General features: G+C 42.3%; 3 protein-coding genes across 6 annotated transcripts in view; 2 read left to right on the top strand and 1 right to left on the bottom strand.

Annotated features, from left to right (window-relative positions):
* The window catches only part of LOC138354130 (zonadhesin-like), an 888-nt gene extending 628 nt beyond the window's left edge, over nt 1-260 (top strand). The window contains exon 1 of the mRNA XM_069308003.1: nt 1-260. This exon is cut by the window's left edge and continues 628 nt beyond it. Within this exon, the coding sequence (XP_069164104.1) occupies nt 1-260 (260 nt within the window).
* A 21,296-nt stretch (nt 261-21,556) lies between these two features.
* Ugalt (UDP-galactose transporter) lies at nt 21,557-41,669 on the top strand. 4 transcript variants are annotated; one of them, XM_069307906.1, is made up of 7 exons: nt 21,557-21,713; nt 24,376-24,416; nt 25,996-26,115; nt 27,172-27,245; nt 28,428-28,568; nt 32,566-33,192; nt 41,163-41,669. In XM_069307906.1, the coding sequence occupies exons 2-7, from the start codon at nt 24,398-24,400 to the stop codon at nt 41,175-41,177; spliced, it is 996 nt and encodes a 331-aa protein (XP_069164007.1). In that variant the 5' UTR covers nt 21,557-21,713; nt 24,376-24,397; the 3' UTR covers nt 41,178-41,669. The 4 variants fall into 4 exon arrangements, with proteins under 4 accessions (XP_069164007.1, XP_045624496.2, XP_045624498.2 ...); XM_045768540.2 differs by having other exon boundaries at nt 35,910-41,669; XM_045768542.2 differs by having other exon boundaries at nt 21,564-21,643; nt 35,910-41,669.
* A 1,192-nt stretch (nt 41,670-42,861) lies between these two features.
* On the bottom strand, nt 42,862-49,294 carry LOC123774365 (uncharacterized). The gene is made up of 9 exons (XM_045768544.2): nt 49,158-49,294; nt 47,986-48,150; nt 47,604-47,776; nt 47,227-47,402; nt 47,049-47,130; nt 46,167-46,297; nt 45,230-45,414; nt 43,723-43,976; nt 42,862-43,416 (listed from the first exon to the last, which is right to left on the bottom strand). Exons 1-9 carry the CDS (start codon nt 49,210-49,212, stop codon nt 43,117-43,119), a joined length of 1,521 nt encoding a protein of 506 aa, XP_045624500.2. The 5' UTR covers nt 49,213-49,294; the 3' UTR covers nt 42,862-43,116.
* Nucleotides 49,295-54,604: the final 5,310 nt, after the last annotated feature.

Genomic DNA, 54,604 nt, shown 5'->3' with positions numbered 1-54,604 from the left:
CAATTATAGGTCCCAAAACGACAATTATAGGTCCCAAAATGACCATTATAGGCCCCAAAGCGACACTTATAGGTCCCAAAATGACAATTATAGGTCCCAAAACGACAATTATAGGTCCCAAAATGACAATTATAGGCCCCAAAACGACACTTATAGGTCCCAAAATGACAATTATAGGTCCCAAAACGACAATTATAGGTCCCAAAACGACAATTATAGTCCCCAAAACGACACTTGTAGCCCCAAAACGACACTTATAGTCCCCAAAACGACACCCATAGTCCCCAAGGGACAAAATATAATGTGCTATAAATCATAGCTGCTCGCCAAAAGTCACGTTTTCTATGCGTGGGCCGTCGATTAGGTTCGGTTAGGTTCGGGCAACTTGGTACAGCGTTTTTGTGACGTTGTGACAACTTGAGAGAACGGGGTGAAAGAACGTGAATCAGAGTTCTCTAGAGAGTTCCCTAGAGAGTTCCCTAGAGAGTTCTCTAGAGAGTTCCCTAGAGAGCTTTCTTGAGAGTTCTCACTGCTCACAATGTTTACTAAATGTAGACTAAGGCGCCATGATCGAGCAAAGACGAAGCGTTTTCGTAACTGGATACGTGATTGATGAATCCGGATTCGTCCATTGGCTTAGGTATGGGAGACCTGGATAGCCAATCAGGCGTCATATCCCCGATGATAGATAAACAAATCCCCCCCCCCCAGGGTTGTGTATACAACTATCTCATAGACAATAGACAATAGAACACTCAACTATTGGCCAATCAGACGCGAGGATACGGCTTCATGACGTCATGGGGATGTCTCTGATAGGCTCAAACAGGATGACATGTAATGGTCATTAGAATGATGACGTCTCAGACTCATCAACATCATCTTGCCTACTCATACAACTACTCATTCCCACGTGTATAATCTCATCCTCATTATATTAAGATATCATAACATATCTCTGAAGTATTATGAAGATATCATAATACATCTCTGATGTTTCTTAATGTTTGACTGCTAGAGAGGGATGCATGGTGCTACGAGTGAATGAGGTGTCATTGGACAACACCTACACCCTAAATACAACACCCATCTACACCACCCACAAGCATCAGTCCTGCCTGTGTTGTGTAAGTGGGGCAGGTGTAGCTAGAGGTAGTGTAGGTGGGGCAGGTGTAGCTAGAGGTAGTGTAGGAGGGGCAGGTGTAGCTAGAGGTAGTGTAGATGGGGTAGGTGTAGCAAGGAGTAATGTAGGAGGGGCAGGTGTAGCTAGAGGTAGTGTAGATGGGGTAGGTGTAGCAAGGAGTAATGTAGGTGGGGCAGGTGTAGCTAGAGGTAGTGTAGGAGGGGCAGGTGTAGCTAGAGGTAGTGTAGATGGGGCAGGTGTAGCAAGGAGTAATGTAGGAGGGGGCAGGTGTAGCTAGAGGTAGTGTAGGTGAGGTAGGTGTAGCCAGGAGTAGTGTAGGTGGAGAGGGTGTACTTGAAGCAGGTGACCACAGTGGCCTTGCTCTGGATCTTAGGAGAATGTACAAGTTGACCACAGTGGAAGTCAACCACCTTCCCCCACAAGTCCAAGACACTAGAGTCATCAGTAACCACCTTCCCCCACAAGTCCAAGACACTAGAGTCATCAGTAACCAGATGAATAACTAATTTCCCTTGAGTTGATAAGTTGATCCTCGTCCGTAATCAACACAAACCCCGCCGGGGCCCAACTGATATCCTTTCAGATGACAGCTTGAAAATAGGAACACAAGGGAGAATACATTTAAGAGGATAACACAATTAGGATGACTGGGATAACTACTAATGAACCAGTCACACCTAGATATACTGCCTCAACAGATTTATGTTAATTCTTGACCTGTGCAGCTCCAAATGACCACAAACAGATCAACTGGGATAACTCCAGAGTAACGAACATTAAAATAGCAATGCCTCTAGTTACCGGATGACAGTGTTACGCCACCAGCCTCAGCTTCTGGGAAGGGTAAAGCATGCCTTCTTGTTGTATAAGCTCCTCATGCTAGGGACTTCCTATTGGCTGTCCTTAATTCATCCTCATTGAGCACCCACTTGTACCATCGAGACCTATGTACTGGTATTGCCCTCTTTTACTGGACACCGGTGTGTCTGCTGCTCTGCGTCAGCAGACCAACACGGCAGCCATTATCCCATCTGTCGTAAGTCCGAAGGACAGATTAGTAGACGTGAAGCAGAGACATCATCAAGAGACTTTTGGCTACAGCTAAGTGTCCAGCAGAAAGAGAACCTCAGATATGCAGACCTGACAGCAGTCATCCATGTAGGGATGTAAACACGTTGTGTGGGACTACGCGTGAGCATCTACATCGACTGATGTCTATCTACAGTTGAAGGTGGAGGGACTGCCACTTTCAGGGAAACCCAGAGAGCTAGTAGGTACATGGGATCCTTGAACATTATTACAATACAATACAATACAATACAATTTTATTTAGGTAAGGTACATACATACAATAAATATTTACAAGGATTGTTTGACTTATAGGTAGAGCTAGTACATACAATGCCTAAAGCCACTATTACGCAAAGCGTTTCGGGCATCGTTCGGGTTCGTGTTCAATGGGTTCTGAGACCCTAGGGCGCCTGGGTGGACTCAGGTTCCTGAATAAGGTAGGTGAGAAACTCATTACGCAAACCAGAGACCCAAAAGCGGTTAGTTTCCCGTTCCGGGGACTCATTGTCGCATTCCAGAGAGGAAATACCTAATGTATCTTGGGCACTCAGCTCGCATCCACAGAACTTGATGTAAGTTTCAAACAGTGATCACCATATACGTGTGTATTTTGTAAACTATAACACTATTTGCAAATTGTGAATTCTGTAAATTGTAACATAATTTACAGAATCTGTACATATGAATTTATAACGTCTTTGTTGACCAGACCACACACACTAGAAGGTGTGGTCTCATCGACTTGAGAATGGTCCAGGACGGACCGAAACGTCGTCGTCCCTTCACCTTCTAGTGTGTGGTCTGGTCAACATACTTCAGCCACGTTATTGTGACTCATCGCCTGCTTATAATGTCCTTACTGAAATTAAACAGTCTCCCCTTCTGTATATAGTTCACGATGGAAGTTCGAGAGGTTAGATGTTCAACTGTTTCTTTGTGTTTGAACGGCGTGTTCGACTCTGTGGTACACCGCGAGCTAATGTTCGGACGGCCACATTCCGAACACCGCAGAACCGGATGCCCCAAGAAACATCCCCCCACCCCCCCTCGGGCTGTTGAAGGAGGAGGGGTAAGGGACGAGGCTTGGTTCTATCCGTCTGCACGGGTCCTCCTTTTAACAGTCCTTTCGGGCCAGATTCACGAAGCAGTTACGCAAACACATACGAACCTGTCCATATTTTCTCAATCTTTGGCGGCTTTGTTTACAATTATTGAACAGTTAATGAGCTCCGAAGCACCAGGAGGCTGTTTATAACAATACCAACAGTTGATTGGGAAGGTTTAATGCTTGTAAAATGCTTAATAAATGTAACCAAAGCCGTCAAAGATTGAGGAAAGATGTACACGTTCGTAAGTACTTGCGTAACTGTTTCGTGAATCTGGCCCAAAGGCGATAGTTATTGTTCTATCAATTGATACGTCCATAACAAACTGTACCGACCCCCCACAACTCCAATAACAACAAATTCATTACTAGTCACCCTTATTGCTAACAACAGTAACGTTACCAACCACAACTGTGGTTGGTACAACTGTGGTTGATACAACTGTGGTTGATACAACTGTGGTTCATACAACTGTGGTTGATACAACTGTGGGTTGGTACAACTGTGGTTGATACAACTGTGGTTGATACAACTGTGGGTTGGTACAACTGTGGTTGGTACAACTGTGGTTGATACAACTGTGGGTTGGTACAACTGTGGTTGGTACAACTGTGGTTGATACAACTGTGGGTTGGTACAACTGTGGTTGGTACAACTGTGGTTGATACAACTGTGGTTGATACAACTGTGGTTGATACAACTGTGGTTGGTACAACTGTGGTTGGTACAACTGTGGTTGATACAACTCTGGTTGATACAACTGTGGTTGGTACAACTGTGGTTGGTACAACTGTGGTTGGTACAACTGTGGTTGATACAACTGTGGTTGGTACAACTGTGGTTGGTACAAGTGTGGTTGATACAACTGTGGTTGGTACAACTGTGGTTGGTACAACTGTGGTTGATACAACTCTGGTTGATACAACTGTGGTTGATACAACTGTGGTTGATACAACTCTGGTTGATACAACTGTGGTTGGTACAACTGTGGTTGGTACAACTGTGGGTTGGTACAACTGTGGTTAATACAACTGTGGTTGGTACAACTGTGGTTGGTACAACTGTGGTTGGTACAACTGTGGTTGATACAACTGTGGTTGGTACAACTGTGGTTGGTACAACTCTGGTTGATACAACTCTGGTTGATACAACTGTGGTTGATACAACTGTGGTTGATACAACTGTGGTTGGTACAACTGTGGTTGGTACAACTGTGGTTGATACAACTGTGGTTGGTACAACTGTGGTTGGTACAACTGTGGTTGGTACAAGTGTGGTTGATACAAGTGTGGTTGATACAACTGTGGTTGATACAACTGTGGTTGATACAACTGTGGTTGGTACAACTGTGGTTGGTACAAGTGTGGTTGATACAACTGTGGTTGGTACAACTGTGGTTGGTACAACTGTGGTTGGTACAACTGTGGTTGATACAACTGTGGTTGATACAACTGTGGTTGATACAACTGTGGTTGGTACAACTGTGGTTGGTACAAGTGTGGTTGATACAAGTGTGGTTGATACAACTGTGGTTGGTACAACTGTGGTTGGTACAACTGTGGTTGATACAACTGTGGTTGATACAACTGTGGTTGATACAACTGTGGTTGGTACAACTGTGGTTGGTACAAGTGTGGTTGATACAACTCTGGTTGATACAACTGTGGTTGATACAAGTGTGGTTGATACAACTGTGGTTGATACAACTGTGGTTGATACAACTGTGGGTTGGTACAACTGTGGTTGATACAACTGTGGTTGATACAACTGTGGTTGATACAACTGTGGTTGGTACAAGTGTGGTTGATACAACTGTGGTTGGTACAACTGTGGTTGGTACAACTGTGGTTGATACAACTCTGGTGGATACAACTGTGGTTGGTACAAGTGTGGTTGATACGACTGTGGTTGGTACAAGTGTGGTTGATACAACTGTGGTTGGTACAACTGTGGTTGGTACAACTGTGGTTGATACAACTGTGGTTGGTACAACTGTGGTTGGTACAAGTGTGGTTGATACAACTGTGGTTGATACAACTGTGGTTGGTACAAGTGTGGTTGATACAACTGTGGTTGGTACAACTGTGGTTGGTACAACTGTGGTTGATACAACTCTGGTTGATACAACTGTGGTTGATACAACTGTGGTTGGTAACTAATCAGCATTAGCAACCACAGGTGCAGTATTAACCTTAACTGCATTGCCACCTGCAGCCAGGGGCCCCCAGACCTTGCCTCAATACATAATTAGGATCCTTAAGAATAATTCAGGTAAGGTAGTCTCGGAGAGACTACATGCTGGGGTGATATTGAGAGCAGCCAGGTGAGGGGCTCCACAGGTGAGACTTATTAGGATTTGTTGACATTTTTTCCGTCATGATTTTCCTGGTTCCACCAGGAAAATCTGTTCCAACGTTGTAGGTGTAAATTGAATCATCGTTGATTCTTCGTTGTTTTAACCCGTTGGTTTACTATCGTATCTACGTTAACGAGTCCACACACTAGAATATGAAGGGACGACGACGTTTCGGTCCGTCCTGGATCATTCTCAAGTCGATTGTGGACTTGAGAATGGTTCATGACGGACCGAAACGTCGTCAAACCTTCATTTTCTAGTGTGTGGTTTGGTCAACATGCTTCAGCCACGTTATTGTGACTCCTCGTTTGCATATCTACGTTAAGTTAGCGTTATTTGACACCCTACGGGACGTTAGTTTAGTTTATTTATTATGCACCCTATACCCATCTTGTGGGCGGTAGTGGAAAGGGTTACAGAGGCACATAATGGGCTCAGGGACTGAACCCCACAATTCATTTAGCTAAGCAAGTTACAATCTGGATGAGCTAGTTACAACATTCAGTATAAGTCGTCACATCAACAATGGGTTCGAGATTGACCACAAGTTAAGGTTCTAAATTAAGCAACTGACATATGTGGAGAGCTAGTCTCACAATTGATATGTTTGTCCTGCACACCGCCCCCCATCCAGTGGGCAGCGGTGGATAGGTTACAATCACTTAGTTACTACCTACAGTTTGCAAACTGGCGATATTTGGCTAAAATTTCTGGTAGCAGATCATTTTGAATGAAATATTGACACATCGCTGGAACATTGGTTATAGAATTGTCTCTTGAATTCACATATCTTTTCGCACTCCATCACATAGTGACGGAGGGTGTGCGAATAATTTTGTTGACACAGTTTACATTTGGTCAGGTCTAGATCAGCAGATAATGAGAATTCCCAGAGATACTTGTAACCGAGTCTAAGCCGAGTAGTAGTAACATCTAGAAGTCTGCTGATTTTATTGGATGATCCATAGATGTGTGGCTCCTCTTGCATGATAGTATGATGATAGATGGAATTACTGGCGTCGATTTCACTTTGCCTCAGATCTACAAGATCTTGTTGAAGTTCCCGGTGTACTGCTGCTCTCAGATCTACGGAACGATGACCTTACTAAGAGTTAGTGCGTAGTAGTGTGACCTTAGACCCTCCCCTCCCCCTCTCCCCTGACCGTCTACAGAATAGTTAAGGAAGCAGCCGACCCATTTACAGCTCTAGTTGGTGTAGACACCTTCCACCTGTGTCAATCTGACCTTGCATGTTCTTCCTCTCTTGTCTGGTCTCAGTATTTTATTTTAATTATTGATATACAAAAGTTCTTACATTCCTGTACAGTCATTAGTACACGTAGCGTTTCGGGCAAGTCCTTAATCCTGATTTTTTCCCGGAATACGACCCGCCAAATCGTTTAACAGGGGCCAGATTCACGAAGCAGTTACGCAAGCACTTACGAACCTGTACATCTTTTCTCAATCTTTGTCGGCTTTGTTTACAATTATTGAACAGTTAATGAACTCCGAAGCACCAGGAGGCTGTTTATAACAATAACAACAGTTGATTGCCAAGTTTTCATGCTTGTAAACTGTTCAATAAATGTAACCAAAGCCGTCAAAGATTGAGAAAAGATGTACACGATCGTAAGTACTTGCGTAACTTTTTCGTGAATCTGGCCCTAGGTACCCATTTTATTGTTGGGTTAAACAGAAGCTACAGTTAAGGATTGGCGCCCAGTCAATCCTCCCCAGCCAGGATTCGAACCCAGGCCGAAGCGCTCGCGGAACGTCAGGCGAGTGTCTTACCACAACGCCACGGGGTGCTGGCGTCTTACTACAGAATAGAAACTTGAGAAAATACAGAGAAGGGTTGACAAGACTGAGTCCTTGTATGAAAGATCTTTTCTACGAAGACAACTCTAGAAATCTTAATGATTTAAAAGGGGAAAGCGCCAAGCCATTACGACTATATAGTACTTGGAAGGGGTCAGGATAAGGCTTTGGGATGGGACGGAGAGAAGGAATGGTGCTTATCTGCCCGAAACGCTTTGCGTAATAGTGGCTTTAGGCATTGTATGTACTAGCTCTTATCTATAAAGCCAACAAACTTTGTAAAATCTCTTTATGTATGTACCTTTGCCTAAATAAAAATTATTATTATTATTATTATTAACCACTTGGAAGATCGGGGGATTGAACCCCGACCTGCATGAAACGAAACCGTCGCTCTACCGTCCCTAGAGGTATAGACTTGCACTTGTTAGAGAGAGACGCTGATCCAAGAAGAAGGGTCGAAAATTTCATGGTGATTGAGGACATAAAGGTGGATAATGACTACACACAGAAATCACAATAGTGTGATGCATCAAATGAACAAATCCACAAGGGCCGTGACGAGGATTCGAACCTGCGTCCGGGAGCATCCCAGACACTATCGTAGCTCAGTCGATTAAGGCAGCGTCTGGGATGCTCCCGGACGCAGGTTCGAATCCTCGTCACGGCCCTTGTGGATTTGTTCAGTGGATAATAATGACCAAACTACAACTCAGAAGATAGTGAAGCACCGTCACTATCACGCTATCATTAGCACAGGATAACAAATGCGTTTCAAAAAGTTCATATTCACTGATGAGCATAATTTATAATAAATATAGTTTAGTCCTAATGAAAAACTTATAAGAAAAACTTATAAGTCCTAATGAAAAACTTATAAGAAAAACTTATAAGTCCTAATGAAAAACTTATAAGAAAAACTTATAAGTCCTAATGAAAAACTTATTCATTGTGTCAGGGGACAGGCAGCCAGAGTGTATTCATACACGTTAGGCTTATATCGAGGTATACTGACCCCCCCCCCCCCCTCTAGGTTGAATTAGTGATTATTGTTGTTGATTGTTAGTGCAATTAGTGATTGTTGTTGTTGATTGTTAGTGCAATTAGTGATTGTTGTTGTTGATTGTTAGTGCAATTAGTGATTGTTGTTGTTGATTGTTAGTGCAATTAGTGATTATTGTTGTTGATTGTTAGTGCAATTAGTGATTATTGTTGTTGATTGTTAGTGCAATTAGTGATTGTTGTTGTTGATTGTTAGTGCAATTAGTGATTGTTGTTGTTGATTGTTAGTGCAATTAGTGATTGTTGTTGTTGATTGTTAGTGCAATTAGTGATTGTTGTTGTTGATTGTTAGTGCAATTAGTGATTGTTGTTGTTGATTGTTAGTGCAATTAGTGATTGTTGTTGTTGATTGTTAGTGCAATTAGTGATTGTTGTTGTTGATTGTTAGTGCAATTAGTGATTGCACCCCCCCCCCAGGATGCAACTCCAACAAGCTGACTAGCTCCTGACTACCTGGGTAAACAGGTGCATTAGGTGAAATGTGCCCAACCATTTCTGTCCCGCCCGGGATTCGAACCCGGGATTGTCCACTGCGTGTCGAGGACGAACCCGGAACCCGTTATCTGCCAGGCTGAGATAACACAGCCTCCTCCCTCTCGCATCAGGACGCAGTTAGGGCGCCTGACAGCTGAGTGGACAGCGCTTCGGATTCGTACTCCTGAGAACCCGGGTTCGATCCCCGGTGGAGGTGGAAACAAATGGCAGAGTTTCTTTCACCCTGATGCCCCCTGTTACCTAGCAGTAAATAGGTACCTGGGAGTTAGACAGCTGCTACGGGCTGCTTCCTGAGGGTGTGTAACAAAAAGGAGGCCTGGTCGAGGACCGGGCCGCGGGGACGCTAAGCCCCGACATCATCTCAAGATAACCTCAAGATAGCATCTAATTAACTGGTCTCGTACACCTGTCTTAACAGGTGTCGACATTAACTACCTGCTAATAATTGTAGCACAATTATCAATATAGCACAACACCTGCTTTATGACTGTGTAACATGTGTGGAGGGTCTTTAATAAAATAACACATGTTTTTTTTTTTTTTGAGATATATAGAAGAGTTGTTACATTCTTGTAGAGCCACTAGTACGCGTAGCGTTTCGGGCAAGTCCTTAATCCTATTGTCCCTGGAATACGATCCCCTGCCGCGAAGAATCGTTTTTTCATCCAAGTACACATTTTACTGTTGCGTTAAACAGAGGCTACAGTTAAGGAATTGCGCCCAGTAAATCCTCCCCGGCCAGGATATGAACCCATGACATAGCGCTCGCGGAACGCCAGGCGAGTGTCTTACCACTACACCACGGAGACTGCTAAATGTTCTGTCTAAATGTCTATGTCTAAATAAAATGTCTAAATGTCTGTTCTGTCTAAATGTCTAAATGTCTAAATGTTCTGGTTTGTTCTTGTTAATGTTATTTATAATGTTCTTCCCGCTGTTCTTTTGTTTCTCCTTGTAGATCTTGATAGTTGTCTAACATATGAGGAAAGGAAACTGTTCAAGGGCTTATGAGCCATAAGTGGTAGCTCCTAATTATATCCACTCAAACTTATTCTCATATGTCTAACCTACGCTTGAAGCCATTCCTCCCATGTCTGGTTGGCTCAAATATTCACAATAAATTAGTATGTCACAAATGCACTTATTAATAAGCCAATATTGACTATAAGCAAATGCGAGAACGGGTTGGTCTATCACGTCACTAGGTAATTTACTCCATAAATCATCAACCCTGTTTCAGAGTAGTTGATGTGGAATAGCAGCTCTCAACTCACAGTTTCACCAGTAACATCAATGTTGACCAGACCACACACTAGAATATGATGGGACGACGACGTTTCGGTCCGTCTTGGACCATTCTCAAGTCGATTGTGATGGGCTCAATCGACTTGAGAATGGTCCAGGACGGACCGAAACGTTGTCGTCTCAAGTCGATTGTGATTGGCTCAATCGACTTGAGAATGGTCCAGGACGGACCGAAACGTCGTCGTCTCAAGTCGATTGTGATGGGCTCAATCGACTTGAGAATGGTTTAGGACGGACCGAAACGTCGTCGTCTCAAGTCGATTGTGATCGGCTCAATCGACTTGAGAATGGTCCAGGACGGACCGAAACGTCGTCGTCTCAAGTCGATTGTGATCGGCTTAATCGACTTGAGAATGGTCCAGGACGGACCAAAACATCGTCGTCTCTTCACCTTCTAGTGTGTGATCTGGTCAACATACTTCAGCCACGTTATTGTGACTCACTGTCAGCAACATCAATGCCAGTCCCAATGAGCTCTGGTTTTGTTTACAACTTGTTCGAGAGAGAGAGTGTGGGTGTGGGTCGGTGTGTCCAGACCCTGGTCACTCGTATACGTGGGCGGGGGGTAGGAAAAGGTACAGCAGCCTTGTACTCTGTGGATCGTGCAGTTTCTGGTCCACTTTCGTTAATGGCCAAGGTGTTGGTGATGGTACGAGCTGCGCAACACTCTGTGTTTGTTGTCTCTGTCTCTCTGTCTCTCTCTGTCTATCTCTGTCTCTCTCTGTGTATCTCTGGACACACCGACACACCCTCACACACTCTCTCTCTCGAACAAGTTGTAAACAAAACCAGAGCTCATTGGGTCTCTCTCTGTCTCTCTCTTTCTCTCTCTCTCTCTCTCTCTCTCTCTCTCTCTCTCTCTCTCTCTCTCTCTCTCTCTCTCTCTCTCTGTCTCTGTCTCTGTCTCTGTTCTCTGTCTCTGTTCTCTGTCTGTCTCTCTGTCTGTCTCTCTGTCTGTCTCTCTGTCTGTCTCTCTCTGTCTCTCTCTCTGTCTCTCTCTCTGTCTCTCTCTCTGTCTCTCTCTCTCTCTCTCTCTCTCTCTCTCTCTCTCTCTCTCTGTCTCTCTCTCTGTCTCTCTCTCTCTGTCTCTCTCTGTCTCTCTCTGTCTCTCTCTCTGTCTCTCTCTCTCTCTCTCTCTCTCTCTCTCACGGCCGATATTCCCACAAAACCACGTCCGGTTTCTTAGCTTCCTCTCAGTGGTTTTAAAGGTTTTCCGGTGACCACAAAATTCCTGTTCCGTCCAGAGTCGTTCTCTACAATTCAATGCCGTTCTAATCCATCCAGTGGCGTTCAGTACCATCCATAGTCGTGGCTTAAACCTGCACCTCCCAGTGACGTCTGATACTATCCAGGGGCCAGATTCACGAATCCACTTACGAACCTGTCCATCTTTTCTTAATCTTTGACGGCTTTGTTTACAATCATTAAACAATTAATGAGCTCCGAAGCACCAGGAGGCTGTTTATAACAATAACAACAGTTGATTGGGGAGTTTTCAAGCTTGTAAACTGTTTAATAAATGTAACCAAAGCCGACAAAGATTGAGGAAAGATGTACACGTTCGTCCGTTCCACCCACCCGCGCACTGCATGGGTGTTGGGTGCATAATAAGGTAGTCAAAATTCTATGCAACTAGCTCACCTCAAATGCAAATTATTTAGCAAGAGAATGTTGTGATCCGGGTTCTTGAGCCCATTGTGCTATATAAGACTGTTGATATATGTGCTAAACTGTGCAATTAGCTTTTAAATGACAGACTTGAGCTAGATGAGTATACTGGATTCAGTTCTTGTCTCTATCATGTGCCTTGGTAACTTTTTTTTTCATTTATATATATACAAGAGTTCTTACATTCTTGTACGAAAAGTCTGTTCCATCCACCCGCCAAACCCCCAGCTGTTTATGAATGAAAAACGGTTTACACACGACTCACAACTGCTGACGTTCGAACATATCCGGAACAAGTGCTTCACTGACGACTTGTGTTCGAACCACAACGATGTAAACAGCCCGTCCTCCAAACAAAGACCCAAAAGTGATTCCATCCACCCGCCAAACCAGCTGTTTATGAATGAAAAACGGTTTACACACGACTCACAACTGCTGACATTCGAGCATATCCGGAACAAGTGCTTCACTGACGAATTTTGTTCGAATCACAACGCTATAAATGCTTCACCCACGTACTACAAATACAAATATTCGCCAACAGAACCTAAACACCTAACCTAACCTAACCTATGCCTATATATGCACAATATGCTAATATATAACAATATTTATTTATATTTGAGAAAAATTATGTTTTGAATGAAGAGAATGTTAAAATTGATGAATGCGTCTTTGGGGGTCGACCGCTGGATAGAATGGACTTGATCTGAGGACGGGTTAGATGAGGACGGACTGGTTGATACCTGGTTGATGGGGTTCTGAGAGTTCTTCTACTCCCCAAGCCCGGCCCGAGGCCAGGCTTGACTTGTAAGAGTTTAGTCCACCAAGCTTCAATCACAGAAATACTGCTCGGTACTGGGCCTCAAGGCTTCAACAGATTACTTGCTATCCCACAACAGTGCATATATATATATATATATATATATATATATATATATATATATATATATATATATATATATATATATATATATATATATATATATATATATATGGTTACAAGATATACATGGGTTGATACAAAAATAATAATGCAAAAAGGTGCTTAAAGGTTATGGATCTCTTGAAGAACACAACAATGGGAAACATTGATGAATGTCACAGACGGGTTCGATCATTGTTGCAAGTCAAACACTTCTTCGAATTCCTCTGAAGTTGGACTAGTGCCCAAGACGCAACAGGCATTTCCTCTCTGAATCGCAACACTGAGGCGCTGGAACAAGAAACTTTTTGCTCTCTGGTCTTTTGTAGCGCTGATCAATTTGTCCCCCAATTCCTTCAGGAACTTCAATGCACATTTTCCCCACGAACCGAGGGTCTCCGAGCCGATCGGAACAAAGCTGTAGCAGTGTGCTAGACCTCTGTATTTAATAATTTTCTGCGATTCCCTGAAAGAAGCAGCACCACCGCTTTCACGTGTGCTGTAGTGGAGGTAGGTACTGGCCAGTGTGGCAGCGCACGTGTAGTCCCATACCACTTGCTTACCATCCTTCCAAGGTATATATATATATATATATATATATATATATATATATACATGCCGGCAAAGACTGCTAGTAACGAGACTACTAACACATGCTGGGCCAAGTTTTGCCCTACTGGAAGACCGAGAGTGAAGTATTCCATCTCTTGAACCGAATTGCTTCTCCCGACGCAGTTTCTACTCAATCTTGACCCCCTTTCTACAACACAATTTCCAAATCTTTTACTCGTGACGTCCCACGAGTCTGAGCCAGGGATCTTGTGTGACCCGGACCCCAGGGACAGAAGAATAGACGAAACTATTCTCAAGAAAACGCGACAAAACCCGCGTCTTCGCGAGTCCGGACAAAGCAGCCAAACTTACGACCGTTAAACACTATTTTATTGCAGATTTCATGTCTGATTAACTCTAATATAAGACTAAGACAACGGTATACGTCTCTGTACTTCAAAATCTACTGCGATAGATCAACTTGAAAATTGCATTGTGTAGCTGTCGTACACAATGCAATTTTTCGTGACCTGGTCTTGAGTCCTCTCTCACGTGTAAGCATCCATCACCAGCATCTGTTGGAGGCTGGAGCGGAGATAAAGCCACGACAAGTGCGGCGGGGCGATGCAGCATCCAGAATCCTGACAGCCAATCTGGCTGAGCTTGTTGGATGATATTCACACGTCCGGGAGACGAATGATGCCCCAGATGCTGCTGGTAAGTCGGAGATGAGAGAGGCTGCTGTTTCAGGGTGGATGCTGGAGAATGGGAGATAATAATTCGCAATAGTTTTAGGTCAGATGCTTCCATGCGTGTGGTGGTTCCAGGTTTTATCATAGGAGATTATCATAGGAGATTTATTATCATTATCATTTATCATAGGAGATAGGAGAGAGTAGGAGATTTTATCATAACCCGTAATTAACCAGTACTTACCTATCAGTGATTGTGGGGGCGTGAGCTCCAGCTCCTGGTGCCCAACTTACTAGCCTTGATGGACCTGTTTCCTTGTAATTTTACTATTCGAACTCTTTGTAGAATCTGGCCTTAAAGTTGTGGACGGAGGTGGCTTCCACACCTTCTTCTGTCAAGGTATTCCACTTGTTACCCCCCCCCCCGTACAGGGTACCAGTATGTTGACCAGACCACACACTAGAAGGTGAAGGGACGACGACGTTTCGGTCCGTCCTGGACCATTCTCAAGTTGACAATCGACTTGAGAATGGTCCAGGACGGACCGAAACGTCAAAATCGACTTGAGAATGGTCCAGGACGGACCGAAACGTCACAATTTTTTTTTTTTTTTTTTTTTTTTTGAGATATATACAAGAGTTGTTACATTCTTGTACAGCCACTAGTACGCGTAGCGTTTCGGGCAAGTCCTTAATCCTATGGTCCCTGGAATACGATCCCCTGCCGCGAAGAATCGTTTTTTCATCCAAGTACACATTTTACTGTTGCGTTAAACAGAGGCTACAGTTAAGGAATTGCGCCCAGTAAATCCTCCCCGGCCAGGATACGAACCCATGACATAGCGCTCGCGGAACGCCAGGCGAGTGTCTTACCACTACACTACAATCGACTTGAGAATGGTCCAGGACGGACCGAAACGTCACAATCGACTTGAGAATGGTCTAGGACGGACCAAAACGTCACAATCGACTTGAGAATGGTCCAAGACGGACCAAAACGTCACAATCGACTTGAGAATGGTCCAGGACGGACCAAAACGTCACAATCGACTTGAGAATGGTCCAGGACGGACCAAAACGTCACAATCGACTTGAGAATGGTCCAGGACGGACCGAGACGTCGTCGTCCCTTCACCTTCTAGTGTGTGGTCTGGTCAACATACTTTAGCCACGTTATTGTGACTCATCGCCTGCATAGGGTACCAGTATTTCTTTAAGTTTCGTCGACTTATTTGTGTTTCCCGCTTCCACTTATGTCCTCTCGTTCTACTTTCTCTAATTTAAGGAGGCTGTCCTTGTCAATCTTGTCTATTTCCCCTCAGTATCTTCTATATTGCGATCATGTCCCCCTCTGTTTCGTCTCTCCTCCAGAATTGTGAGATCTAATTCCTCAACTTATCCTTGTAGCTTAACCCTCTTAGCTCCGGCACTAATCTTGCTGCAAACCTTTGCGCTTCTTAAATTTTTGGTTTAATGCTTCACACGATGCGCAGATTTCACACCAGTGTTGCATAATGCAACGTTGGTCTAACATAGGTTGTGTAGAGTGCCTTGGAAGAGTCGTGGTTCAGGTTTCTAAACACCATTCGAGTGCTTGCCTACGTCCCTATGTGCCAGTAATTATAATTAATAATTTGGGTAGTAAGAAAATATTCTTAATTATTTAAAGAGAGTGTATGTGATAGCTACATACTTCCGTCGCTCTATAACATGATACAACGAAGCACAAGATTGATATCTAGAAGATTGCGGCCCAGGTGCTTGATATCATTCCCCGTCAACCCCTTGTGGATAAGAACAAGCGGTGAGAAGCCCAAGCTGTTTAGCAGCTTTGTCTAAGACAGCGGAGGTCGAACTAAGACAGCGGAGGTCCAGCTAAGACAGCGGAGGTCGAGCTAAGACAGTGGAGGTCCAGCTAAGACAGCGGAGGTCCAGCTAAGACAGTGGAGGTCGAGCTAAGACAGTGGAGGTCGAGCTAAGACAGCGGAGGTCGAGCTAAGACAGCGGAGGTCGAACTAAGACAGTGGAGGTCCAGCTAAGACAGCGGAGGTCGAGCTAAGACAGCGGAGGTCCAGCTAAGACAGTGGAGGTCGAGCTAAGACAGTGGAGGTCCAGCTAAGACAGTGGAGGTCGAGCTAAGACAGTGGAGGTCCAGCTAAGACAGTGGAGGTCGAGCTAAGACAGTGGAGGTCGAGCTAAGACAGCGGAGGTCCAGCTAAGACAGTGGAGGTCGAGCTAAGACAGTGGAGGTCCAGCTAAGACAGTGGAGGTCCAGCTAAGACAGTGGAGGTCGAGCTAAGACAGTGGAGGTCCAGCTAAGACAGTGGAGGTCGAGCTAAGACAGCGGAGGTCGAGCTAAGACAGCGGAGGTCGAGCTAAGACAGCGGAGGTCGAGCTAAGACAGTGGAGGTCGAGCTAAGACAGTGGAGGTCGAGCTAAGACAGCGGAGGTCCAGCTAAGACAGTGGAGGTCGAGCTAAGACAGTGGAGGTCCAGCTAAGACAGTGGAGGTCGAGCTAAGACAGCGGAGGTCGAGCTAAGACAGTGGAGGTCGAGCTAAGACAGTGGAGGTCCAGCTAAGACAGTGGAGGTCGAGCTAAGACAGTGGAGGTCGAGCTAAGACAGCGGAGGTCGAGTTAAGACAGTGGAGGTCCAGCTAAGACAGTGGAGGTCGAGCTAAGACAGTGGAGGTCCAGCTAAGACAGTGGAGGTCGAACTAATACAGCGGAGGTCGAGCTAAGACAGCGGAGGTCGAGCTAAGACAGTGGAGGTCGAGCTAAGACAGTGGAGGTCGAGCTAAGACAGCGGAGGTCGAGCTAAGACAGTGGAGGTCCAGCTAAGACAGTGGAGGTCGAGCTAAGACAGCGGAGGTCGAGCTAAGACAGTGGAGGTCGAGCTAAGACAGTGGAGGTCGAGCTAAGACAGTGGAGGTCCAGCTAAGACAGTGGAGGTCGAGCTAAGACAGCGGAGGTCCAGCTAAGACAGTGGAGGTCGAGCTAAGACAGCGGAGGTCCAGCTAAGACAGTGGAGGTCGAGCTAAGACAGCGGAGGTCGAGCTAAGACAGCGGAGGTCGAGCTAAGACAGCGGAGGTCCAGCTAAGACAGCGGAGGTCGAGCTAAGACAGTGGAGGTCGAGCTAAGACAGCGGAGGTCGAGCTAAGACAGCGGAGGTCGAGCTAAGACAGCGGAGGTCGAGCTAAGACAGCGGAGGTCGAACTAAGACAGCGGAGGTCGAGCTAAGACAGCGGAGGTCGAACTAAGACAGCGGAGGTCGAGCTAAGACAGCGGAGGTCGAACTAAGACAGCGGAGGTCGAACTAAGACAGCGGAGGTCCAGCTAAGACAGCGGAGGTCGAGCTAAGACAGTGGAGGTCGAGCTAAGACAGCGGAGGTCCAGCTAAGACAGCGGAGGTCCAGCTAAGACAGCGGAGGTCGAGCTAAGACAGCGGAGGTCCAGCTAGGGATCACTTCATGTGGTAAACAACAGGCTTTGATGGCTATATTCCCCATCCTTTCATCCCCTGTCTCCCTTCACCCCGGTGAAGGGAGGGAGCCGGTCGGCCGAGCGGACAGCACGCGGGACTTGTGAGCCTGTGGTCCTGGGTTCGATCCCAGGCGCCGGCGAGAAACAATGGGCGGAGTTTCTTTCACCCTATGCCCCTGTTACCTAGCAGTAAAATAGGTACCTGGGTGTTAGTCAGCTGTCACGGGCTGCTTCCTGGGGGTGGAGGCCTGGTCGAGGACCGGGCCGCGGGGACACTAAAAAGCCCCGAAATCATCTCAAGATAACCTCAAGATAACCCCATGCACACCCCATCATTCCTCAACGTTCCCCTTCCCTACTCCCTCCTCTCCCTTCCAACACACACACACCCCACCCCAGACCACACACACACACACAGACTCACATCTGACAGGATCCTGACCAAGAGTCATCAGGAAACTGGACCACCAGATCACGCAACGCTACACACGACGAATATAAACACATAGATGTACCCCCCTTCTCCATCTCTAAACATAAAGGTGTACTCCCCTTCTCCGTCTCTAAACACATAGATGTACCCTCTTCTCCATCTCTAAACATAAAGGTGTACTCCCCTTCTCCGTCTCTAAACACATAGATGTACCCCTTCTCCATCTCTAAACATAAAGGTGTACTCCCCTTCTCCGTCTCTAAACATAGAGATGTGCCCCCTTCTCCGTCTCTAAACATAGAGATGTACCCACTTCTCTGTTTATAAACACAGAATATACGTTAGTCTTGTATTACATCTTATATCATTCTGTCTCAGTGTCACTCTTGGAGTGTGAGGTATGTACTATGTACTCTCTCTCCAACATTTAGGAAATACACAATAAACTATATGTAACTTTATTTACATATATGTACTGCTCATGCTTTATACAACAGTTGTCAAACTCCAAGGTGCATAGTTACTGCAGGTAAACAGAGGCTGGGATGATAGGAAAGCTGCCCAACCATTTCTGTCCTGCCAGGGTTTCGACCCCCGGTATTCCCGATTTGAGTCCCCATGACTCCTGGGTCAGCCTCGACTGAGGGTGACGTCTATTAACTCCTGCTTCACCTGCTGGGTGAAGCAGGAGTGTTTGCTAGAATGTGTTTGCTAGTTTTGCTGGTCGTTCACTTGATACTTCGTAAGCTATCATTCTTTAACATTCACGAATGATACGACATATAGCGCATGTAGCGCCTGGCGTCACAGGAAACTTGATAAATATATAATTTTCCGGGTTGATCTCAGAGCAGAGAGCGGGATATGGTGTCAGCTACGTCGAGAGATGCCGGGAGTAGGAGGGTGTCGGGGGGCTCCTGCTGTGGCCTTGAGATGCTGTGGTCTCCTGTGTCAGGAGTCAATGGAAGGCACTGGTAAGTTTTGAGCCGATTAGGCTTGGGTTTTTTGCCGTTAGGCTGTAGCATTTGTTCGACTGTGTTCTAAGGACGCCTCGTCTGTGATTACTGGGTGTCGATACACAGCTTTCTGGCTAAGCGATGTGTTGGACCTGCGCTCACGTTCAATTGGGTGTCGATACACAGCCTTCTGGCTAAGCAATGTGTTGGACCTGCGCTCACGTCCAACCTCAGGACCTACCCTGTAGCCAAGGATCGCCAAGCATCTGCAGAGAAGTGTGTTCTGTGGACCAACATATCGCCATAACACATAATCTTGATGATATGTGTGAATTGTTGATCCTACCGCCTGTATGGAATCCATCCTGTCCCCTGTACCCAGACCCATCTGGGACTCTATTGTCTTAAGTGATCAGATTATCAAATAAGGGATTAGCATTTATCAATCCTCAAACTTACGTTATCTTAATTTACCTGAATTTACCTGAGGGCCACTGCCACTAGTGGCCTCCACGAAGACAGGAAGCCGGTGGCTTGTCGAAGATCCCCCCCATTTGCCCGATAATCTTTTCCAGTTGGATTTTGAAATCCATCTTGCAGGTGAAAAGTCGAGAAATCTTTTAATAATATATAGTATATTTGACTGTCTTTTCCTAATGCATTAAGAGTTATTTTGAAGTATATATTTATAATGCCTCGATGATTCCCGTTAAAAACTATGTATTTAAGCTTTTCGAGCTTAAATACATCCACCCAGGTCAGTTACTGACCTTCCCCAAGAATGCAACCTCACAACAATTGCACAACTCCCAGATACTTATTTACTAATAGGTGAACAGCGGCATCAGGTAAAAGGGAACATTCCCAACCATTTCTGTCCCACCCAAAAATCGAACACGGGAGCTTCTGGTGCGCTGTTTATATCTGTCACAAGGCAAAGTTATCTTCCTCCGAATGGCTGTGTATATCCACCATGTTCAGTGATGTTCCCCCATCTATAAAAACATTGTACATCCAACACCTGTGGTGTCGTGGCATATAACACCTGTGGTGTCGTGGCACACACAACACCTGTGTTACCGTAGCATACAATAAATCAACAACAAAAAGGACAGCCAAAAATTATCAGTCCCTGAACTTTTTAGTCCACTACCGCCCACAAGGTGGGCATAGGATGCATAATAAATGACCTTAACTAGAACAAAAACTACAGCCTCGTTAAATTGAGAGCAGAACGAGAGAATTTAAGTGAAAGCTGAAAGCACAAAACAAGTAACGGGCGGCGGGGCCCCAAGAGCTAGAGCTCATTCTCCCGTAGTTACATTAGGTAAGCACCAGCTGCAGAGTTTCTGGTACAGGAAGTCCCCCAGTCGGAGTCAATGACCCATAGAACCTCCATAAAATAATTATAAAACGAAACTATCAAACAGATTTCTATTATTTAAATTAAATTTTATATTATTTGTAAATATTTTTAAGTATTATACTATCATATATCAACGTTTCTGTTATTGTTGCAAAGTTTCTACGTGGCTTCTCCAATGGTAAACATTAGAAGGTTTAGTTCACTCCCGATCGTTTTTTGGCGTCAGGCAGCTTTGTCTAGCAGACTGTCCTTGTGGTCGTTCTTGAACCCACTGTTGATATAATAATTCATTAAACGATGTAAACTAACCTATCAAAGCTCTAACTTGCTTAGCTAAATGAATCTGGGGAGGGGGGTTCAGTTACTGAGCTCATTATATGTGTCTGTAACCTCTCCCACCCCTGCTCACAGCTAGGATGGGGTATGGGGTGCATAATAAACTACCGAAACGCTATGTATGTTAGTGACTTTTCAAGAATGTACTTTCTCAACCCACTGTACCCCTCTTGTATATAAATAAATACAAAAATAAATAATTAAATAATATCAAAATTTGTAATTAATCAAGCTTTAATTTCATGAGATATGTATATGTATATGTAACGATTTTATCTTATGATTAATATATCTAAATGTCTTTAATTATTTGTGCAAGTTGTGGGCATTCACGACGGCAGGTAATGCAAATGTCGAATTAATACATATTAAAATATGTACCATTCTTTACATGCGTTTTTGTCAACCTACTTACATATCTATCTATCTTTCTTTCTATCTATCTATCTTTCTATCTATCTATCTATCTATCTATCTATCTATCTATCTATCTATCTATCTATCTATCTATCTATCTATCTATCTATCTATCCACAGACATGATGCATTGTATGTACTAGCTCTATCTATAAATTCATTAATATCTATATCACCCCTTGTATGTATGTACTTTACCTAAATAAACATTTCAATTTAAATTTTGAATGATATATGTGACACACATTCTTTTCTCTCCTCACCGAGACTATTAGAGAGATAGTTTCCTCTCAGGTATATAAGATATTAGATATTTTTGTATCTGCGAATCTGTGGGTTAACCGCCCAAGTGACGTCATAGCGGAGTAGTGTTAGTGGTATAACCGTCCACTTGACGTCAACACCCTCGGGCCGGGTGCACCTTTGACGAACTTTTCTCTTCTTTGTCTCCTGCAGCAGGTGTTGGGTGGTGCCTCTGCTCCATAACTCTTTGGGTAGTCTGGTGGAGATTTGGACACGTTTTAGTAGGGTGAGGAGAGATTAAGGCATTGTGTTTGGTGTTATCTAACGCTCCTCATGCAAGTTATATCGTACCTGACAGAGAAGTTCGAATTGTCTACGTCAACCTTACTCTTTAAACAAACTCAACCCAACTCAACCAACCCAACCAACCAACCCAACCAACCAACCAACCCATCCCAACCCAACCAACCCATCCCAACCCAACCAACCCATCCCAACCCCACTAAGTCAACCTAACCATTCCCTACCTAACCCAACCCAAATAAGCGATAACTTTTTGTTTCATAAATAGTGTGCACTAGATTTGTAACATCACATTGACATCATAGTTTTGATACAGCTCGGGTTATGGATACTTCGACATGGTTAGTTATGGTCGCCCAACTAAGTTAACACAGACTAACTAACATTATATATAGTTTTAACAGTTAAAAAAAAAAGCAGCTTTGTCGAAACGCCCGTGTCTGACTTCGTTGTATATTTTCTCAGGTGGGCCTCGGTCGCTCTGCCAGTTCCCCAGGTGGGCCTCGGTCGCTCTGCCAGTTCCCCAGGTGGGCCTTGGTCACTTCTGCCAGTTCCCCAGGTGGGCCTCGGTCGCTCTGCCAGTTCCCCAGGTGGGCCTCGGTCACTTCTGCCAGTTCCCCAGGTGGGCCTCGGTCACTTCTGCCAGTTCCCCAGGTGGGCCTCGGTCACTTCTGCCAGTTCCCCAGGTGGGCCTCGGTCACTTCTGCCAGTTCCCCAGGTGGGCCTCGGTCACTTCTGCCAGTTCCCCAGGTGGGCCTCGGTCACTTCTGCCAGTTCCCCAGGTGGGCCTCGGTCACTTCTGCCAGTTCCCCAGGTAGGCCTCGGTCACGTCTGCCAGTTCCCCAGGTGGGCCTCGGTCACGTCTGCCAGTTCCCCAGGTGGGCCTCGGTCGCTTCTGCCAGTTCCCCAGGTGGGCCTCGGTCACTTCTGCCAGTTCCCCAGGTGGGCTTCGGTCACTTCTGCCAGTTCCCCAGGTGGGCCTCGGTCACTTCTGCCAGTTCCCCAGGTGGGCCTCAGTCGCTTCTGCCAGTTCCCCAGGTGGGCCTCGGTCGCTTCTGCCAGTTCCCCAGGTGGGCCTCAGTCGCTTCTGCCAGTTCCCCAGGTGGGCCTCAGTCGCTTCTGCTAGTTCCCCAGGTGGGCCTCGGTCACGTCTGCTAGTTCCCCAGGTGGGCCTCAGTCGCTTCTGCCAGTTCCCCAGGTGGGCCTCAGTCGCTTCTGCCAGTTCCCCAGGTGGGCCTCGGTCGCTTCTGCCAGTTCCCCAGGTGGGCCTCGGTCGCTTCTGCCAGTTCCCCAGGTGGGCCTCGGTCACTTCTGCCAGTTCCCCAGGTGGGCCTCAGTCGCTTCTGCCAGTTCCCCAGGTGGGCCTCAGTCGCTTCTGCCAGTTCCCCAGGTGGGCCTCAGTCGCTTCTGCCAGTTCCCCAGGTGGGCCTCGGTCGCTTCTGCCAGTTCCCCAGGTGGGCCTCGGTCACTTCTGCCAGTTCCCCAGGTGGGCCTCGGTCGCTTCTGCCAGTTCCCCAGGTGGGCCTCAGTCACTTCTGCCAGTTCCCCAGGTGGGCCTCGGTCACTTCTGCCAGTTCCCCAGGTGGGCCTCAGTCGCTTCTGCCAGTTCCCCAGGTGGGCCTCGGTCGCTTCTGCCAGTTCCCCAGGTGGGCCTCGGTCACTTCTGCCAGTTCCCCAGGTGGGCCTCAGTCGCTTCTGCCAGTTCCCCAGGTGGGCCTCGGTCACTTCTGCCAGTTCCCCAGGTGGGCCTCAGTCGCCTCTGCCAGTTCCACAGGTGGGCCTCGGTCACTTCTGCCAGTTCCCCAGGTGGGCCTCAGTCGCTTCTGCCAGTTCCCCAGGTGGGCCTCAGTCGCTTCTGCCAGTTCCCCAGGTGGGCCACGGTCGCTTCTGCCATCAACAAAATCTCCACTTCCCCCAGAATGCTCCCAAAGTATTCAATTCATGATGAACTTGGATCATCTTAGCATTTCAGCATTTGTGTAATTAAATATTTATTTTTGTTAGCTATTTAAGCACCTTGTAAGGGAGTATAATTTTGCACACTTACTTAGAACTATTATACCTGAAGCATTCCTTAAGAGGGTTCTGGGAGTTTTTCTACTCCCCGAGCCGGGCCTGAGACCAGTCATGACTTGTGATAATTTGGTTCAACAAGCTATTGCTTGGAGCAGCCTGCAGGCCCACATATCCACCACAGCCTGGTTGGTCCGGCACTTCTTGCAAAAACTTATCTAATTGTCTCTTGAATCCATCCACCTTTGTTCCAGCAATATTTCTAATGCTTGCTGGGAAGGTGTTGAACAGCTGTGGACCTCTGATGTTCATACAGTGCTCTGATTGTGCCTATGGTACCTCTACTTTTCACTGGTTCTATTCTGCATTTCCTTCCGTGTCTTTTGTTCCAGTATGTTGTTATTCTACTGCACAAACGTGGTATCTAGCCTTCAAGTATAGACTATATTTGAATTTTTTACCCAATTGATAACTACTGTACTGTAGATTACCCTAGTTAGCACACACCCATTGACCACATAGTTCAATTTACCTTATTATTATTAATGCACATAATATTGATTTTATGCTACAGACAATAATATTTACCTACAAACCTTTATAGTACTAATATGTGATATTGTCTGTTGCAGGGGTGTTGGAGACCTGATCACCATGGGGCTGGATAAGAACGGTTGGTACAATTTGCTACAGTCACCCCACTTATCTCTTGGTTTTCTTTTAAGTCATGACCGCTGTGTTTGCGCTTGTGGGTTTGTACCTGGTTGATACCTGGTGTATTAATTTATGGATGTGAGTATTGTTTATGCCCTAACCAGATGTCAGAGGTGGAAAAACATACAGTAATCACAAAATTCAAGATAATGAGGGGAATAGACAAGGTAGAGAAGGACAGTCTTTTCAAATTGAGAGAAAGTATTTAATTATTTAAACATACATTAAACATTTAATTAATTAAATGTTTAATGTATGAAATAAATGTATGTTAATAAATGTATAGGACATTTAACCCCTGCACTGCGCACCTGGTTTCGGCAAAAACTTCTTGGGGCAATTGTCAAGGACATATTCTTGTTGTTTTCATAAATATTCAGATAAATTTAATGTCAAAATGTTTCCAAACTCAACTATTTTCATTTAAAAACACAAAGAGTAATGAAAACATTAAAAAAACATTAAAATATAGCCTAATTAAAAAAAAATAACAACTCTCAGAGCGCCTAAAGGAGCTTTGCGCAGTGCAGGGGCTAATTAACTGAGCCATTTAGTATTAAATAATGAGTAAGCAAGGCAATGTTCTTGTGCACATGGCTATAATACCATTTGTGATACATTATGGAAAGTCTTATGTTAACGCATTGACTTACAGTTCACAGATGTTCTCATTGACAGTACGAATAAAACATACAAAATGTACAGCCTTCTCACAACTCTGATAATTACATAAACTTTCCCTTTTGAAGTGATTTAGTCACCATTTTTAAGCAATTTGTTTACTGGAAAAGTTTATTGCATCACAAAGAAAGAGACTTTGACAATCTGAAAAGAATAGCACTGTCAAGGCTGGTACATCAATCTACAAGGAAGAAACAATGGTTGCATACTTGTTCAGAATTAAACACGAAGTATGGATTCTTGTCAACTTGTTTGCAATTGAAGACTACCCAATTTCTTGTTACCTTAATGATCTGGAACCCAGCCTTGGAGATGAATTGATTCAATTCAAATAGTATAACAGATGAAAATAACATGAACTTTAATAGTGATAAATTCCAGGTATACTTAGGTAATTACACTTAGGTAATTACCTGGAACTTCAAGAACAAGAAGTCATAGATTTAAACTAAACAAAGCTGCCGAAGAAATATAAGAAAATTCACTTTTGCAAACAAAGTGGTAGACAGTTAGAACAAGTTAGGTGAGAAGGTGGTGGAGGCCAAAACCGTCAGTAGTTTCAAAGCGTTATATGACAGAATACTGGGAAGACGGGACACCACGAGCGTAGCCCTCATCTTGTAACTACATTTAGGTAATTACACATAAGTAATTACACTCACATACACAAGTTAAGTAAGAAGTTTGGGGAGGCCAAAACTGTCAGTAGTTACAAAACGTTACATGACAAAGAGTGCTGGGAAGACGGGACAACACGAGTGTAGCTCTCATCCTGTAACTACACATAGGTAATTACACGTACATGTCCATACATACATGCTTGTGATAAATTTTCATTGACATTATTTCTTCCCCAGCACAAGGCACTGTCCTTAAATATGTGAGTTTGGTGACCCTCACAGTCCAAAACTCTGCCGTGGCCCTCAGCATGCGCTATGCTCGGACTCGTGCTGGAGATATGTTCATTGCTTCATCTGGTAAGTTTTTCATTTGGCTTTTAGTTACTATGAATTAGTTTTTTCTACTGAAAAACATTTTGATGTGCAAACCTTGATAATGTCCTTCATGCATCCTATCATCATGAAATTCAACTTTCATATTTAAAAAAAGCAAACTTATGTAAACGCTTTCACATTGGTCTCACTGGAATTTACAAAACTAAATTATTCAGTCAGATTTGCCAATTGGGATAATTTATGGCTTGTTACAACTTTAGAAATTCAAAATGTGAGTACGCAGCTTTTTAGGGAATTTGTTTCTCAGAATTTATGTTCAATAATTATTTTGAAGTCATTTGTGGGACTTCTCAAGCAATATTTCTTCAATCCAGTTCATTGCCTCTCTTCACTGATCTGGTGCACAATGAAATCGCAAGACTGTGGTATGTCTGTGAGTAAATATCGTATCTATACGATGGGATCCAACCTGCATCCCTGAGGAATTCAAGGATGCGAGTGTGATCCCATTGTACGGCTTCAGTTTTTTCTCGGTGATCTTCTACCTATATGAAGATCATCCAAATCATCCAGGTTTGTATTGTATGAGCATACAGTACTTATGCTTATACACCTTTTGTGTCAATAACATCAACACTGCTTGTCACTCATAGGAACCAGGAACACCACTTTATGAACTTCAAGAGTAATAAACTAATCATAAGAGAAGAAAACAACATTAGGAGACAGTGTATAGAATCTGCAGCCATCAGACACACCACCAACATTGAGCAGAATGAAGGAAAATTCATTATTGCTTTCCCTCATGCTAAATGAATACTTCGTAAATGTAATATGTGATACATGATCCTTTCCCGTTCAGCTCGTCAACTTCATCCCACCACACTGCACCTCTAACCTGCTTTGCCCCTTTATAAACACTAGTTGTGTCTTGGTTAGATATGATCAAATCCTTACAGGTAAAACCATCATCTATTAATAATGTCTGCACACTTCTTTGTATTTTTCTACATTGTTGTTGGCACTTTATCTAGTTAATGCAACTGTACAGTGATTTATTTTAATAAATGTTTTCAGCTGTAGTGATGGCAGAAGTAGTGAAGCTTCTTGCATCTCTCTTCTTAGTATTCAAGCAAGAGGGTTCCATTCAGGTAAGCTTCATTATACAGTACTGCCATTACTTGTTCTCTAATGTGTCCAATATTCTGTATTTCATGCATGAAAGGCTGTTTTGTAATCTTCCCAAAATATAATTAGTGCACCATTTATATACCAGTTTAAAGGTTTATTATTTTTGGATAGTATCCTGTAGGAATTGCTATTAACCTTTTATTTGATATTCACACGTGTAGAAAACACACAAATTGCCAAGCAGGGACCACAATTTATCCAATATTTTGCTGATGCAGCTTCTTCACAAATAACAGGAATATGTATACAGTGAGGTCTTGTATAGCTCCAACCAGCAGTATATATTCGTGGGACTGAACAACATGTCAGACTTGAGAATGGTCCAGGACGGACCGAAACGTCGTCGTCCCTTCAATTTCTAGTGTGTGGTCTGGTCAACATACTTCAGCCACGTTATTGTGACTCATCGCCTGCAACATGTCAGACTTACAACAACAATCACTGAATAGATTTAGCGTCAAGTAACAGTTAAACAATAAAGAGATTTGGTGGTATATAAATTTTTTGGCAAAGGGAGCTAAGCTTCCGGGTAGAATAAAAGACCCAGTTACCTGTCATGACCTTCAGAATGATGATAAAATGAACACATAAAGCAATACGGTTTACGGCAAATAACATTGACTGTGGATAAATGTCATGTATTGGAGTGCAGAATTAGCAAAACCAAGCCACATTCACCGTAATAAATTATATCAAACGTAGTGCACACTGTAATCATAAGTACATGATGTATTTGAGAAAATATTGAAGTTGTATGATGGAATAAAATCCACATCCTTTGACTCTTCAGTGCATATACTTGAGAAGTTCAGGATGTTGGTTCCATCTCGCTGAGAAGTCCAGGATGCTGGTTTCATCTCGCTGAGAAGTCCAGGATGCTGGTTTCATCTCGCTGAGAAGTCCAGGATGCTGGTTCCATCTCACTGTACAGCTTCAATAGTTTCTCATGAAGGGTAATGTTTGCCAAAGATTATAAGGAAGCTGGAGACTCCATGAGCCTAACTCTTATTCTGCAACTAAGCTTGGGAGTAACTACAGTATACTTATTTATTCACTGGCGGCCATTATTTTAAGTACATTATTGTACCTTTTATTTTTAACTCGACAGGTTTTAACATACATTTTGTGTGCTGTTGTTGCAGCACTTAGTCGTGGCACTACACACCCAAATTTGGCAGCAGAAGTTGGATACATTGAAAGTGTGTGTACCCTCGTTCATCTACCTTATTCAGAACAACTTGCTTTACGTGTCTGCTTCGAACCTGGACGCTGCCACATACCAAGTAAGGTTAATGTGATTTGTTGATAGGTCTTTCATAGTTCTCTCATATTCTGGACAAGTGTTTTATTATCTATTGATTAAATTGATAAAACCCAGGTTTTTATCAACTCTGGTCACCACACAGCCTCACTTCCTAAGTCTGACTTACCTTTCTGGGATAGATGATGGTTTCATCTTCTGAGGAATATTGTTCTTGATTCCATGATTTATAAAACCTATACTAACTGTATTTTCAGCAGATTTAGTATCTTGTGGCATAAAAAATTTCCACTTGACAATTTCTTACAACTACGATCACGAAATGTAGCTTGCACAGTGATCACCAGCACAAAGACCAATGCTTTCAATGATTATCGCTAACACTACAATGAGCATAGACCACAATATCACATTTAATAGCTTATGGAAGCAAATTTATGTTAAATTAAGAAACAAAAATTCACCTTGACCCTTGACAAACCTTGCATAGTGAATACCAGCATACGCTCACCCGCCACAAGCATAATCATCCTTTCCCGTGACTAGCAACACAATCCCCATCACCACATTTTGCTCCGGTTGGCAACTCAAGGTGTAAGTGTCATCATGGATGCATCTTGTCGCGCACCACCCACACTTTCCCGCCTCAGTCTCATTCCCCTTGCTTTTAGAGCATCTTATTTCTTATACTAAGGGATAATATTCAAGTTAATTACTGTACTTGTACAGTGGCGCCTCGATTAACGAGTTTAATGCGTTTTGGCAAAGTGCTCGTCGTGTGGAAAACTTGTCTTGCGAAATAACAACAAAACTGTCGTCGGAGGTGTCCGAGAACCAGCGGGAATGCTCGTTAATCGAGCAAAAGCTCGTCAGGCGTGACATATTTTCTGCGAGTGCCTTGCCCGTTACTTGAAATGCTCGTAACTGGAGCCGCTCATCACTCGAGGTTCCACTGTAATATATTCCTCTTCATCACTAAGATCTTCCAGGTCTATCTAAGTCCTTGCAATTATGCATGGTGCCAGTGATCCATAACATGGTCAGACTAAATGTCCAGTGAATGGATGGTAATGTGCCAGACATGATGTATATATCTGGCACGTATGGTCCAAGACGGTCCAGGTCCAGTTTCGGTCCAGGATGGACCAAAATGTTGTGGTCTCTTCATCCTCTGGTATTTGGTTTGATCATCACTTGGTCAATATTTCTGTCCCGCCCGGGATTCGAACTCGGAATTCTCGATTGTGCGTCAAGAACGAACCCGACTGTACTACCAGGACCCTGATAAATGACATTCCCGTAGAATTGGCAGAACTTTTAACCCTATATGAGCATCATTTGACACTAGAGACCTCTGCCAATCGTTTGTCATATTGGGAAAAATCCGGAAAGCTTTAATTACCTTCTTGGGCATCATTAAATAATTCGCACCATGTCAAGTGCATCACTATTCATTTATTGACACCTATGCTAACAACCACGATGTCATGCATAAGTTAAAAAGCCTTTTATGGACCTGGAAATATTTAAGTGATGAAGTACAGTATTACAAATAGTTAACTTTAAAATTAATTCTCACAATATGATTTATTCATCATTTCTTCACTTCAGCCAAACTAAAATTATTATAATTTTTTCCCTCGACATCAGAAAGCAATGTTTTATGATAGTGGAAAATATTTATATATATATATATATATATATATATATATATATATATATATATATATATATATATATATATATATATATATATATATATATATATATACGCAACAGGAAATTGATAAAAAAACAAACATATGCAGTTTGAGGATTAAATCTTACAGAACATCATGAATCACCTCCGGGCAATTGAAGCATACAATCATCCCAGAATTTTTTTATTATCCGAGATAGTTACTTTTTATCACGTACTGGTATGTATCGTAGTGAATGGTACTCTTGTGGGTTGTAGTGCATGGTACTATTACATAATGCTGTGTATCTTGAGATGATTTCGGGGCTTTAGTGTCCCCTCGGCCCGGTCCTCGACCAGGCCTCCACCCCCAGGAAGCAGCCCGTGACAGCTGACTAACAACCAGGTCCCTATTTTACTGCTAGGTAACAGGGGCATAGGGGGAAAGAAACTCCGCCCATTGTTTCTCGCCGGCACCTGGGATCGAACCCAGGACCACAGGATCACAAGTCCAGCGTGCTGTCCGCTCAGCCAACCTCCCTCCCTGGTGTATGGTACAGTTGTATTGTAGTTCATGATAACCATATGTATGGACTTCGTCTTGCAGTTTGGGGGATAGGAGTATATGTAGGCATGACCATTTGTCCATAGATGCTGTCTGAGGGTCAATAGTTGTGCAATACTCTGCCGTTTCTCTAGTCATGCATTACATATCTTGAGGTTATCTTGAGATGATTTCGGGGCTTTTTTTTTTTAGTGTCCCCGCGGCCCGGTCCTCGACCAGGCCTCCACCCCTAGGAAGCAGCCTGTGACAGCTGACTAACACCCAGGTACCTATTTTACTGCTAGGTAACAGGGGCATAGGGTGAAAGAAACTCTGCCCATTATTTCTCGCCGGCGCCTGGGATCAAACCCAGGACCACAGGATCAGAAGTCCAGCGTGCTGTCCGCTCGGTCGACCAGCTCCCTTACCCAGGTACATACATACCTGTACATACTTTCCAGATTTATTGACATGGTGTTCTTCTCCCGTTCCTTCACTGCCATCCATAACCTCATCCACTACTCACAATTTCTTTATAAATGTTGTGTTTTTATACATTTTTGTATAAAAACAAAATATAAAAACATTTTGTATGTTTTTATATTTTTGTTTTATGATCTGGCCCCTCTCAGTAGCTTCCTAGAGATTGTCACTAGGCTTTCAAGAGACACTCTAAGTATGCCGAGCTCACATGACTTCTCGCTCTATCTACCAGGGATAAGTACATTTTCAAACCATTTTGCCCGCTCTGCAGGTCAAATTAGGTACATAGGGATTATAGATCAATTCACTTTGTGAACTGCCCACTAAAATTCTATTAAAAGTCGCTAGATAATTAACCCCCCTCCAAGCAATGTTTGGCAACACCCGTAACACCAAACAAACCTGAAACAATTTTAATGAGGTGCTTATCTGCCTTTTGTAAAATACTATGACATTTACTTGTGACCTACCTGATGGTTGCTCGTGACTTTGAGGTTATCGTGAGATGATTTCGGTCTTGGCGTCCCCGCGGCCGGTCCTCAACCAGGCCTCCTTTTTGTTACACACACCCCAGGAAGCAGACCTACAGCAAGTTATGGGGGCTCACTTTATTAAGCTTCAGATGCTGCCATTGGTTTTGTTTAAGAATAAAATTTTAACATTCCATTGTGGATGTTCAAGAAATTGCAGATTGCAGTTGCGTAACCTGCACCTGCAGGTCGACACCCCCTCTTTACCCGTCCTTTCATTGTAAATCAGTTTGTCACAAGAAAATAACACACGAGTCATTTTTTGTCATTATTTTGTAATGTTTTGCTATTTTTTTTGTCTTTGAGGTGTCATGGTGAATAAGCTGAGTGGAGTTTATTTACTTGGGCTAAGAGTAAAGCCTCAAAGCCTCACTGGGGCCTTGAGGTGATTAGGTGGTGGCCTAATCAACTTGACTAGATAAGTATCTAGTCATGTCATAACAGAGTTTCCTTAGTGTTGTAAAACATTTATATAAGAGGTGATTAAGTGTTTTGTGACTTCTATGCAGCTTGTAGCACGTTGCTCACCTCAATAGTGTGTTGATCTATAATTCCAACGGAATCTTCCCATCCTGTGGAGGAAGCAAGATCATTAAGAAAGGTCTTTGTTCTTTGTGGGTAGAGAGAAGTTATTGAAAGTCCCTAAACTAATGGCACTGGTTCACTCAGAACACCCAAAGAATGATGTTCCAAGTGACCCAGTACCATATGCTCAGGAATACTACTGAGGTGCTGCCCAGAAAGAGGCATTTCATTACACTTTCATCTATTTATTTTTTTTCAGGTTACTTATCAAATGAAGATTCTGACCACTGCAATGTTTGCGGTGTTGATCCTTCATAAACAGCTTCGAGGAACACAGTGGACGTCACTGTTACTTCTCACAGCTGGTGTTGCCCTAGTCCAACTCTCTGCCTCCAGCAAAGCAGTCTCGGCAGCGACGGCTGGACAGAATCGTGTATTGGGCTGCGTTGCTGCCATTGCTGCCTGCTGCTGCTCTGGTTTTGCAGGCATCTATTTTGAAAAAATTCTAAAAGGCTCAGAGGTTTCTTTGTGGGTCAGAAATGTTCAGTTGTCATTCCTATCTGTACCTTTAGGAATATTAACATCATATGCAAATGACTACTCCTCTATCGTAGATAAAGGCTTCTTTTATGGTTATGACGCCTACGTATGGTATCTTGTGGTTCTGAATGCAGTGGGCGGACTGCTGGTAGCGATGGTAGTTAAATATGCTGACAATATCCTCAAAGGATTTGCGACATCATTAGCTATTGTGATATCCACTGTCGCATCGGTATTTCTTTTTGATTTTGTGATAACATTCCAGTTTGCAGTTGGAACAGCCTTGGTGATAGGCTCAATCTTCCTGTACAGCTATGAGCCCAAGAAACCTCCAAGCAACCCTATGGTAGGGAGGGTGTGAGATTTTAAATGGTTGCATTTTGCGTGTAGCTTTATTAATACATCTGCCAAATTTCTGAATATTTATTGCTGGTGACGGTTGCACAGTCTTACATTGCTTCAGGGCATGCAAAATCTAACCATGCTATTGGGAATTTCTTTTAATTTGAGTGGACTGCAAATGGTATTTGGAAGTAAAGCAGACTCCCGGTTTTGCAAGCAGATGTGTTCCTTAAGACCAGAAAAGAACCAAACTGTGTAGTATTTATTTAAGGATCCCGTGGGAAAAATTAGGATGCATCCTAGAACCAAGATTTTATTAAATTAATAATTTAAAAAATGTTGTGCTTAGTCAAATTTTAAAGTTTATTAACAATACACAATGAATGCAATGTTTTTCTGTATTATTGTTGTTATTAAAATGATTAACAATGTACTGTATGGTAAACATAATTTATTGTGATGTAAATAATAAGTCTAATTTCTCATTGTTTCTGTTATGAACAAAGTTTAATTTTTGCAGAAAACTATTTATCTAATTACAGTACAGAGCAAAACAAATTCAATTCTGTATTTATGTATTTCAAATAAAGCAGCGCCAGTGCTTTATGATGCCGTGTAAACCGAAGTTAAACCGAACGCGAGTCCCAATTCTCAATGAAGATTACGGCACAAAATCTCATGTGTGTTGAATCTGGAGTCTACTGTACTTGAAAGTTTGCCTTACTAAGTGGCAGGGTTTTCAAGCATGGTGATACTTGTTTTATCTGTGATGTCGCATTGAGTGGATGATTAATGTATGGTCAAGTGTTATATTTTTTAAATATATTTAACCTTTCACTATTTCTCAACTTGTTTTCTATGGACTGATACCTCCAAACCCAATGAAAGTGGGAAATCGAGATAACAATGTGTGTTTGTGAGCAGTAAGTATTCAAAAAGTTTTTTCACCGCTAATTCCCGTTGTCGGGAACAAGAAGCCAGCACTTAGTCTTAGCGAGGTCCTCACCCATCCCCCCATCCCCCCGTCCACCCCCCACCAACTACTGATCTACTCCAAAATGCATCTTGGCAATAATTATTCACTGCTAGATGAGCAGAGGCATCAAAACTATACTTTTTGTTGTATTTTGAGATTTATTTTAATATGGTTACTTTTAGGTTCCAAGTCTTTATTGGTCTTGGGTGAAATGTACTGCAATGTGCACCTCAGAGTTCATAATAAATCCAGATTTATTAAGTTATCAAGTTCCTACTAAAGTAACATGTGAAAGGCCAATGTGGCTACAATTAATAAACAATAACATTGTAAAACAAAATTCCATAAACAAGGGTTTGATCTATTTTTCATGCAATTTAAATACGTGATGTACAAACACAATCCCTGAGAATCCTCAGTACAGTCAGAATCAAAGCTAGGATTAACAAAAAGTACTAGACTACCACAGACGGAAATGTCATTCAAACATTGACACTTTACACAGTACCATAATATATCTATGAGGATATCTTTTGACTCAGGATGGTCCAATTCTGCCATCCTGCTCCAAAGATTTCCTCATTTATGGTGTGGTATATGTGCATACAATGACTCTGATCCCCACACTTATTACAGTATTATTATTATTATTATTATTACTCTCCACATTTCCCAGTTTTATTGGGTGGGGAAGGCTTTCGGCTTTTATTTGGGCTGAAGCTAGAAAAGACAGGTCCCGAACCCAATTTCCCAGTTTTAGTGAGTGGGGAAGGCTCTCGGCTTTTATTAGGGTTGAAGCTAGGTAAGACAGGTCCCAAACCCAATCGCCATACACTGCATTACAAAAGATACAATCTTGTTTGCACCACTCACGTGTTAAAGTTGCCACCTCCCTATACTTGTTGTATTTTTATTAATAAAATGTATTTTTTCTGAAAGATAACCTTAATATACCATAAGTGCCCTTGCTCTTCATAACTATAGATTTATATGCATTGTACTTCAGTAAAAAAAATCTTTTATAGAAATTCCAGACCTATTAGCTAGTTCTTTCATGGTTAATTAATATTGTTCCAGTGCATACTGTTATGTGACTTGGAGGAACAAACTGTAAATCTGAATCTTAAAGAGATTGATATTGATCACCTAGTGCAAAGCTCTTTTGAAGCCTGGTCAAGATATTGGGCATACTGTGAGTCTTTCGAACTTGGTTAAAAAATGATGAGCCATCCCATATAACTGACAGTTGAATGTCAGGTTAGTGCCACAGTGCCGGCTTAATGTTATCGTACCATTTTAGTGCCAACAGACAATTATACTGTTTTGCAATTATTCTTTTCTTACGCTTTAATAAGTTTCCTAAAAAAAGGCAGGCTATATTTTCCATAAATATTAATCCTCAACAAAATTGAAAGGTTACATTATTTTGAAAATTTAATTTGTCCCTACCCTCAAAAGAAATGTTTTATATTCAAGCGATGAGTCACAGTAACGTGGCTAAAGTATGTTGACCAGACAACACACTAGAAGGTGAAGGGACGACGACGTTTTGGTCCGTCCTGGACCATTCTCAATCGACTTGAAAATGGTCCAGGACGGACAGAAACGTCGTCATCCCTTCACCTTCTAGTGTGTGGTCTGGTCATCAATGTTTTATATTGCCTGTTTCAAATAATTAATAACTAAGATGGTAAGTGGTGAGCATGTGTTTTCTGTAGCTGATGCCTCCTCATATTCCTTAACAGGATAGCAACGATACCCCAGAAAGAAGCAAGCTTATCCATGATCCGCACTTGCAGAGCTCAAAATGACGTGACTGATGTATCGGTGCATGCTTTTCTGATTGTAGTATTTTGTTACTGTGGTCGTCAAGCAAATCCATAATGGAAATCAGTATAGAATAGCTTTCGTACTTTCTGTGCCATACAATACATTGTAATTGATGACCACCCTTCCACTCACGTAGTATTAAAGGACCACACTCTTCAGTTGATCTCTTGTACGAGGCTGCGTTCTAAGTACTGTAGTTCCTTAAATCTCTTCCGAATGTAGCTGTACCTTTTTGTTCTTTTGGTGATTGGTAGTTTGTCCGAGATTCTCACGACGTTCATTTAGAAAAGAAATTATTTTTTTTTTAGTTTTTATGAAACCTTTATGTAAATCACTATTTTTAATCTTTCCTAATGATTAATGCTTAAAATTGAACCAAAATGTTGTATAATGTAACATGTCATATTCTTGCTGCATCTGTATTGATTTTCAAGAGTTCTTAATAGCCTTCAAATGTGAAATTTGTTGTTTAATTAAGGTATTGAAGAATTCTTTTATATGCACTGAATGCATCTGATGAATCTGATGATGTATATTTGTATAAAGTTTTGGGCATTTAATTTTCGTGTTTAAAATAAAACTTTACAATGTCCATATTTTATTACGATTTCATCAGTGGACGCCACATAGACCCATTTTCTGATTTTATTTAATATGCTTGTCCTTATTGTTTTTGTTTTGTACTAGCGGGTGTTCAGTATTGTCTCATTTCTAAATACAGTACTGCACTTTGGGCATTGTAAGGATTCATTCCTGAAAGCATTACTCTTTACCATTTTTTAATTATTTTTATAGATGTACTCTATTTTTTTCCCCCCAAAGTAGAGTTATCGGAGGAAAACATTCCATATAATGTATGGCATCATATGCACGTACATGCATATACCTGCATGCCTATACACCACACACACACACACACACACACACGTGAAGCATAAGTAGGATATCCAACAATACAGTGTGAAACATTTGCTAGAGACATTTGCATGTTTGCTTTTGTTAATCAGATGAGGCATTTATTACCTTACATTTACCATGTAGTATATACCCATGTTAAGTAGGTAATTCTGAAGTGTGTAAGTCTGTCCTTAGATTTAAATAACTGCACAAATGGCTATGATTTTCCAGAGCTTGCATTTTCTTAGTGCAGCGGTAGTGAATGCAATTTTTTTTTTTTTGCCAGAGTGTATTTTTCATATCCACAACTTGCTTGTTGCTTTTTGTTTAACTGTTAACTTTTTGTTTAACTTTAACCATTGTGGCAACCCAGCATGAAAAACAGGATTTGCTGGGAACTTTGATAAAACTGTAATGTGTGTGCTGGCATTGCATGAAAATCCTTTCCGCAAGCATATTGTATTTTGGGTTACAAGTCAAATTAATACACTTGAGTGCAGCATCTTGTGTTTGTTATTAAGGTATTGTACACTGAGTAACTTAGGTGTTTATAAGTACATTAAGCAATATTGCAATGATTTTAGTTATTGCAGAATTTTTTATAGGGAAATTACAAATGCCGATACATTTTTACTTAAGCTATTTGTAGTAGTTAATGTACTTGATCCCTATGATGTTGCACGATAGAGTTTTCATTTGTTTTGGCCTAAAATAACATGCTGTGGCATTTTGTATTTTAAAATGTACTCCTGACAGAGAAAAATGTTATTATTTCTGTATTATGACAAGGTATTTTAAGTGTGATATGTAGTGAGAAGTGGTCAACACACTTCGTTGGTGAAGGGATATGAGTAAAACAGAACATTCAGTGAGGCTCAAATGGATCAGTAAGCTAGTCTTCTGGTGGGCCTAGTCAGACGTGGGTCAAGTGGGCATTGAAGGGTTGGTATCCCTATCAGTCCCTGGGCTGCCGTTCAGACCCTCAGTTTGTTACCTGCGCATATATTCTCCTTGTTACCCCCCAGGGTTGCCTGCATGCTTATACCTACTTTGTTGGACCCCATGATAGGTGGAGGAGCAGGGAAGTTCAGTCTTTTTTTCTCTCTCTCTCTCTCTATCTCTCTGCTTCCAGCCTTTCCCTGTCCATTCTCCATGCTTGGTTCCATCCCCTGCTTCCCTATCATCACTTAAAATGCCTATGCAAAGCCCTCCAGTCTTCATTGCCAATCTCCACACTTATCCTTCCCTCTGACCGTTGCTCCTCTTTTCACCCTTCGCTCTCGCTGCTGATATTCACTTGTGTCCAAGCAAGACATCCTCTGTTGAGACAGTCGCTGATATTGTGAGATACACCACATCCACCAGTAGCACTCGGCTCTTGTGAAGTGTTGGAAAATGTATACAGCACATTTATGATCTTTCCCATAAGTGTGTTATACATGTAAGATGCTTTCTCAAGAATTGCAATAGTTAGTTCTAATAAAGCACTAGTGATTTTCATGACCAAGCCACAACTCAGAAGATGGAGAAGTGACAATGTTTTGGTCTGTCCTGGACCATCAAGTGATCTGGACAGACCGAAAAGGAGATGTTTCGATCCACAATGGACCAAAACATCGTCGCTTCTCCATCTTTTGAGTTGTGGTTCGGTCATCATTTCTTCAGCCACGTTATTGTGACTCATTGTCTGCACTACTGATTTTAAAAGTAACTGGTACTTTAGTGTGATCAAGTTAAGGGAATTTAGGGATTTTGAGTGGAAAGTGGCTGAAGCATTTAATTTTGTCTTTGATCTATTACTGGCTTGTCTGGAAAATCATTGCTCCTAAATTTTGTCTTAAAATATCTGGTCTGAGATGTTTGACTTTATTAACTTTCTCTTCCTTGTCTATTAGTACATGTTTCTGTTCAACATGATGAACTAGCAAAGCTTTCCTCGATTTATTGATCTTATTACATCTTACGAGCTATCTTTATCTTAGGTATATTTAGTATTCATGAGCCCTCAGTTTAAACCTCCATAAATTATATTCACTTTGTTATAGGATGATCAACCTGTTCTCAGGCTAGGCTTGTTAAAGCGGCAGCCGTTTCCCTAAGACACATTCATCAATTTTAATGTATTATGTATTAAATCATTTTGGCTTGTATATTATTATTATACAGTATATTAAAGTTCTATGCATAGTTAGGCATAGGTTAGGTATTTAGATTCTGTTGGTAGGTATTTGTATCTGAAGTATATGGGTGAAGCAATCACCGAGTTGCAATTTGAATAGAGGGTAGTTACCTAACTTTAGTATGGGATGAGAGCTATACTCGTGGTGTCATATCTTCCCACCACTGTCATATAACGCTTTGAAACTACTGGATTGACGGTTTGGCCTCCACCAACACCTCCCTTAATTTGTTCCAACCGTCTACCACTCTGCAAAAGTTAATTTTCTATTTTTTTTGGTAGGTTTATCTAGCTGGTATAAATTTGACTTCTTGTTATTGAAGTTCCAGGTCTTAAGAATTCTTCTTTATCAATTTTGTCGATGCCCATTACCATTTTGTACATAGCTACCGTATTGCCTCTTAAACCAGGGGGTTTGACAGTTGGATTAACGAGCATTTGGTCATTGTTGATGAGGATGGGTCGAGATCTATTTAAATCTAATTACCTGTACTGTACTTGCATGGCAGGTGAATCAGTGGATGAAGTACTGGAGGATGCTTTTAACATTTTGGTGTTTGGGTATCAGCACTTATCTCTATATATAGTGAACAAAGTAGGTAACTATTGGCTCTAGCCAATCCAAGAAGCGGGTGCTGTAATATTAATACCAAGCGTTTGTGGCCATTAGAAGATTCTGCACAGTTGCCAAATGCACTTGCTGAACATGCACACGGTTCCTTGTATGTACAATAAAAAATGCTGTAAGGTTATACTATACTGTTCAGTATATTAAGATATAACTTTCAATTTACTTGGTATCAGTGTTTATTTTAAATAATGTTTTGTGAAGTAATTCTTTCACTTGCTACTGAACTTAATAGTAATGATTTAAGTAATGCATACACAGTACAGTATTAGAAAATGACTTATTCAACAGGATTATTGTTCCTTTCATTATTTCAAATGATGCATCTAGGCTTGGTGCTGTCTTTTGAAAATTCTGATCATACAACATTAAAACTGGCCAATGTGAAGTCAAAATTCACTAAGTATGCAGGTATAAACTAAAATAATGGATAGACGATTTTTACTAAATTGCATTTAACTAAGAAAATGTAGGCTTCGTAAAAATTGTTATCTATGTGACGGTACATATGAACGTCACATTTAGGGATGCAATATAAACGATGTACAACACTTTTTACATAGCACAGGTGTAGAATAAGAAAAGCTTAGCAATACCTTTCCCCCACAGTCTGACTTGCCTGTGACCAAAACTATCCAGGGGCCAGATTCACGAAGCAGTTACGCAAGTACTTACGAACGTGTACATCTTTCCTCAATTTTTGACTGCTTTGGTTACATTTATTAAACCGTTTACAAGCATGAAAACTTCCCAATCAACTGTTGTTATTGTTATAAACAGCCTCCTGGTGCTTTGCAGCTCATTAACTGTTTAATAATTGTAAACTAAACCGGCAAACATTGAGAAAAGGTGGACAGGTTCGTAAGTGCTTGTGTAACTGCTTTGTGAATCTGGCCCCAGGTCTATATTACTATAATACATGTACATGTTGCACAAGTTTAGTCCGTATCCATTTCCCCGACTTGGTACTAAAATGTTTTACCGAATCTTATTGATGATCTCTAAGATAACTTTTTTCCTACGTATGTTTGGTGATTATCCGTCCTATAGATCATGTACTTAATGCTGGAATTGACCAGTGGATGGATGTAAACATTTGTATGGTAGTATGCTCTGCTTGGCTTCTGAGGCATGAGTCAATGATTGTGTAATGTTGACAATATACAATTTATATTTATTGTATAGCAATAACTGGTTTTAAATGGACAGTAAGAAAAATTATTTCTGTACTTTTCTGCCAAACATGTTACTATGCAGGTATCACTCCTGGGAACATGTTTGCATTAGGTTGAAATGTGGTATTTATTTTATTTAATGATTTAACAACTGATGCAGATGGTATTATAAAAATTTATGATTTAATATTTTTATAAAATCCAAGATATGTTTTTTTATCTGCTATGCACATTCCTTCCATCATGCGTGTTTGCCCGAGTTTGTGAATGTATTTCTGCTTTATTTCAGGTGAAGGAGATGTAGAGGAGTGACTGCACTTCCAGAATGCAAGTGAAATGTATATTTTTTATGTGCACTCAGGCGTGTATGTTGTTGCTCAAGATTTTATTTTTATAAGTCAAGTGTCCCAGCATGGCTGATAGTGTTGATTGTGAAATTTGTTAAAGTTCTCAGTTTTCACAGATCTTGCGTATGGCAATCTCGTGCCCTTCCAGTTGTTTATTCATGTATGGTACTAGGTATTGAAAAGTTCAATATTTCATAGAAATCTGATTACTGCATTTGATATTCATATTTGATTTGGGTCTACTGTACTGAAATACACTATTTCAGATTACAAAATAAAAAAAACGTGTACCCTGGGAATGCACGAGAGCTATGAAAGAAACTGTGGATAGAAGGGAGAACTACAGTACTGTACTTACATTTAAGTATGTTGTGATTACTTGGAACTTGTGAGTAGTGATAATCGCACATGGCTTTCTACAGTGTTTAATAAAAATTTGTAACATTAAATATATATTTTTTCTTTATTTTAGTACCCAATTGCAAGGGGCAGGAAGCCTGTGCATGTATGTATTAATACAGTAAGAGTGTGATAATCCGAATTCCAGTAACTTTAATCTTTGGGCAATCTGAATAAAACTGAGTTCTTGGTAATAACTTTTACTCAAGTTGAGCACTAAAATAAAACTTTAATTTTCATTTGGTAGTAATCTAGTATAATTTTTTACTAGTTTACTAAAATTGGTCACCAACATTAATGGTAGACAAAACTCCGAATTCAATTTCATTTTTTTTTTAACTTTCCAGATCAAATTCTGGTCAACTCTAATGTGGGTGGGCCCCCATATGATTCAGATTATCAAGCATAAATAGTATATACTTTAAGCTGGTATCGAAGTTCACCCTTTGACCCCATCCTCCCCAACAAATCAAACAACTGACCCTCCTCAGGATGCATCCCCCACAAAAGATATCTAACTCACAGATGCAGGCGAAGAGTCACAATAACGTGGCTAAAGTATCGATCGACTTGAGAATGGTCCAGGACGGACCAAAACGTCGTCGTCCCTTCACCTTCTAGTGTGTGGTCTGGTTAACTCTCAGATACCTACATACTGCCAAACCCAAGAATCAACCCCTATGATTCCTGATTGCAAGTCAAGAACAAAGACATTCAAGATACATTCAAGATACCCCAAATACAGCAATAACAAGTTCAGCAATTCTCCTGCCACCACTCGATAGCAACAGTCACAAATGTCATTTGCTCCACTATTGGATAGAATAACAAAAAAATTATTATGCCTGAACCTCATACTCAATGCCTTTAACATCAATCTTCCTGTGTCTTTAGCTCCTGTAATGGCATCTCTAGTGAAATTTATGACCATTTTGCAAATCCTACAACAATGCTGAATTTGGTTTTCTTGGCTCGGTACCTTTTAAAACTACTTAAACTGTATACCCCAAGTAAAACGAAAGTCGATATGAACTATACTTTTCATGGTCTCTTACTGGAATTTTCAGTTTACTAGCCGAGCCCTAAACTGATAAAATATTTATTTGTGTGTACCTTGCAATGAAAATGCTGTAGTCTCTCATCTCAATCCATTTCTAAATACATTTGCCCATCACCTATGTGGGGATACATAAACTGCATTCTTTGGTAATTTGCATTATATATGCTTTAGCCTTTAATCTTACTTTGCCACATTTTTTCATAATTTAAGTATATTTCTTAGTGATCATGTAAAATTCATTTTAACATCTTTGTAGTTTTCAAAGAACATTTAATGATATGACACCAGAAGTTGCCAATATAAAATAATATTCTTAGGGTCTTATACTTAATTTAAGTATATTAAGTTCAATTTCATAGTGATCATGTAAAATTCATATTAACATCTTTGTAGTTTTCAAAGAACATTTAATGATATGACACCAGAAGTTGCCAATATCAAATAATATTCTTAGGGTCTTTGGTGAAGAGGCACATTCCCCTCAGCTCTTCTTCTATCTTAAAGTCTTGAGCATGCAATAGCAGACCATGGATGGGCAGGTAGTGGGCCAGATCCTCTTGTGCTGCCAACGGAGTGAGAGGCGCTGCCAACTGGTCATGAAGCGTCTGAAGAGGAGGTGGAAGACGGCGACCTCCCAAGACCCTTCCCAGCAGGTACGTGGTCCCGTCCAGGTTAGTTAGGAGGACACGAGCCCCGCTCCTCCCACCTGCTGCTTTCACCACCTCCACCGGTGGTGCCTGTAGGCAATACAGATTATTTGCAAACTTTGGACTGGTTTGAAAGCTCATCTTGGGGGGAAAAGGGAGAGGCCTGACTCACCTGAAATGTAAATTTGAGAATAGCGTCAATTGACTCGAGGATTAGAAGAGGAATTGATTGATTTGGAGCTCAGTTTGAAGAGGGTATCTGATGGAACATGAATTAAGCTGGAAGAAAGCCAGTTAATGCCTGAAATTTAGCTAGTGGAAGTGGATAGACTAACTAGATGGGACACCAACTCTACAAAACAACATTGATCTGCCTGAAGCACTGTTGACACTAACCTGGGTGAAAGGGTTGGCAGCCAACGAGACGTACCGGAGGCGAGGGAGGGAAATGGCACGAGCCACGTGTGGCCAGCAAGAGTCAGTGAGGCGACACCCTGCTAGAGACAGCACCTTCAGCCTCCCTCCTCGAGCAGCACCTTCCAGCACCGCTGCTCCTCCATCTCCTCCCAAGGGGTTGAGATCGAGAAGCAATGCCTCTAGGGTAGGTGCTTGGGCCAGCACTGCCCCAAGCTGTTTCCCACCTGCCTCACCTGTAGCAAAATCATAACTTAAAAGTGTCCTGTACACCACCACCTTACAAGTGGGGTCTTCAGTTAGATTGAATTTCAGATGGTGTGGAATGTTTCATCAGTGTTCTTTGAAACTTGGCTTCTGGCCAAAGCAGTGATGAGTATATAAGGAATATAACAAAAGTCAGACATGACTAAATAATTGCTAGGAAATTAGGGTGTCTACACTAAGGTCTCTGGATTGAGAACTGGGAAGCAAAGCAGAAGACTTTACCCCATCCTCCATTTCCTCCTGGTTATACTGCAGGCCGGACAATAATTGGAATTAGCACCATACTGTGGTGAACATTTGACAAATAACTTGCTTTACTACTAATCCTGCCATCACGCATGACTATGTAGTTGCTGCTGCTCTCGACAGACTCGTAACAGGGGACAATACAACTGTGCCAAATTTGAAAATATTAAACTAAACCCATTGGTCAATACCTAATAAATTGTGACACTTGCTCTCCACATATGTCAGTTGCCTGTACTTGAGGTCGATCTCGAACCCATTGTTGATGTGACGACTTATACTGAATGTTGTAACTAGCTTAGCTAAATGAATTGTGGGGTTCAGTCCCTGAGCCCATTATGTGCCTCTGTAACCCTTTCCACTACCGCCCACAAGATCGGCATGGGGTGCATAATAAATGAACTAAACTAAACTGTTTATTGAAGGAATACATACAAATTGCACTTAACTGGCTAGGTACTGAGTAATGGGCGCTCCCCAATAAACTCACCCCTTGGAGCAAAATTAAAAACAAACAAAATTAACACCATCTACCATTTGCTGCCCACAGTGCTTCTGATTAATGATGTGTAATTAAGCCACCCAAGAGGTGGCACGGGCATGAATAGCCCTTAAGCAGTGTTACTACTTACAGGATGATTATATAGGGTGCACAATAAACTAATACTCACACGATTATTAGAGTCATAAACTACAGCTCGCAGGACGAGTATGGAGGAACACAAACTAGATTGCAGTGACTAGACCACAAATTACAAGCAATACCTCGAGGTCCAGTCTAATCCCACGGACTTGCCTATGTTGCAGGCGATGAGTCACAATAACGTGGCTAAAGTATGTTGACCAGACCACACACTAGAAGGTGAAGGGACGACGACGTTTCGGTCCGTCCTGGACCATCGACTTGAGAATGGTCCAGGACGGACCGAAACGTCGTCGTCCCTTCACCTTCTAGTGTGTGGTCTGGTCAACTTGCCTATGTTGTTGTGTTGCAGGTGCAGTGTGGCGAGACGTGTGGAGGAGAGGAGTACAGCCAGGCGAGGGACAACAGCACAGGTGAGCTGATTGTGGCGAAGGTCGAGGTAGACGAGACTTGGGTGACCCTGAAGGCCCCCCAGAAGCGCCGCGGCCCGTGTGTCGTCCACACAGCTCTCGTACACGCTGAAAAACACGTTTATCAACACGCATATGTTCTTACATACTCTTTCTTTCTTTCTTTTTCAGAGACTAGACCACTAGAGGGCATCAGAGGCTACACCACTAGAGGGCACCAGAGGCTAGACCACTAGAGGGCACCAGAGGCTAGACCACAAGAGGGCACCAGAGGCTATCTTGAGGTTATCTTGAGATGATTTCTGGGCTTTTTAGTGTCCCCCGCGTTTCAAGTCCAGAGAAGTCTGGCGACCTCATTGGATGACCCAAAGATACGTGGCTGTTGTATTATGATTGACGAATTAAAAAGCCTGTTTATGGTAACACACAGAGATCACACTAACGTGATGCATCAAATGAACAAATCCACAAGGGCCGTTACGAGGATTCGAACCTGCGTCCGGGAGCATCCCAGACACTGCCTTAATCGACTGAGCTACGACAGGGTAAAAAGAGTTGAAACCGAAGTTCTACTGAACTTACTGGATCCCGTAGCCTCTCCGAGGCACAAACCAGGGGGGAGTTGTGTAAAACCCTGATTTGTGCCTCGGAGAGGCTACGGGATCCAGTAAGTTCAGTAGAACTTCGGTTTCAACTCTTTTTTACCCTGTCGTAGCTCAGTCGATTAAGGCAGTGTCTCGGATGCTCCCGGATGCAGGTTCGAATCCTCGTAACGGCCCTTGTGGATTTGTTCACCTGTTATGGTAAATTTTTAGTGTTGGAGACGATACGGAAACCTCTCTACTAGAGGAGGAGCTGACCTGAGATGGGTGATCCTTGGGGCGGCAGCGACGGCGCAGGCCAGGGAGGCGGCCTCCTCCAAGGACACGCCCAAGTCCGCCCAGCGTAGCTCTCCGCCTTCCTCCACTGTCTGGTACCGGACTCTCAGCACCTACAACAACACAGGATCAACGTACACTGCTGTGCCTCATCTGTCATAACCCGTCCTCACACCAAGTCCATTTCATCCAGTGGTCGACCCCCAAAGACGCATTCATCCAGCCCGTCAAACAAAGACCCAAAAGTGATTCCATGCACCCGCCAAACCCCCTGTTTATGAATGAAAAACGGTTTACACACGACTCAACTGATTTCGTTCGAACACTTCCGGAACAAGTGCTTCATTGACGAATTTTGTTCGAACCACAACGCTGTAAATGCTTCACCCACGTACTACCAGCCCGTCCTCCAAACAAAGATCCAAAAGTGATTCCATGCACCCGCCAAACCCCCTGTTTATGAATGAAAAGCGGTTTACACACGACTCACAACTGCTGACGTTCGAACATATCCGGAATAAGTGTTTCACTGACGAATTTTGTTCGAACTACAACGCTGTAAATGCTTCACCCACGTACTACAAATACAAATAATCGCCAACAGAACCTAAACACCTAACCTAACCTAACCTATGCCTATATATGCACAATATGCTAATATATTATAATATTAATTTATACTTGAGAAAATTCCCGTTTTGAATGAACAGCATGTTAAAATTTATGAATGCGTCTGTGGGGTCGACCGCTGGATGTAATGGACTTGAGTCGAGGACGGGTTACAGGTAAGACTAGACAGGGAAAAGGAAGCTCTTTTAGAGACTAAAGAGAGAGCTTACCTGGAGGGAGTCGGGGACGGCTCACCTGGAGGTTAGGAAGGGCAGCGATGACTTCGGAGAGGTTAAGATGATCCAAAGTGCCTTGGTCCATCCCACTGACGTCACCGCTTTGGCAAGGAAGACATGGATATATTATATTGAGTCATTAGCTCTTTTGTGCACACACACTATATATGTGTCTCACCACACCCCTCCTTTCTCACCTGTGTGAAGCCGGGGCGAGGGATGAGAGAGCGAGGGTGTTGACATGGCTGCCACACACCTGCAGCAGCTGGGAGAGCGCCCGCCACCCTTTCTTGGTATCCTGGGTAGTGCTTATCGCCTTCGCCAGATGGCTTTCCAGGTACCCCTGCTTCCAGCTGCCCTCCTGCCTCACTGCCTGTCACGAGGGGACTCATCGAACCTCAACTTCATAACTAAATGGTCTTAACCTTAGACATCAATTAAACCTTAGTCAAATCTACCCAAACCAAGATTGTAATTCATGATAAGAAATTGTATCCTGCTGTACTTTCTAAATCTAAATCAAGAAACCTATTGAGACATATATATATACTTACGGGACGTAAGGGACACTTACGGTGACACTTGGTACTAAGTGGGCGTGTCGGGCAGTCTTGGTGGGCGTGGCCAAGGCACTCTGCTGTTTCCTCCTTCCACTGCTGGCACTTCCACCTCCTGGAGAGCCTTTGGGTGTGAGAGGAGTGATGGCCCTCTCCCGCACCACTCTGCCCCGCAGGCCCTTCTGGCGACCTGAGGCGAGTATACGGTCCAGAACCTTAGAAAACTAACGCTTGTTGACCAGACCACACACTAGAAGGTGAAGAGACGACGACGTTTCCGTCCTGGACCATTCTCAAGTCGATCGTCACAATCGACTTGAGAATGGTCCAGGACGGACCAAAACGTCGTCGTCCCTTCACTTTCCAGTGTGTGGTTTGGTCAACGAATGCTTGACAGACCTGCAAGAGCGAGGTGCGGTGGAGGGTAGTGTGCCTGCGTCCTGCGCCGCCAGTACAGGTCATCTAGAGGCAAGGCCAGTGCCACCTGTAGGGGCAGGTCGACGCTGAGAGCCGCGCACACCTCCGTCAGGTCACGCTGGGTCAGCAACCCTAGCTGAGTGCTCTCTGGTCCAGGAACAACAGGGTACTCTACATCAGCGTGTGCATGATCCACGTTATCACACACATATAATTAAAATCTTAACTCTATATTAGACATTCTTAACTCTATATTAGACTGTTGACCAAATTACACACTAGAAGATGAAGGGACGACGACGTTTCGGTCCGTCCTGAACCATTCTCAAGTCGTCCTGGACCGTTCTCACAATCGACTTGAGAATGGTCCAGGACGGACCGAAACGTCGTCGTCCCTTCACTTTCTAGTGTGTGGTTTGATCAACATATTTCAGCCACGTTATTGTGACTTCTCGTCTGTCTATATTAGACATTCTTAACTCTATATTAGACGCGTGACAGGCAGATAAAACGAAGATACTTAATCTGCGTCTAGCCATGTGTAAAAGAACTTCGTTAAATGCAACAGTACTATAGACTCCATTTAGACTATGTCAACCAGTTCATATACTTTGATGCAGCTATACCATACAACCCCCACAACAGCTGACTAACTCCAATGTACCTATTCACTGCTAGATACGTTAGGTGATAGGAAACGTGTCCATTCATTTTTGCCCCGGATTTGAACCCGGGATTCCCGATTGTGATTCGAGAACGAACTTAACTGTACTACCAAGACCCAAACTAGCTCGTCACAACTGTAAATTACTCAGCGTAAAATAGATTGAGATGTAACATACGTCACATACCTGCCTGATAACACGATGATAACAGGATGATAACACATAGCACGTGAATGGGGCCCAAAATAACTACTTTCTCTCACTCGCGCTATTATAAGGCTTCATAATAGGCTGCTGATATGTTAACAAACTCTACCTCATCAAATGCTATAATTTGCTTAACTAAACGAATATTAAGGTTCAGTTCCCAAGTCATTATGTCCCCCTATACACTACTACTCACACAAGGGCTCTGGCATGCATGATGAATGAACTAAACGAAACAAATTATTATAACACAATATGTATAATTGGTTAACTCAAGTTTACCGTCAATGTTGAGTGTTAACACTCTCAAGCACAAGGCTCTCAGTTCCTGTACCATGCTAGAGCTAGACTCTATCAACCTTTATGCGATTATTCTTCATATAACGCCGTTATAGCAATATACATGCACAGATCTTGGCAGACACTACACGCCCACCCGCTATGTTATTGTTGTCACCGTTGCTATGACAACCGTCCAATGTTGATGGTTGCCATACCCGTACCCGATTCATCAGCATGTAAGTCAATGATTAAATCAAATAATAAAAAAACTGACCAAAAGATAGAAATAAGCATGATGCCTCGGAACATGACGGCCACACAGCTCAGTGGTCAGTTTAATCAGTAAATAATTGTCAAAAGATGGCGCAAAGCGGAGCTGCCACGGAAAAATCACCACCTCGGCGAAATCGTCATTTTTCTCAAAACTAAAAATCAAAACCAGCCATAGAATCGTTTTCAAAATGCTACCATTAGAATTACCGCATCGCTGGACGTTTCTTTCTGTTAACTCTTTCTTTGCTAATTTGCAAAATTAAGCCTTTTACACATATATTTACAGAGATACAGCCAATTCAAATATCAAACATATCATCATGTTTTCTCAACATATTATTAAGAAAAATGAGTTGATGAGCAAGTATTAATAATTATAATGAGCCTAATAATAAATGGATATTAAAAAATTATGAATTTATTTCTTCGTCATTTATGTAGACACTTTTCATATCTTCAAGCCTATAACAGCCTACAATCACTGTGTAGAAAATTTCTCTGTCTACAATGTCATCAGGATGTTGGATATCCACTAGAGTAAGTCCTGCCTGAATCAGGATGTTGGATATCCACTGGAGAGTCCTGCCTGAATCAGGATTTTCAATATCCACTGAAGAAAGTCCTGACAGAATCAGGCTGTTGGATATCCACTGGGGAAAGTCCTGGTTGAATCAGGATATTCCATATCCACTGGAGAGAGTCCTGCCTGAATCAAGAAGTTGGACGTCCACTGGAGAGAGTCCTGCCTGAAACAGGATGTTGGATGTCCACTGGAGAGAGTCCTGCCTGAATTAGGATGTTAGATATCCACTAGAGGGAGCCTCAATTATTCTTTTGGATATCCTTGATCCTGACGACAATGAAAGCATATCTGAGAGCTGTTGATATCCTGCACTCTGAATATTGTAGAAGGCATCGCAGCTATGGATATCTGCTTTCCTTTGATATAATTCTAGTATGTTGTGCCTCAGTGGGAGTCCTATATACTTGTTACAGCCGCCGGATTCCTCCGCGGGTATTCTACATCCTGATTATATTGTAGGATGTCCATCATCCTGAGATATCCAATATGATTAAAATAATGAGGGCAAATTCCTCATAGTGGACATCTAGCATCATGATCAAGGCAGGACTCTCTCCAGTGGACATTAAATATCATGATTCTGGCAGGACTGTCTCCAGTGGAGATTCAACATCCTAATTGAGGCCGAACTCTCTCCAGTTGATATCCAACATCCATATTCAACCAGGACTCTCTCTCCAGTGGATATCCAACATCATGATTCAGGCAGGACTCTCTACAGTGGATATCCAACATCCTGATTCAGGCCAGGACTCTCTCCAGTGGACATCCAACATCCAGATTCAGGCAGGACTCTCTCCACTGGACATCCAACATCCTGATACAGACAGGACTCTCTCCAGTGGATATCCAACATCCTGATGACAATGTAGACAGAAATTTTCTACACAGTGATTGTAGGCTGTTATAGGCTTGAAGATATAAAAAAAAGTATCTACATAAATGACGAAGAAATAAATTCATAATTTTTTAATATCCATTTATTATTAGGCTCATTATAATTATTAATACATGCTCATCAACTCATTTGTCTTAATAATATGTTGAGAAAACATGATGATATGTTTGATATTTGAATTGGCTGTATCTCGGTAAATATATGTGTAAAAGGCTTAATTTTGCAAATTAGCAAAGAAAGAGTTAACAGAAAGAAACGTCCAGAGGATGCGGTAATTCTAATGGTAGCATTTTGAAAACGATTCTATGGCTGGTTTTGATTTTGAGTTTTGCGAAAAATGACGATTTCGCCGAGGTGGCGATTTTTCCGTGGCAGCTCCGCTTTGCGCCATCTTTTGACAATTATTTACTGATTTAACTGACCACTGAGCTGTGTGGCCGTCAAGATGGCGCAAAGCGGAGCTGCCACGGAAAAATCGCCACCTCGGCGAAATCGTCATTTTTCTCAAAACTCAAAATCAAAACCAGCCATAGAATCGTTTTCAAAATGCTACCATTAGAATTACCGCATCGCTGGACGTTTCTTTCTGTTAACTCTTTCTTTGCTAATTTGCAAAATTAAGCCTTTTACACATATATTTACAGAGATACAGCCAATTCAAATATCAAACATATCATCATGTTTTCTCAACATATTATTAAGAAAAATGAGTTGATGAGCAAGTATTAATAATTATAATCAGCCTAATAATAAATGGATATTAAAAAATTATGAATTTATTTCTTCGTCATTTATGTAGACACTTTTTTCATATCTTCAAGCCTATAACAGCCTACAATCACTGTGTAGAAAATTTCTCTGTCTACAATGTCATCAGGATGTTGGATATCCACTAGAGTAAGTCCTGCCTGAATCAGGATGTTGGATATCCACTGGAGAGTCCTGCCTGAATCAGGATTTTCAATATCCACTGAAGAAAGTCCTGACAGAATCAGGCTGTTGGATATCCATCTGGGGAAAGTCCTGGTTGAATCAGGATATTCCATATCCACTGGAGAGAGTCCTGCCTGAATCAGGAAGTTGGACGTCCACTGGAGAGAGTCCTGCCTGAAACAGGATGTTGGATGTCCACTGGAGAGAGTCCTGCCTGAATTAGGATGTTAGATATCCACTAGAGGGAGCCTCAATTATTCTTTTGGATATCCTTGATCCTGACGACAATGAAAGCATATCTGAGAGCTGTTGATATCCTGCACTCTGAATATTGTAGAAGGCATCGCATCTATGGATATCTGCTTTCCTTTGATATAATTCTAGTATGTTGTGCCTCAGTGGGAGTCCTATATACTTGTTACAGCCGCCGGATTCCTCCGCGGGTATTCTACATCCTGATTATATTGTAGGATGTCCATCATCCTGAGATATCCAATATGATTAAAATAATGAGGGCAAATTCCTCATAGTGGACATCTAGCATCATGATCAAGGCAGGACTCTCTCCAGTGGACATTAAATATCATGATTCTGGCAGGACTGTCTCCAGTGGAGATTCAACATCCTAATTGAGGCCGAACTCTCTCCAGTTGATATCCAACATCCATATTCAACCAGGACTCTCTCTCCAGTGGATATCCAACATCATGATTCAGGCAGGACTCTCTACAGTGGATATCCAACATCCTGATTCAGGCCAGGACTCTCTCCAGTGGACATCCAACATCCAGATTCAGGCAGGACTCTCTCCACTGGACATCCAACATCCTGATTACAGACAGGACTCTCTCCAGTGGATATCCAACATCCTGATGACAATGTAGACAGAAATTTTCTACACAGTGATTGTAGGCTGTTATAGGCTTGAAGATATAAAAAAAAGTATCTACATAAATGACGAAGAAATAAATTCATAATTTTTTAATATCCATTTATTATTAGGCTCATTATAATTATTAATACATGCTCATCAACTCATTTGTCTTAATAATATGTTGAGAAAACATGATGATATGTTTGATATTTGAATTGGCTGTATCTCGGTAAATATATGTGTAAAAGGCTTAATTTTGCAAATTAGCAAAGAAAGAGTTAACAGAAAGAAACGTCCAGAGGATGCGGTAATTCTAATGGTAGCATTTTGAAAACGATTCTATGGCTGGTTTTGATTTTGAGTTTTGCGTAAAAATGACGATTTCGCCGAGGTGGCGATTTTTCCGTGGCAGCTCCGCTTTGCGCCATCTTTTGACAATTATTTACTGATTTAACTGACCACTGAGCTGTGTGGCCGTCAAGATGGCGCAAAGCGGAGCTGCCACGGAAAAATCGCCACCTCGGCGAAATCGTCATTTTTCTCAAAACTCAAAATCAAAACCAGCCATAGAATCGTTTTCAAAATGCTACCATTAGAATTACCGCATCGCTGGACGTTTCTTTCTGTTAACTCTTTCTTTGCTAATTTGCAAAATTAAGCCTTTTACACATATATTTACAGAGATACAGCCAATTCAAATATCAAACATATCATCATGTTTTCTCAACATATTATTAAGAAAAATGAGTTGATGAGCAAGTATTAATAATTATAATCAGCCTAATAATAAATGGATATTAAAAAATTATGAATTTATTTCTTCGTCATTTATGTAGACACTTTTTTCATATCTTCAAGCCTATAACAGCCTACAATCACTGTGTAGAAAATTTCTCTGTCTACAATGTCATCAGGATGTTGGATATCCACTAGAGTAAGTCCTGCCTGAATCAGGATGTTGGATATCAACTGGAGAGTCCTGCCTGAATCAGGATTTTCAATATCCACTGAAGAAAGTCCTGACAGAATCAGGCTGTTGGATATCCACTGGGGAAAGTCCTGGTTGAATCAGGATATTCCATATCCACTGGAGAGAGTCCTTGCCTGAATCAGGAAGTTGGACGTCCACTGGAGAGAGTCCTGCCTGAACAGGATGTCCACTGGAGAGAGTCCTGCCTGAATTAGGATGTTAGATATCCACTAGAGGGAGCCTCAATTATTCTTTTGGATATCCTTGATCCTGACGACAATGAAAGCATATCTGAGAGCTGTTGATATCCTGCACTCTGAATATTGTAGAAGGCATCGCATCTATGGATATCTGCTTTCCTTTGATATAATTCTAGTATGTTGTGCCTCAGTGGGAGTCCTATATACTTGTTACAGCCGCCGGATTCCTCCGCGGGTATTCTACATCCTGATTATATTGTAGGATGTCCATCATCCTGAGATATCCAATATGATTAAAATAATGAGGGCAAATTCCTCATAGTGGACATCTAGCATCATGATCAAGGCAGGACTCTCTCCAGTGGACATTAAATATCATGATTCTGGCAGGACTGTCTCCAGTGGAGATTCAACATCCTAATTGAGGCCGAACTCTCTCCAGTTGATATCCAACATCCATATTCAACCAGGACTCTCTCTCCAGTGGATATCCAACATCATGATTCAGGCAGGACTCTCTACAGTGGATATCCAACATCCTGATTCAGGCCAGGACTCTCTCCAGTGGACATCCAACATCCAGATTCAGGCAGGACTCTCTCCACTGGACATCCAACATCCTGATACAGACAGGACTCTCTCCAGTGGATATCCAACATCCTGATGACAATGTAGACAGAAATTTTCTACACAGTGATTGTAGGCTGTTATAGGCT

This window comes from Procambarus clarkii, chromosome 61, assembly GCF_040958095.1.
Source record: "Procambarus clarkii isolate CNS0578487 chromosome 61, FALCON_Pclarkii_2.0, whole genome shotgun sequence".
Classification (NCBI taxonomy): Eukaryota; Metazoa; Arthropoda; class Malacostraca; order Decapoda; family Cambaridae; genus Procambarus; species Procambarus clarkii.
The sequence above is the reverse complement of the archived record's forward strand: the minus strand, read 5'-3'. Positions and strand labels throughout refer to the sequence as shown.

Bases quoted from the DNA above. Each gene is read 5' to 3' on its own strand.
- Ugalt (XM_045768540.2), top strand. The intron at 26,116-27,171 runs GTAAGTTTTTCA...AAATGTTTTCAG, and splicing joins TATGTTCATTGCTTCATCTG to CTGTAGTGATGGCAGAAGTA. The intron at 27,246-28,427 runs GTAAGCTTCATT...CTGTTGTTGCAG, and splicing joins AGCAAGAGGGTTCCATTCAG to CACTTAGTCGTGGCACTACA.
- LOC123774365 (XM_045768544.2), bottom strand. From the start codon at position 49,212: ATGGTACAGGAACTGAGAGCCTTGTGCTTGAGAGTGTTAACACTCAAC. The intron at 45,415-46,166 runs GTCAGCTCCTCC...CGTGTTTTTCAG, and splicing joins CCAAGGATCACCCATCTCAG to CGTGTACGAGAGCTGTGTGG. The intron at 43,417-43,722 runs GTTAGTGTCAAC...TATTGCCTACAG, and splicing joins CTGCCAACCCTTTCACCCAG to GCACCACCGGTGGAGGTGGT.